Consider the following 72,089-nt stretch of genomic DNA (forward strand, 5'->3'; position numbering starts at 1 on the left):
TCATACTTGTTACTGTAGCCCTGCTCTGTGTCTCTTTCAATTCTTAGTGGGGTTTTTCCTAAAATTGCTCAGCCGTTGGACTCACTGCATACCCTGTAACTGTATCGCAGACCCTCTCCATTCTAATGGGAACATGTCGTACCTTGTTACTGTGGCCCTGCTCTATGTGTCTTTAAATTCTTAGTGCGGTTTTTAACAAAATTTGGCAGCCCTTGCAGTCACAGCATGGGAATTACCACTATAGGAGACCCGCTCCTTTATAATGGGAACATTTTTTTTACTGAGACCCTCCTCTATGTCTCTTCAAAGGGGTATTGGGTTGCGTCCAAATTTTTGGCAGTACTTGCAGTCACTTGATACGCAATAACAGTATAGGAGACCCACTTGTTAATAATGGGAGCAGCAAAGCATAGCCGGCTGATGGCTCTCTAACAACAGCGAGCGGCGACTGATGGCCTAATAACAATAGAAAGGGCCGCCTGATGGCACTATACAAATAGGATTTATGACTTTCAGAGTACTTCCATCATAAAGAAAACAGGATGTGTCTGATGATGTGTCACACACCACATTGCCAGATAAGGTTGTAAAATGTTAAAATGACATTTCCCGGTGAATGCATTTGTCTTAAAAAATAAGATAAAAAAAACAAAACAATAGGATCTTTCTTTAGTATAAAAAACAGCGTCACTAATTTAACATCAATGTATTCACATTGTTCAGCTCCTGCACCTCATCCTCCCTCTGCGAAATGACCACATCAGTCACAAGCACCAGCATTGCCTTGGCCAAGCGGCAACAGGCTCTGCTGAAGATAACACGCTTAATGCTGAATTGACAAACCGCCCAGTGCTGCAGAGTTGTTGAAAGCTGTAACACAGCAGCCTGATCTGTGGCTCTCACCGCTGAACATACATCCAGGTATTATCTGTTAGAACCCTCCTGTTAGTTTTTTTTCTATTTTGTTGGTCACATGACTTTCTGCCTATATAATCCAGCTCCGCCCGTCTGGCCTTGCTGGACTTCAGTGTTACATTTACTCTTCAGCTAGCCAGGTGCCTTGTACTTTACTCTGTCGTTTGCTTGGTCCTTGGACCACTAGTACTTTTTGTTTGTTTGTCTTTGCTCTGCTACAATTTCTGCTAGGAGGTGTCCAACTATATCCCAGCCCTTAGTTCTTGTAGGGACCCCTCCCTTATATCTATAGGTCTGCGTTCAGACTAGCCGAGGACTTAGGCGGGTCTGTTCACAAGGAACAGGTCCCCCACTGCATCGTAGGGAATCAGCTTAGTCCTATTGTAGGGACAGTTTTCCTATCTTTCCTTAGTGCTTGTTGTTATGATCTGCTACAGAGACTAAGGAAAGACAGGAGATCTGTCCCTACAATAGAACTAAACTAGATCCCTACGATGTAACGGGGAACCTGATCCTGCGATCAGACCCGCTAAAGTCCTCAGCTAGTCTGTACGAAGACCTATAGATGTGAGGGAGGAATCCCTACAAGAACTAGGGACTGGGAAAAGTTGGACACCTCCTAGCAGAAATCGTAGCAGTCAAAGACAAACACACAACAAAAAGTAAAGAGGTCAGAAGACCTAGCAAAACTAACAGAGAATGGCAACAGAGCACCAAGCTAGCTCAACAGTAGTAAATTCAAATGAAGTCCAGCAATGCCAGGAGGGCAGAGCCGGATTAAATAGGCAAAACTGGTCATGTGACCAGCAAACTAAAAAAACCTAACAGGAGAGTTGTAACAGTACCCCCTCTTCTAAGAGGATCCTCCGGATCCCCTAGGCCCAGGCTTACCAGAAAACCTCCTGTGAAACGCTCGGACAAGTCTGGAAGCAGAAACATCATCCGTCCTCACCCATGAGTTATCCTCAGGTCCGAAACCCTTCCAAGCGACGAGATACTGCAAACTCCCTCTATACCGTCTAGAATTTAGGATGCGGGAAATTTCATATTCCCCGTCCTCCACCACCGGAGGAACAGTGGCAGAGGCGTCACCATCCGACACATCAGCTTTTTTCAACAGAGAAACATGAAACACCGGATTAATCCTCCAGGACGTAGGAACCTGCAGCCTAACAGCAGATTGGTTAACTATCTGAAGCACCTTAAAGGGCCCTACGAACTTGGGACCCAATTTTTTAGAAGGAATCTTCAATCGCAGATTCTTAGAGGACAACCAAACCATGTCACCAACAGCAAACAAAACCTCTTGCCGTTTCCTATCAAAGTACCTATTAGATTTTTTGTTAGCCTCCTGAAGATTACCACGCACATCCGTCCAAACTCTCTCCAAATCAGCGGAAAAACTCTCCTCCTCAGGCACAGCCTAAACCAATTTGGAGAATGACCCAAAAGACGGATGTCTCCCAGAACAACAAAAAAAAGGCGAACACCCAGCAGAAGAGGATGTATGGTTGTTAAGAGCAAATTCAGCAAGTGGCAGAAACTCAGACCACCCCTCTTGATTGTCTGCCACAAAACAATGCAAGAACTGCTCAACATCCTGGTTCTTCCTTTCTGTCTGGCCATTAGACTCAGGATGATATCCGGATGAAAACGACAAATGGACTCACAACCTGTCACAAAAGGCACGCCAAAAACGAGCCACGAACTGAGGTCCCCTATCAGAAACAATGTCAGTAGGAACACCATGTAGTCTGACAATCTCCTTGACAAAGGCCTTAGCGAGTGTCTTAGTGCAAGGCAGTTTGATAAAGGGAACCAAGTGACACATCTTGCTAAAACGGTCCACGACCACCCAGATGACCGTGAAACCTTCAGAGGGAGGAAGGTCAGTAATAAAGTCCATAGCCAGATGTGTCCAAGGTGCACTAAGAACCTCCAGAGGGCAAAGCAACCCCGCACCAGGAGCATGCGAAGAGTTGGATCTAGCACACACAGTACATTGACGCACCCACTTAATGACTTCCTTCTGCCATCCAGGCCACCAAAAACTGTGACCCACAAGTCTCTTGGTCTCAGAAATTCCTGGATGACCTGCCAACCGAGACTCATGACACTCAACAAACAAATCTCTCCTAAAGGTCCTAGGCACAAACAACCTCCCATGGGGAGTGTTAGATGGGGCATTCTCCTGTGCTTTAAGAATCTCATCCTCCAAAACGGAGTCCAAAGCAGCAATCACAACACCTTCTTGTAAAATGGTCTCCTCTTCCTCCTCAACACCGACCATGGGAGAAAAGCTGCGAGACAAAGCATCCGCTTTAACATTCTTGGTACCCGGGATGTAAGTAACGGAAAAATTAAACCGCGAGAAAAAAAGTGCCCACCTAGCCTGACGGGCATTCAAGCGCTTGGCAGCATCAAGATAGATCAGATTTTTATGATCAGTGAAAACCTGAATGGGAAAATCAGCACCTTCCAAGAGGTGACGCCAGTGTTCAAATTCGAGTTTAATCGCCAGCAATTCCCGATTACCAATATCGTAATTAAGTTCAGTCTCGGAAAATTTTTTTGAAAAAAAGGCACAGGGATGTACTCCATCCTTGTTTTCCTGAGACAACACCGCACCAACCCCCACCGAAAAAGCATCAACCTCAACCAAAAACGGCTTAGTCACATCAGGCTGCATAAGGATGGGAGCAGAGGTGAACCTCTCCTTTAAAAACACAAAAGCTTCAATGGCCTCAGAAGTCCACTGAACCGCATTAGCACCTTTCCTGGTGAGATCGGTCAGCGGTTTGACAATAATAGAAAATTTTTTTATGAATTTTCTGTAATAATTGGCGAAACCCAAAAACCTCTGTATCGATTTCAAACCAATAGGCCTAGGCCATTCCTGCACAGCTTGAACTTTAACCGGGTCCATCTCAAAACCTTCACTGGAGATAATGTAGCCCAAAAAACTAATTCTCTGTACAGCGAACTCACATTTCTCCAGCTTAGCAAAAAGCGAATTGTCCATTAATAACTGTAATACCTCACGTACGCTCCGCCAATGAGACTCCAGATCAGGCGAATAAATCAAAATGTCATCCAAATACACAACCACATTTTTGCCGATTAAAGGTCTAAGGATATCGTTAATAAGATTCTGAAAAAATGCTGGAGCATTGGTGAGACCAAAAGGCATAACCAGATTCTCAAAATGACCCACAGGAGTGTTAAAAGCAGTCTTCCATTCATCACCCTCCTTCATGCGCAACAAATTGTATGCCCCCCGGAGATCAATTTTAGAGAACCACTTGGCCCCCACTAACTGGTTAAATAAATCAGGAATCAATGGCAGTGGGTAAGGATTGCGTACAGTAATTTTATTAATCTCACGAAAGTCCAGACAAGGACGTAAACCGCCATCTTTTTTTTTTACAAAAAAAAATCCAACAGCCACAGGAGACTTGGAAGGCCTAATGTGACCAGCGGCCAAGCTTGTCTGTATGTATTCCGCCAAAGCCTTTCTCTCAGGAATAGTAAGATTAAATAAACGACTTTTAGGAAGAGTCGCTCCAGGGACAAATTCAATAGTACAATCATAGTCTCTATGGGGAGGCAAAACCTGCGACTCCTCCTCAAAAAAAACTCTCCAAAAATCCTGAATAGGTACAGGCAATTCCCCTCTATCCACAGCAGCAATGCGCCCGTTACAACACTTGTCATAACAATTAGGGCTCCAGGACTTAATTTCATTGGTAGACCAATCCAGTACAGGATTGTGCAATTTTAACCAGGGTAACCCCAATATTACTGGAGAAGGCAAATTATCCAATACCACCAAATCCAAATTCTCTTGATGAATACCATTAATAGTGAGGGGACATTCACAGACCTTGTGAGTAACACTCTTCAAGGGAGAGCCATCGACAGAAACCACAGCAATAGGGGATGACAAAGTTTGAGGTTCTAATCTAAGTTTTTCCAAGAATCCCCCATCAATCACATTCAGAGTAGATCCACAATCCACAAATTCCCGAAATTCAATTAATTCATCCTGAGCAGCAGTAGTGGCAGACAGGAATACTCCCTTAGAATTTAAACAGGCAATACGGGCATGACTGACCATTTTTTTTTCTTTCTTCATACGAAGCACACAGCTCTTAATAAAATGACCAGAATTTCCGCAATAGAAACACAAGCCTTCAGAAAGTCGGCGGTCTTTTTCCTGAGAGCGGAGTGTCATCGCCCCAATTTCCATCGGCTCACCATTGTCAGCACTGAACCTCTCAGGACTCGAAGCTGACATAGCAGAGGATTTGCTCTCATTAACCCTTGCACGCAGTCTCCTGTCCACCCGTATAGCTAATTGCATTGCCTCCTGCAAGTTTCCAGATGTGGGATAAACAATCAGTAAATCCTTAACCCTTTCACCTAGTCCTGCAAGAAACAAGCTTTTCAAAGCTGAATCGTTCCACCCCACCTGGGCAGACCACCGACGGAAGTGAGAACAATATTTTTCCACATTACCTGATTCCTGCCTCAAACGTCTTAATTCAGACTCCTCAGATGAGACACGATCAGGATCATCGTACAATAAACCCAAAGCAGAAAAAAAACTATCCACTAATCTAAAGCACGGATCACTAGGTTGGAGAGAGAAGGCCCATCCCTGAGGATCTTTGCGCAAAAGTGACATTATGAACTCTATGCGCTGTGATTCATCACCAGAGGATCCGGGTCTCAAACGAAAATATAATAGACAAGCATTTTTAAAAGAAAAAAAATCTTGTTGTTCGCCAAAAAATAGATCAGGCAGACGTACCTTTGGTTCCACAAAATGCGCTCCAGAACAGCTACTCACGTGTTTTTGGAGCTTGGCCACCTCCAGAGAGAGTCCCTGCAAGCGTTGAGCCAAATCTTGCACCGAGACCATGATGGAAAACTGGAGGTCTTTCCTTAGAGAAAAATTATTATTTTTTTTTTTAAGGCTGGACTTACTGTTATGATCTGCTACAGAGACTAAGGAAAGACAGGAGATCTGTCCCTACAATAGAACTAAACTAGATCCCTACGATGTAACGGGGAACCTGATCCTGCGATCAGACCCGCTAAAGTCCTCGGCTAGTCTGTACGAAGACCTATAGATGTGAGGGAGGAATCCCTACAAGAACTAGGGACTGGGAAAAGTTGGACACCTCCTAGCAGAAATCGTAGCAGTCAAAGACAAACACACAACAAAAAGTAAAGAGGTCAGAAGACCTAGCAAAACTAACAGAGAACGGCAACAGAGCACCAAGCTAGCTCAACAGTAGTAAATACAAATGAAGTGCAGCAATGCCAGGAGGGCGGAGCCGGATTAAATAGGCAAAACTGGTCATGTGACCAGCAAACTAAAAAAAACCTAACGGGAGAGTTGTAACACTTGTAGCAGTTCATAACAGTAAGTCCAGCCAAAAATTAAAACACTCTAAGAAAAGAAATACAGATATCAGCATGGTGTCGGTTCAGGAGATGGCTCAACACTAGCAGGGACTGTCTTTATAGGTGGCCGAGCTCCAGCAACATGTGAGTAGCTGTCCTGGAGCGCATTTTGTCGAACCGAAGGTAGGACTGCCTGATTTTTTTATGGTAAACAGCAAGATTTTTTTTCCTTTAAAAATGCTTGTTTATTATATTTTCGTTTAAGACCCAGATCCTCGGGGAATGAATCACAGTGCATTGGGTTTATAATGTCACTTTTGCGCAAAGAACCACAGGGATGGGCCTTTTCTCTACAACCTAATGATCCATGTTTTAGATCTGTGGAAGATTTTTTTTTCTGCTATGGGGATGTTGTATGATGATCCTGATCGAGTCTCATCTGCTGAAACTGAATAAAGACGTTTGAAGCAGGGATCAGGTGATGTGGAAAATTATTGTACATACTTCAGAAGATGGTCGGCTGTAGTGGAATGGAATGACTCGGCATTAAAATGTCTGTTTCTTGCTGGTCTAGGTGAAAGGGTTAAGGATCTGCTTATTGCCTTCCCAAAACCTGGAACCTTGCAGGAGGCAATGCAATTAGCTATACGTGTGGACAGGAGACTGCGTTCTAGGATTAATGAAGAGAAATCTACTGCTATGGCAGCTCATAGTTTTCAGAGGGTCTGCTTGGAAGGTGGAGAACCAATGGAGATTGGGGCGATGTCACCCCACTCTCAGGAAAAAGACGGCAGGTTTGCCAAGGGATTATGTTTTTATTGCGGTAAATCTGATCATTTTATTAAGAACTGTGTGCTTTGTTTGAACAAAGAAAAAAAAAAAAGAGGTCAGTTACGCCCGTATAGCTTGTTTAAACTCAAAAGGAGTATTTCTTTCTGGAAGCACCTCATTCCAGAACGAGTTGATTGAATTTTGGGTATTTGTGGATTGTGGTTCTACACTGAATGTGATTGATAAGGGATTTTTGGAAAAATTTAAATTAGAATCCAAACTTTTGTCATCTCCTATTTCTGTGGTTGCTGTTGATGGCTCTCCCTTGAAATGTATTACTCACAAGGTTTTTGAATCTCCCTCACCTTTAATGGTATTCACCAAGAGAATTTGGATTTGGCGGTATTAAATAATTTGCCTTCTCCAGTAGTTTTGGGGTTACCTTGGTTAAAATTGCACAATCCTGTACTGGACTGGTCTACCAATGAAATTAAGTCTTGGAGTCCTAAGTGTTTTGATAAATGTTGTATCAGTCACATTGCTGCAGTGGAAAGAGGGGAATTACCTGTACCTATTCAGGATTTTTGGAAGTTTTTTTCTGAGGAGGAGTCGCAAGTTTTGCCTCCTCATAGGGACTATGATTGTACTATTGAGTTTGTCCCTGGAGCTACTCTTCCCAAGAGTCACTTATTTAATCTTACTATCCCTGAGAGAAAGGCCTTGGAGGAATACATACAGACGAGCTTGGCCGCCGGTCACATTAGACCTTCTAAGTCACCTGTGGCTGTTGGATTTTTTTTTGTAAAAAAAAAGGACGGCGGTTTACGTCCATGTATGGACTTTCTCGAAATTAATAAAATTACAGTACGCAATTCCTACCCACTGCCATTAATTCCTGACTTGTTCAACCAGTTAGTGGGGGCCAAGTGGTTCTCTAAAATTGATCTCCGGGGGCATACAATTTGCTACGTATGAAGGAAGGTGATGAGTGGAAAACTGCTTTTAACACTTCGGTGGGTCATTTTGAGAATCTGGTTATGCCTTTTGGTCTTACCAACGCACCAGCGTTTTTTCAGAACCTTATTAATGACATCCTAAGACCGTTGATTGGTAAGATTGTGGTGGTGTATTTGGATGACATTTTGATTTATTCGCCGGATCTGGAGTCTCATTGGCAGAGCGTACGTGAGGTGTTGCAGTTGGTAAGTGACAATTCACTTTTTTCTAAGCTGGAGAAATGTCAGTTCGCTGTGCAGAGAATTCGTTTTTTAGGCTACATTATCTCCAGTGAGGGCTTTGAGATGGACCCGGTGAAGGTTCAGGCGGTGCAGGAATAGCCTAGGCCTATTGGTTTGAAATCGATACAGAGATTTTTGGGTTTCGCCAATTATTACAGGAAATTCATTAAGAATTTTTCTATAATTGTTAAGCCGCTGACCGATCTCACCAGGAAAGGTGCGAATACGGTCCAGTGGACTACTGAGGCCATTGAAGCTTTTGTGTATCTCAAGGAGAGGTTCAGTTCTGCCCCCATCCTTATGCAGCCTGATGAAACCAAGCCATTTTTGGTCGAGGTTCATGCTTCTTCGGTGGGGGTCGGTGCTGTTTTGTCTCAGGAAAACAAGGATGGAGTACATCCCTGTGCTTTTTTTTCAAAAAAAATTTCTGAGACCGAACTTAATTACGATGTGGGTAATAGGGAATTGCTGGCTATTAAACTCACATTTGAACATTGGCGTCATCTCTTGGAAGGTGCTAAATTTCCCATTCAGGTTTTCACTGAACATAAGAATCTGATCTATCTTGATGCTGCCAAGCGCTTGAATGCCCATCAAGCTAGGTGGGCACTTTTTTTTTTGCGGTTTAATTTTTCTGTTACTTACATCCCGGGTACCAAGAATGTAAAAGCTGATGCTTTATCTCGCAGTTTTTCTCCCATGGTTGGTACCGAGGAGGAGGAGAGCATTTTACAGGAAGGTGTTGTGATAGCAGCATTGGACTCCGTTTTGGAAGATGGGATTCTGAAAGCCCAGGAGGATGCCCCATCTAACACTCCCCATGGGAGGTTGTTTGTGCCTAGGAACTTTAGGAGAGATTTGTTTGCGGAGTGTCATGAGTCTCGGTTGGCAGGTCATCCAGGAGTTTCGGAGACTAAGAGACTTGTTGGTCGCAGTTTTTGGTGGCCTGGGTGGCAGAAGGAAGTCATTAAGTGGGTGCGTCAATGTACTGTGTGTGCTAGATCTAAGTCTTCACATGCTCCTACTGTGGGGTTGCTTTGCCCTCTGGAGGTTCCTAGTGCACCTTGGACGCATCTTGCTATGCATTTTATTACTGAACTTCCTGCCTCTGAGGGTTTCACTGTCATCTGGGTGGTCGTGGACCGTTTTAGCAAGATGTGTCACTTGGTTCCTTTCATCAAACTGCCCTGCGCTAAGACACTTGCTAAGGCTTTTGTTAAGGAAATTGTCAGGCTCCTTGGCATTCCTACCGGCATTGTTTCCGATAGGGGACCTCAGTTCGTGGCTCGTTTTTGGCATGCATTTTGTGACAGGTTGGGAGTTCATTTGTCATTTTCATCTGGATATCATCCTGAGTCTAATGGACAGAGTGAAAGAAAGAATCAGGATGTTGAACAGTTTTTGCGTTGTTTTGCGGCTGACAATCAAGAGGGGTGGTCTGAGTTTCTGAATTTGCTCTTAACAACCATACATCCTCTTCTGCTGGGTGTTCTCCTTTTTTTTGTTGTACTGGGAGACATCGGTCGTTTGGGTCATTCTCCAAATTGGTATCGGCTGTGCCGGAGGAGGAGAATTTTTCCGGTGATTTGGAGAGAGTTTGGACTGATGTACATTGTAACCTTCAAGAGGCTAACAAAAAATCCAAGAGGTACTTTGACAGGAAACGTCAAGAGGTTTTGTTTACGGTTGGTGACATGGTTTGTTTGTCCTCTAAGAATCTGCGGTTGAGGATTCCTTCTAAGAAATTGGGCCCAAAGTTTGTAGGGCCGTTTAAGATGCTTCAGGTAGTTAACCAATCTGCTGTTAGGTTGGAGGTTCCTACCTCCTGGAAGATTAATCCATTGTTTCATGTTTCCTTATTGAAAAAAGCTGATGTTTCTGATAGGGACGCCATTGTCTCTGTTCCTCCGGTGGTGGAAGACGGTGAATATGAAATTTCTCGCATTCTTAATTCTAGATGGCATAGAGGGAGATTGCAGTATCTCGTCGCTTGGAAAGGTTTTGGTCCCGAACATAACTCCTGGGTAAGGGCGGATGATGTCTCTGCTCCTAGACTTGTCGGAGCGTTTCACAGGAGGTTTCCTGATAGACCTGGGACTCAAGGATCCGGAGGATCCTCATAGCAGAGGGGGTACTGTTAGAACCCTCCTGTTAGTTTTTATTCTATTTTGTTGGTCACATGACTTTCTGCCTATATAATCCAGCTCCGCCTGTCCCGCCTTGCTGGACTTCAGTGTTATATTTACTCTTCAGCTAGCTAGGTGCCTTGTACTTTACTCTGTAGTTCACTTGGTTCTTGGACCACTAGTACTTTTTGTTTGTTTGTCTTTGCTCTGCTACAATTTCTGCTAGGAGGTGTCCAACTATATCCCAGTCCTTAGTTCTTGTAGGGACCCCTCCCTTATATCTATAGGTCTGCGTTCAGACTAGCCGAGGACTTAGGTGGGTCTGTTCACAAGGAACAGGTCCCCCGCTGCATCGCAGGGAATCAGCTTAGTCCTATTTTAGCAACAGTTTTCTTATCTTTCCCTAGTGCTTGTAGCAGTTCATAACATTATCATGTGTGACAGTGGGTGGAACCTGGTGACGGAGAAATGACACCCAGAGTATATACGGTTTCTCTCTATGCCAGTCCTTTCACAGAGCTAAATACAACTCTCAGCAAAAAAAGCTGTGGACTGGCTCCATACCGTCCCTGGCCACATTCACCTGTCCAAGTGTTTGTGGGTAGGCGGTCCTTCCCAGTAATTGCACTGGGGGGGGCACGGGTAATGGTGTGGGACCCATGCTTGTGGAAGGCAGAGACAATACCGGGAGAAATAATAGCAGTTGGGAACCGAGTATGGTTCACGGTCGCCGCCGCCATATGATTGTGGACAGCTTCCGCCTCCACGAGGCTAAAAGGCCACATTTCAAGTACAAACAGCTGCCCACAAATCTGGCAGTTTAGTGTTGCGGCCTGTGGATGGGTCGGTGGCTGGCTGCATACTTGTGCTTGCATTCCAACTAACAGAAAACTAAGCAGATGGTGGCTTCTATCATCATCATGGCCTCACCTTGGCACTATAAACTCTCCTGAAGGACAAGCCAGGGCCAACCATAGGAGTTTCCTTTCCCTGGTGGGCCTGTCCAGCCCTGCCAAGAAGCAGCCCTGGCTAAGAAAAATGTGGCAAAGTTTCCCGGTCACACTATGGCTACTTTTTTATTGTGGATCGGACATGCTTATGCATGTTATTTCTTAAACCGCATTGCAGATCAGGCCATTGTATTCATGAAATTAAATGCGCAAAGAAAGATGTTTGTGTGTCAAAGCACCACCGACAAGTGACAGTTGATGTTGGACGGGCTGCCATTGCTTCTGCAACAAGCTGCATTAGAGGACTTCCTGGGAGAAATGACTCTCAGGATAGATATGGTTTCCATCAATGCCAGTCCTTTCACCGAACTAAATACAACTCTCAGCAATAAATGCTGGCCACATTCACCTGTCCACGTGTTTTTGGTTAAGCGGTCCTTCCCAGTAAGTGCACTGGGGAGGGCACGGGTAATGTTGTGGGACCCGTGCTTGTGCAAGGCGGAGACGATACCGGTAGAAATAGTGGTGGCTGGGGACCAAGTATGGACACCCGGCTGCGGCTGGCATGTAGATATGAAAAGCTTCCGACTCCACGAGCCTAAAAGGCCACATTTCAAGTGAAAGCAGCTTTAGAGGACTTCCTGGGAGAAATGAAAGCTGGGTAGATATGGTTTCTCAAGTCCATTCACCAAGAAAAAGAATATGGCTGTGGTGAAATACAACTCTCAGCAAAAAAAGATGTGGACTGGCTCCGTACCATGCCTGGCCACATTCACCTGTCCACGTGTTTGTGGTTAGGAGGTCCTTCCCAGTAAGTGCACTGGGGAGGGCACGAGTAATGTTGTGGGACCCGTGCTTGTTGAAGGCGGAGACGACACCGGGAGAAACAGTGGTGGCTGGGGACCGAGTATGGACACCCGGCCACCGCCGGCATGAGGTTATGAAAAGCTTCTGCCTCCATGAGCCTAAAAGGCCACATTTCAAGTGAAAGCAGCTGTCAAAAATTTGGCAGTATAGTATTCTAGCCTGTGGGTTGGTGGCTGGCTGCATACTTGTGCTTGCATTCCAAGGAATGGGGTAGGGACAACTGAACGCTGCAATGGGACAAGGACTTGGACGGTGATTGTTGCAAGTCTGCAATGACAGGTGCATGGCGGGAGACATCTTCGGATGCGCCAAGGATCACTTATGTTGGGCACACTTTTAGGCAGTGACCTGGGAGTCAGCAATGCTTCCAGAGTACTTCCCTATGCTGTTCCCATGTCTTTTCAGCACTGTATGCATGTATCTGATGATGTGTCACACACCACATGGCCAGAAAAGGTTGTAAAATGTTAAAATGACATTTCCCAGTGAATGCATTTGTCTTGGTTGAAAGCAATGCAAAAGTGCAAAAACTCATCAAGAACGCTACGTGTGAACATAGCCGAAGGTGTGGAGGAGTATTTTTGGTTTTGGTTACTTATTTTGCCTTATATACAAGTCATTACCCTGGAAAGAATGTTCCTTAATATATTTCCCAAGAAAATCCATTTTGGTTTTGTTTTTGTATGTTTTATTGTGAGTCCGTAAAAGTGGCGTAATACTCTGACAACGTTGTTGACAGCGGTGACCTGGGAGTCAGAAATGCTTCCAGGGGTCTTCCCCATGCTGTTCCCATGTCATTTCAGCACTGTTCCCATTGACTTGCGCAATTTTTAGGTCCTCTGCAGACCACCGAGGGGAGCCAACTGAAAAATGCTTGAGTTTCCCATAGACTTACATTTGGCTCGTCGCTTGCGTCGAGCACCCGAGTGTTCCAATTTGCTCGACCCGTGCAATGAGTACCCGAGCATTTTAGTGCTCGCTCATCACTAATGCCTATTAGTGATAAGCGAGCATGCTCTCTACTGCTCGAGATGCTCGGCGCTCGCCGAGCATTTCCACGGTTGCTTGGCGGGAGCTCAGTTCCCCTCCTTGCGTGTTTGGCGCTCTTTACCGCGCCAATAAACATGCAGGGATTGCCTGCCACTCACTATAATGCCGTAGCCATGTTGGTATTGGCATTACAGTGATTGGCTGGCTGCACAGCATCATCAGGTCCATATCAGACCTGGCGCCACCATGCTTGTCACAGTCACTCCGGAATAAGATAGTGTAGGGAGAGGTGCTGCTGAGCTAGGGAGAGATTTGCTTGTTTCTAGTTAGTGTAGGTATACCAAACTATATTAGAAACACATATTCATCTCAACAAACAGTACTTATGAGGACTAATCCATCTCCAAAGATATCAGGCAGGCAGTGTATATAGGCAGGCAGGCAGGGAATTTAGCAGACTGCAGTGCATACAGCACAAGAGGCTCCATTCCAGTTCTGTCTGCTGCTCCTGTTAGATATTTCTAGAAATAGGCCCAGGTCTCAGGGGCCATGAATATTTTTTTTGGATCTTAATCCTCATTATTTGCTTAAAAAGAAATCCAGAGAACACCGTTTTTCTGCGCCATTTGCTTGTTGGCACTGCAGAATATAGAGAGGATCTTTCCATATTACAGCGCTAAAAATCCAGCTATTTAAAATTGTGGTTTGTCTGTCACATGGATCACATATAATTGCACTGAAGATATTGTCATTTCTGGCCTCCATTAAAAATAGTTTCAGTGTGTCAGTGAAGCTATTGACACCAGTTTGCTGTTCAAAAGAGTTACCTACAGGCCAGGTATTAAAAGCTGTGGTTTGTCCATCACACGGATCACAAATTCCGCAATTTGTAGTGAGCATGGAAGATATTGTCCTCCATTTAAAATGGGCAAGGGACGAGAAACTGGACGCGATGGTGATGGTGCATGCAGAGGCCAAGACCGTGGGCAAGCTGAAATTGTGCCACAACAATCACCCACATCTTCTCGCTCGACCTTCCTGCCCCAATTAATAGGGGATCGCAGAACACCACTATTGAACACAGAGCAGAGTGAAAAGGTTATTGGTTGGATAACAGATATTGCTTCCAAGCACTTAGCCACCACCACCCTGTCTTCGATGCGGTCAAGTCTCACTAGCCATGAGTCTGGACTGCATATTCCTCACTCTGAACCTCCTTTCTCCCACCATAGCGAGTCCCCAGAGATTACTGATTCCACATTTGGACACTCCGAAGAGCAGTTCACTTTTCCATTTATAGATTAGGGCCTCTCGCCCGGTCCACTTGAAGTGGGGCAAGAGGAGATCGCAGGTAGCGATGCACAAAAATTTGAGCAGCCACGGTCACATGAAGGCGATGGTGGGAAAGTGTCACAAGAGGTGGACGATGATGAGACACAGTTGCCATAAAGTCAGGAGGAGCATCAGCAGAGGTGGCAAAACTACCAGCCTGACCACTACAAGCTTGATCAGGCATATGGCAGCAAACCACATGACTTTGTGAGCCAAACTCCAGGGTCCAGGAACAGTTTCTGCGGGTGGCACCATTGCATGCAAGCTAATCCCCTGTCCATAGTGCATGCGAAGATGCCTCCTGCCCTGCACCTGTCATTACACACTCTCAACTAGCACCATCAGCAAGCACGCCCTTGTCCAAGTGCAGCGTTCAGTTGTCAATATCCCAGTTCTTGCAATGCAAGCGCAAATAGGCAGCCAATGCCCCACAGGCCACAGTACTAAATTCCCACATTTCACGACTTCTTGTGCTCAAAATGTTGCCTTTCAGGCTCGAGGAGATGGAAGGTTTCCGGAACCTGATGGCGACGGCCGTCCCTCGGTACTCAGTCCCCAGCCGCCACTATTTCTCCCAGTGTGCCATCCCCGCATTACACAAGCACATGTCCGAAAATATTAGCCGTGCCCTCAACAACGCAGTTACCGGGAAAGTCCACCTAACCACGGACACGTGGAAAAGTGCTTGTCGGCAGGGACGTTACATCTCGCTGACGGCACCCTGGGTTAACATAGTGGAAGCCGGGACCCAGTTCGACTTTGGGACGGAACACGTCCTCTCGACGCCAAGGATTGCGGGCCCTAGGTCAATCAGGGGTTGCCCCCACAGTCTACAGCTCCTGCACCTCATCCTTCTCCTCCTCTTCAGCCTCCATCTCTGAAATGAAAACATCAGTCACAAGCTGGAAGCACTGCAACACTGCCTCGGTCAAGCGGCAACAAGCTGTGCTGAAGCTAATATGCTTAGGTGACAAACCGCACAATGCTGAAGAGTTGTGGACACCTCGTCCAGGAAGATCTGTGTCTCATACCGCTTAATATATACCCGTGTTTGACATTGACTGGAACCTGGTGGCGGATCTGAGGCGAGTCGAGCTCACACACGTTCCATGCTTTGCCCATGTGCTTAACCTAGTGGTTCAGCGGTTTCTCAAATCCTACCCAGAGCTGCCGGATCTGCTTGTTAAAGTATGCCACCTGTGTGCCCATTTTAGAAAGTCACTTACTGCTTCCGCCGCCGTTGCCATGTTTCAGTAGCGTTTGCACCTTCCGGCTCACAGACTGGTGTGTTATATCCAAAGGAGTTGGAACTCTACACTGCAGATGTTGAGAAGGATTTGTGAGCAGAAGAGGGGAGTTGTTGAGTACTAGCATCAACAAAGCCATCAGTATTCAGTTCACGCTCCACACATAAGACTTCAGGAGTGGAAATGGATGTCAGACATATGTACCATCCTCCAAAACTTTGAGGACTCCACCAAGATGGTGAGCGGCGATGAAGCCATAATTAGCATCACCATCCCGCTTCTCTGTCTTCTGAAACGCTCCCCGCTCACAATCAAAGAGGATGCATTGCAAGTGGAGCACGATGAGATGGAGAAAGGAACCATACAGGTTGATTACACACAGCCCAGCCTCATCTCATCCCAATGTGGATTGGGTGACAATGAGGAAGAGAAGGAGGAGAAGGAAGAACAGGAGCTAGTTTCATGCGCTATAGATGGTACTATCTGCACAACTGTCATACCATCTATCTGTTCAGTGTGAATGGCCTGAAGACAGAGAGGAGGAGGAGAGCATGGTCACTTGTCCTCTTGGTGAGGACACGGAAGTCTTGCCTGTTAGCAGTCTGGCATCCATCGCTGAGTTTATGTTACGCTGCCTTTCCCATGACCCTCGCATTCTCAAAATTTTGAGTGACAGTCATTACTGGTTGGTGACGCTTCTAGACCCACCCTACAATCTGAACTTTATATCTCTTTTTCCTGTGGTGGACAGGTCTAAAAAAATGGGGCAGTACCAGCAGGCCCTTGTTGCCAAACTATTAAAAATATTCCCATCTGAAAACGCTGGCAGCAGAGGTCATAGTTCATTGGACAACTAATGACTTCAGGCGAGAGAGGCACAACTTCAATCCAGCAGAGGCATGGTAACACTTTCAAAGTTCTGGGAGAATTTTCTCAGCCCCTCCCATCGCACAGGCCCTGAGGCGCGGGGTACTCTCACAAGGAGTGCAAAGTTTGAGAAGATGCTGAGGGAGCACTTTGCCGACCGTATCAACATCCTCCGTGATTCCTCTGTGCCTTATAATTATTGGGTATCCAAGCTGGATATGTGGAATGAACTGGCTCTCTACGTCTTGGAGGTCCTGGACTGCCCTGCAGCTAGCATTTTATGAGAGAGGGTTTTTAGTGCCGCTGGTGGAATTATAACTGATAAGCGCATCCGCCTGTCAACTGAAAATGCTGACAAGCTGACTCTTATAAAAATGAACAAGGGCTGGATTGGGCCAGACTTCTCAACACCACCGAATTATAGCAGGGTAACATAAACTCAAATCCAGTGTCTTTTTTTAGGAGGTGTATTCCTATGCACCTTTTCACACCCACACATGGGTATATGCTTCCTGATTTTGCCTATTTGCTCTTGTCCTTCTTGTTATCCTCATCCTCCACCACCATATCACCTGGGTGACCGCGGTCCATGATGCCCCCACATAATTTTTTTAAATGGTCTTTATGATGCTTGTTAAAAAAAAATGTATACAGTTTGTTCATGTATACCCCCAGGCGTAAATGTTTGTCAGCCCATACACTTAGTGCATTGGCATTACAAGTATAGGAGACCCGCTCCTTACTAAATTATTTTTTTTATGAGGCACTCTAAGTCTCTTCCAAGGGGCATTGGAGTGCATCCCAATTTTTGGCAGCCCTTGCATTCACTGCATAGGCCAACACTATGAGAGATCCACTTCCTCATACGGGGAAAAATTTTTTATGAGGCCCTCTACGTTTCTTTCAAGGGGAAATGGAGTGCCTCCAAATTTTTGGCAGCTTATGCAATCACTGCATAGGCAAACACTATGTGAGACCCACTTCCTAATAAACGGAACTGTTAGAACCCTCCTGTTTGTTTTTTTCCATCTTGTGTTTTGCGGTCACGTGACCACCTGCCTTTATATTCCATCTCTGCCCTTTTGGCTGTGCTGGACTTCAGTGTTGCTTGACTGTTTTTCTAGCCAGGTGCTTCGGTGCCTCTCTCTGTCAGTTCACTTGGTCCTTCTGGAACCTCTAGTACCTTTTTGTCAGTTTGTCTTTTTGTGTTCTGCAACAACTTCTCTGTTTAGGGGTTGTCCCATTTTTGTTCCAGTCCATAGTTCTTTTAGTGATCCCTCCCCTATGCTATAGGTCTTCGTTCAGACTAGCCGAGGACTAAGGTGAGTCTGTTTGCTAGGAACAGCAGCCCGCTACTTCGTAGGGATTCAGCTTAGTCTTACTGTAGGGACAGTTTTCCCTTTTCTTTCCATAGTACTTGTTGCAGATCATAACAGTAAGTCCAGCCCAAAAAACTAAAAGGAAAGAAATTCGGGGATCAGTATGGTCTCCGTCCATGATTTGGCTCAACGCTTGCAGGGATTGTCTCTGGAGGTGGCCGAGCTCCAGCAACACGTGAGTAGCTGTTCTAGAGTACATTTTGTGGAACCCAAGGTAGGACTGCCTGATGTTTTTTATGGAAAACAGCAAGATTTTTTTTCCTTTAAAAATGCTTGTTTGTTATATTTTCGTTTGAGACCAAGGTTCTCTGGGAATGAATCACAGTGCATTGGTTTTATTATGTCACTTTTGCACAAAGAACCACAGGGGTGGGCCTTTTCTCTCCAGCCTAATGATCCATGTTTAAGGTCTGTAGAAGAAATTTTTCGGCTATGGGTCTATTATATGATGATCCTGATTGAATCTCATCTGCTGAGGCAGAACTCAGGCGTTTGAATCAGGTGTCAGGTGATGTTGAAAATTATTGCACACATTTTAGAAGATGGGCTTCAGAAGTCAAATGGAATGATCCTGCTCTGAAATATTTATTTGTTGCTGGTCTGAGTGAAAGGGTTAAGGATTTGCTAATTGCATTCCCCGCACCTGAGACTCCGCAGGATGCCATGTAATTAGCTGTTCATGTGGATAAGAGACTGAGATATAGTCAGAATGAGGTAAAGACTCCTGTAATGCCAGGTCCTAGTCCAAAGAAAATCTCCTCTGACGGCGGAGAACCAATGGAGGTTGGGGCGAAGTCACTCCCCTCTCAGGAAGGAGACCGGGAGTGTTCCCACTACAATGAGCGATGAAGTGCTCGTTGTAGTGGGACCTTTTCTATCTCCGCTCAGCAACCCTGGAGGCCCTTCAAAGTTATTTAGTCAGGTTGGTGTGCCAGGGTTGCCTGTTGATTGTGTGAGCTTTGATATGTGTGAGGGGGGGTGACTGAATTGAAAGCTGCAGCTGTTGTGTTTTTATATAAAGTGGCAGCAGCATCTGCATCGTATAAGGAACTAATGTCTGTAAGAGGGAGGAGCAATACAGAGAGTGAATGTGGATCAAGGTGTTTGAGATTTCTGTGAGGGTGTGCAACTTTATGGAGGGCGGATTTTGCATGTAATGCACATCTAATGCAGCATATGTGTGAAGCCCAACTATTGTCCTGATCTCCTATTCTGCAGTCAAAATACAGGTTGTAGGTTTTCCTTATCATGGTAGTCAAGTTTTTCCTTAGCGAGGCAAAAGTAACTTCTTCGCATATGTAGTAAAATCTGCATACAACATACATACTTCATAAAATATAAAAACATGTCAATATGCTAAGAAACTAAGCTAAGAAATACTAAAACTGTATACCTTACACAGAGAGCATTTGTTAAAGTAGACGATGTAACTGTAGTTAGGATTACGTCATCGGAGCGGAGTCAGCATTTTTCATCAGTCAACCTAAGATTATAGAAAACTGAATGCTCAATAGACTAAATAGATGATGCAATAGACTAGCTACTAACAATGCAATAATGATGAAATAATAAAGACTCAATTTTTGTATAAGCCTGAGTGAAAAGTGTCATAAGAAATTACAACTTTCTCTGAATCTTGAAAATTTGAGTCAATCAGCACATTTAAGTTTCATATTCATTTTCAGCATCACAAAATTAGTTGAGTTCAACTGTTTTGGCCTCTGAACTAATTTGGCTGTAGAACAGTATAATTGTCAAGGAAAGTTCTCATAGAAAAATACAGAACAAATAAACATATACAACCTGTAAATAAATATGCAAACTACACAAAAAAATATATATATATATATTTATATAACGTAAAGAAAATAAAGAAAAAAAAGTTAGCTAGAAAAAATACATTAAGTCAGAACATTAATGTAACTCCGCTGGAAAGCGAGCCTTTAATTTAAGAATCCATAAAGCTTCCCGTGCAAATAACATAAGACGATTCACATGCTTTTATTCCCTGCATGTTTTTATCTTTTTTCTACATCATGCTGTTAAATTAAATAAAGACAGTATAGTTTTTTTTACATTTTACTATTGTGCTGGATGTCTACCATTTTCCCTGCTGACTTTCATGCCTCCTTCTAATAAGAGATAGGAGGATAAATCACTGATATTGACTTCACCAATTGTCATAATATTGTATGGCTAAAATCACGCCTAAGGGACAATTTCTAAGCAGCAAAAGTAATTGCTCTAGAAAAACAGATTTAATTGAGCAAAGAAATTTTTAGGATTCTTGAAAAAACACTTTAATAAAAGAAAAATTGACAGCACAATAAATGACATTGAAAAATGGGTTGGAACAAAAGAAATACAAAGAGTCATGAGAGATTAGAGAAGAAAAGATTTTTAATCACCTTCCTAACCAAATAGAATACCAATTTTGACTACATTAGATTTATGCTAATCAAAAATTTGGGACACATTGTATTATGATCCAAGAATAGAAGTATTACAGTAGAACAGTATTTCGGCTCATCGAACATTTCATTCTAAAACCATATGTGTTATATGGAATTGGCCTTCAGTGGTGGCTCTATCAGACTCATGTCTACAAGCAAGTCTGTCAATAAGAGTCTACGATGTGTCTTTGGGAATATGTATTTCATATGTAAGATCAAACAATGAGGGTGGATGAGAAATTCAGTCTCTCAACGGACCTTCAGGTTCCTACAAAAGAAATGGAAGATCTCTGTGCAGCCACTCAGGATCCTCCACACCAAATTTTACCCTTGAATACAAACCCTAGCTCCAACCTTGAAAAGTAGATGTAAACCTTTATCACAAATTCTAATAAGAGGTGTCCACAAACATTGGGGCAAATAGTGTCATTGTAAATTGTATGCCTCTATGTGATGCTTAGTATAATAGTGATTTATAATTGGATGAAATCTCTACATATTATAAAAGTTTCATCTTCTCCATCCATTTGGAAAGACACGACTCATCATTTTTTGCATAGCTCTCTTTACCTCATTATTCCTCAGACTGTAGATTACGGGATTCATCAATGGTGTCACCACTAAATACAACAGGGATATGTATTTGTTGATATTGGATGAGCTCTCATAAGATGGAGTCATGTAGACCGCGATTAGAGTACCATAATAGGCACACACTGTGGTCAGGTGGGAGCTACAAGTGGAGAAGGCTTTTCTTCTACCATTAGTTGAAGAAATTTTAAGGATGGCAAAAAAAATGCGAAAGTAGGAAATAATGATAAATGCAAATGGAAAAAATATCCCCAGAATGCAATAAATATAGTTTTGCAAAATCAGAATGGAAGTGTCTGAAGTGGCTAATTCTATAACGGGACCAAAGTCACAGAAGAAGTGGTTGATGAAGTTCAAGCCACAGAATTTAAATTGGATAATGATAATTAACTCACTTGATGTCACCACACTGTCTAAAATCCACGACCCAATAACCAGCCGAAGGCAAAGATCTGGGCTCATTAGAGAAGAATAGCGTAATGGATGGCAGATGGCCAAATATCGATCATAAGACATGATGGCAATAAGTAAACATTGAATAAATCCAAATATACCAAATACATAGAGCTGTATCACACAACTCCAAAAGGACAAAATTCCCTCCTCAACTAAGATTATGTCCAACATCATGGGGATAACACTGGTGGTCAATAAGACATCTGCTATGGATAAATGCTTCAGGAAGAAAAACATTGGAATTTTGAGGTGGTCAATAATGGTCACTAGAAGGACAATGAGAAGGTTTCCACCCAGTATACATATGTAACTCAGGGTAAGCAGAATGAATAGAAGAGATTTATAATTAGATAGACTTTGGAATCCAAGAATATGTATCTGAGTGACTTGTGTCTGATTGTCCTCACACATAATTTATATATTTATGATGGGACAAGAATTTTCTCCTACAAAATAAAAAAAAATAAAGCTACTACATATTTAAAAATTCCTAATATGATTTACCATAGAAATAACAAAGGACTATATTTCAGCTGAGAAATTATATAAGTGTTGTTGGCTCTTCTCATGTAAAGGCAAAATCTCCCAGATAGTGACATCTTTTATAATGTCAGACAAACAAGGAATATTCTCACAGGAGCCTGATAATGATACTCGAATGAATGAAGCAAACACATGAGACTTGTCGTTTGGATAAATTAGTTACCCTCATTGGGAGAGGTTTGTTGTGGCTGAATAATCTATAAGGAATAATAAATAATTATTATTAATAAATGAAAAATGCTTCTGATTAGATGTGAGAAAAAAAGGAAAGCAAGTTTACATTCCAGCCTATTTATTATGTGAATCAAAGTAGAAAGTTTTACAATTTACAAGTGAACAAAAGTTGCAGCCAAACACCCAATCAAAAGTGTTGTATCAAATCATATGATTAGAGATGAGTGAGCACTAAAATGCTCGGGTGCTCATTATTTGGACCGAACAACTGTACAATGAGGTTTGGGGGGGGCAGTGATAATATTCAAATGGAAAGGAAAAGTGATGAACGGAAGGAGAGCAGCATGGGGAAGACCCTGGAAGCATCTCTGACTCTCAGATCGCTGCCACAGTTTTAATCCACTTTAAGGACTGACAATAAAAGATTCCAAATAGACGAAAAGTGGCAATTTAAAGGAAAAGAAATGTTAAGAAACATTTTTTCTTGTATAATGACTGGTATATAAGCCAACATTTTAAAAGGATTTAAAAATAATAATAATTTAAGTAAACCAAAATTAAATTTTTTAGGAAAAAATAGGAAATTTAAATGTAATTTATGAAGCAAGCAAGAACTACCAAAAGTTAGGAACTTAGATGCATCCTGTGTTAGACATAAAGGAGGGCTGTATACACATTCTGTTCAAATTGTCATGTATTGGTACTCCTAGACTCATAAAGGTTATTTTCTAAGTGCAAATTTAGCCAAAAATTACAAGCAAGGTCTTCCATACACCCTTGAAGGCACCAACTGTAGTGCCTCATTCAAATATTGTGAACAAAGTGTAGTTGTGGTTCTCTTAGACTCATAAAAGCTTTGCACGAAGTGCAAAGCCAGGAAAAAAATTATGAGTAGGGTTCTCCATAGACCCTAGAAGGCAGAAATTGGTGGGCCTCATTCAAATATAACATTAAAAACACTTTATGTGCTGCTGTCATCTGGTGGTGTGTAATAGTCAAGTCTAAGCTATGCTTTGTTCATACACAGTATGTATGACAATAGTCATTTTTTGGAAGAAAAATATTTTGTGAACTAGCAGGCCAAGCGATTTTTAAAAATTTTAAACCATCGTAATTTTACACAAAAGATGTTGAACTGTATGAATGACTAGTAGAATCCATAAAAAATGTTTAAATGTTTTTTGGAGTGCTATATACCACTGACAACCAGGGTGGGACTCGGCCCCAGACTCCACAATGTTCCCTCAGAGGGCAGTTTGTGAAATGTAGCATCTCTAGCCACAAGTGCTTGTTCGTGTGTTGGTCATTAAGTGGACAATCCCAGAAAACGTGTTGGTTAGGGCATGGATGATGTTCCTGAACATGTGCTATTAAAAGTTGGAGATGCCACAATGGGAGAAAAAGTTGTGACTGGGGACCGAGTACCGAGGGACCAAATTTGTACACCTGTAGCAAGACAATTTTTTTGTTTTATTTCAAACCAACAAAATTTCACATGAACCAAATTCTACAATATATGTAACATTGGTCAGTTTTGATCTATCACATTTCTACACCTGTTCTGGACCAATTTTGTTTTTTTAGGTCAAAACAACATTTCACATGAACCAAGTTCGACAGTAGCCCACCTTTTTTTCTACATCATGTAAAAAATATATTTAACTTTACAGTTTGAAAGAAATGAAACATTTTTTACTGAAGAGATTGCTAACAAAAAGCAAATTTCACACAAACCAATTTTTGGAGTATATGTGACAATAGACAATTTTTGAAGAGGCAAATTTCTATACCTGCTCCATGGCAATTTTGTTCTTTATTTCAAACCAACGAGATTTCACACGAGTTCGACAGTATATATCACGAGTAGAGATGAGCAAACCCATGGCTGTTCAGATTCGCTGAACATACAGCAAAAAAAGTTGAGTTCAGGTCTGAATTTGACCTCTAACTTGACCCCAGACCCTAACCCAATACAAATCAATGGGCACCCAAATTTTGGTGCTTTAAAATGGATGTAAAATGGTCAGGGCTATGGTGGCTGAAAAAAAGAAGATAAATGCGGGTGAGGGCAGGAAAATTGCCCTGCAAACACATATGGATAGGAAAAGGACTTAAAGGGGTTCTATCACCATTGCAATAATGGTGAAATAAGAAGCAAATGAATATCTGAATATCAAAAAATTTTTAACATTGCCCTCACAGAGACTGAGACTTGCTACTTCCAGTCCAGTTAAAAATGCCACCCACAGAATGTGGGCCACAGTAACCCTACATTAGAAGCTTACAAATTTCACCCACAGAGGATGTTTCCACATTTATCCCACAGAAGTTGACAATAAATTTTCCCCACAGAGCATGTTTTCAAATTTCCCTGAGAAAGCTGACAAACAATTTCACACCCAGAAAATGGTGCACATTACCCCACAGCTCAAAAATTTTTGCTCTAGTAGCATATGTTACAAATGCCGCTGCTGAAAAACTGGTAGTATGATCTTGGATTGAGCTGGTGATACGCAACGAGGCTTTCTACTGCCTGTTATGTTAAAAAAAATTCACCCACAAAGCGTGGTCCACAGTACCCCTACATTAGCAGCATACAAATTTCACTCACATAGCATGTTGCTGACAAATTTCCCCAACAGCTCCAAAATGTCACCTTCAGCAACGTACAAGCAGCCAAAGATAAAAAGCTTGCAGTTTGATTCTGGATATTGCTGGCGGTGCACCGCAATGCTTGCTAATACCAGTCCCAGCCCCTTTACCTTCTTCTTGCCTTAGGGTCCCAGTGTTTCCCTTGAAAAAATTAGTGTTCAAAGGAGGCAACCACGTGTGAATACTTCAGCTAGGGATAATGGAATTGTACTCTGTTTCTACTTTCTTGTTTGTTCCACAAGGGGCAATGATTAGGAGGGGACCCGGTGGATCACAAAGAGATGGAACTGGATGCACTCTGAGCCATACGATCTCAAACCACCCACAGATGGGGTTGCAGAATACACACGTGTAAAAGAGAATCAGGTTTCTATTCCAGAGACGCAACCTGATAAATGTGTACCACATCCAAGGAAGGCAGCAGTCAAGCAAATTAACCACTTCTCAACTGAGTCAGCAGCTGATATTGCAAGATACTAAAGCCATTCATGACAATTTAGAGGCTCTGTAATTGGAATGAGTAGTTAAATCCTTTAAGTGGCTTTAGGCTCGGCCACAAAGGTAGAGTAAAAATATTTTTTAGGTACACTACTCGTACAGACATGGCTGCAGAGTACACAAAGGCTTTTGGCCTCAGTACCCCCACAGAGGGTATACTAATAATAAATTTCACCTACAGAGCATGTTTCCAGATTTATCTTACAGAAGCTAATAACAAATTGCACACCCAGACAATGGCCCACAGTACCCCAACCGGCAGGGTTGCAGAGTACACAAAGCGGCTTAAAGGCACAATACTCCCCCATATATGGGTTCAAGAATAAAGTCTGCAATAAATGAAGCATATTTTGCTAAAAAGAGTGTTCTAAAAGCAAACTGTGAGACAAAAGATCTTTGTTGTAAAAAAATTTAAAAAAATGCTTGATGGTAATAGTCAAGTTTTGATCGACCAACTTTTTACACATGTACTAGACAAATTTTTAAGTTTTTTTTAAAGCCAATGAAATTTCTCACCAATCAAGTTTTATAGTATATGTGACAATAGTCAATTAAGGGCAAAAAAAATATTCCAACTATACCAGGACAAGCGGTTCTTAAAAATGTTAAACCACTGTAATTTTACACAAAGCATGTTAAACTGTATGAATGACTAACTGAATCCCTAAAAAATGAATTTTAATTTGTATTTTTCTATACCACCGTAATGTAACAATAACCACGTTAAACTGTATAGATGACTAATTGAATCCATAAAATTTTTTTGAAGATAAAATTGAAAGTGTACGTCATGTACTCCTAGACTCATAAAAGCTTTGCACAAAGAACAAAGCCAGTAAAAAATAATAAGAAGTAATACAGTAATCCTCTTCAGGTATCCATTTCTTCTTCTCCTTCCTCGTGAGGATGGGTGGACTGGCTTCATCTGCTTCCTGGAGCCCAATTCCCAGATGCCTGTGCTGTAAATGACCTGGGTTCTGGTAGTGCCGGAGCCCCCAACATGTTTAAATGGGAGACATCTCCCTGGGTCACCAGCACTATCGGCTGCTCCTGCATAGGAGGTGGGGAACTCCAAGAACAGTATGATCTGTTGGGGGTGATAGTCCCTTCTTGAGCAACCCTGAAGCCTCTCCCAGGCATGTTCATTTCTAAAGAAGGGTTCACCCTGATCCCTTACTTCTGGCATCACACACACCACATACCAGCGATATTGACCCTCCATTTTGAGAAATGTAACCCTGTTCCAAGCCGTCAGCTCTTGCACAGGCAATTTTTTGTCTCTACTGCCCGCTGGTTAAATGAAATGATATGTCTAGTCCTAAATGCTTCAATGGACCCCCTTCTTTGCTGCCGATTGTACTTAGCAAGTCTTCCAACGGAATTACAACTGTCGGTATCTTTCGACTAGCGAGCCTGATAGCATTTTTCTAGCCCTGCCTGGTTCTGGCTCACCTACTTCTCTGTTCAGACCTAGGCCCCATAGCTTGTTCCTGGCTCTCCTGTCTGCAGTCCACAAAACCCTAGAGGTGAAGACTGCAGCCTGGGTTCGGGTCATGGAAGTTCTGGTAAAATGGCTAGTTCCTGACCACAGGCTCCTGCCACCTCTGCTGTTGCCCCCGCTTAGTCTGGCTCCGATATTCCTCCAGTTTCTCCCTTGGGAGTCTCATGGGATTCGGCCAACTTTGTTGTCTTGGCGCTCACTAAGCATGTTACATTGTATGGCTTACTAATTCAATCCTCAACATTTTTGGAACGCTTTTTTGGAGTGTTACATAACAATGAACCTTTCCCCAGACCACAGAATAGTCTATGTTTGAGCAATATAATACCGATATTTTTTTACCAAGTTTTTTGAGGGTTGTATACCACCGAAATGTACCCATGAACACGGAATACTTTATGGGTGAGCAATATAATACCGATACATTTTTGAACATTTTTTTTAAATGTTATATACAAACAAAATGTACTCTACACCACGGAATTGTCTATGGATGAACAATATAGTGCCGATACATTTTTGAACAATTTTTTTGAGGGCTATATACCAACGAAATGTAACCCAGAACATGGAATAGTGCATGGATGAGCAATACAATACAAAATAAAGTTTTGAACAAGTTTTTTGAGGGTTATATACCACTGAAATGTACCCAAGAATGCATCATACTCTATGGGTGAGCAATATAAAACCAATAAATATTTAAACAAGTTTTTTGAGGGTTATATACCAATGAAATGTACCCCAAAACATGGAATAGTGCAAAGGTGAGCAATATAATAACGATAACGTTTTGAACAAGTTTTTGAAGGTTATATGCCAGCAAAATATACCCAAGAACACATTATACTGTATGGCTGAGAAATGTAACCCAGCATAACGTTTAAACATTTTTTGGGGTTTTTTAGTGTTATATATCACACAAATATATTTAGAACACGGAATAGTGTATGGGTAAAATACATAAAGAAGCAACATTTTTAAATGCTTTTTTGTAGTGTTATATTCCACCAAAATGTGAAACAAAACATGTAATACTCTATGGATGAGTAATATAATCCAGAAATATTTTTTAACACTTTTTGTAAGCTTTATATACCACTGTAATTCAACAATAACTGAGTTAAACTGTATGGATGAGTCACTGAATCTATAAGAAAATTGGAACATAAATATTTTAAAAGTGTATTTTATGTACTTATGCACTCATAAAGGCTTTGCACAAAGTGCAAAACCAGGAAAAAATGATTAGGACGGTCATCCAAAGACCCTTAAAATGTAACAACTTGCGGGCCTCTTTGAAATATTTTTAAAGTGTAGCTGCTAAACTCTTACACTCATAAAGGTTTTGCGCAAAGTACAAAGTCAGTAAAAAATTATAAGCAGGGTAATTCAGTAATCCTCTTCAGGTGTCCGCTTCTTCTTCTCCCTCCTCTTGAGGCTGAGAGGAAAACCCCACCTTCTTCCTAGAGCCCAATTTCCAGGTGCCTGGGTTGTAAGTGACCCAGCTTTGGGTAGTACCTGAGCCCCCCGACATATAGAAATAGGCAGCAACCACCTGTGTCTTTTGCACCATCAGTTGCTCCAGCATAGGTAATGGGGAACCCCAAGGACAGTACAATTTCTCGGGGGTGGTAGTAGCCCTGTCTCGTGCCACTCAAGGAGCCTCTCACAGACCTGTTCATTCCTCAAGAAGGGTTTATCATGCTCCCTTCCTTATGGGATCACACCCACTGCATACCAGCGATGTTGCCTTTCCTTTTTGAGGAACGTGACCCTGGTTCCAGCCATCAGCTCTTGCACCCTTTGAGGCAAGTATTCCAACTCTACTGCCCGATGGTTGAACAAGATGTGATGACAGGTCACAAACTCTTCAATGGATCCCTTTCCCACTGACAGTTGTAAGTAACTGCCACTCTCATGGATGCCAACTCTTGGTACCTTATGGCTAGCAGCCCAGACAGCCTTTGTCCAGATCTGGTCATAGCTCGCCATCTTGTCTCTTTCAACCAGCCTAGGCCCCACAGTCTGCTCACCAGTTCCTGGATCCTTGCTCTCCCGTCTGAAGTCCGCAAGAACCCCAGCAGTAAAGGATGGGATCAGGCCTTGGCAGTTCCAGGATATAAACTGGATTAGGACCACAGGCTCCAACCACCTCTGCTGTTGCGCCATCTTCTTCTGGCTCCAATATTTCCCCAGTATCAGTGACTAATTGAATACAGTAAAAAATTGTAACACTTTTTTGGAGTGTTACAAATTACAGAAATGTACCCGAGGATACGTAATACTGTATGGCTGAGAAATGTAACCCTACAAAATGTTTAAACGCTTTTTCTCATTTTTTTATACCACAAAAATGTACCCAGACCACATAATACTGTTTGGTTGAGAAATGTAACTCTACAAAATTTGTATATGCTTTTTCTCAGTTTTAGAGATCACAGAAATGTACCCAGACCACGTAATATTGTATGGCTGAGAAATGTAACCCAGCATAATGTTTAAACATTTTTTTTAGTGTTTTAGTGTTATATATCACAAAAATATATTTTAGAACACGGAATAGTGTATGGGTACAAAAAATGTAAAGAAGCAACATTTTTAAATGCTGTTTCTCAGTTTTTGAGATCACAGAAATGTACCCAGAACTAGTGTTGAGCGATACCTTCCGATATCGGGAAATATCGGATCGGATTGGATCGGACCGATACCGAAAAAGTATCGGATATCGCCGATTCCGATACCGGAAACCAATGCAAGTCAATGGGACATAAATATCGGAATTAAAATAAACCCTTTCTTTCCTTGTAGGTTATTTCTACATGAAGGAAAACAACTAAGAATAATGTAGAATGTATTGGGGGAGGTGGGGGAGACAATAAAGGCATAGAGGTTTAGCCCAGTCAAATGGAATAGCAGGAATTAATATTTTTTTATTATGTTCTGAGTTACGGAAATATTAACTATGTTAAGTATTTTTATATTTTGTCAGATATTTATGTTTCACTACTTCCATGCTCTTCACCTTCTTTTTTACTTCTCCCACACTTTCTCCTTCATCATCCTCAGCATCTTTTTCATCCACTTCTTCTTCACCTTCTTCTTCTTCACCTTCTTCGTATTATTCTTTTTTTTACATTCTTCATATTCTACTTCTTCATCTTCTTCATATTCTTCTTCTTCATCATATTCTTATTTGTGACAGGCATTCCTGTAGTTGTTATCTATAAAAGGTTGGACATTACACCTTTCGTTCTGCCCGTCACAAAAGATTTACAACAGGATTTGTCCGCGTTCAGTTTGGCCTGCAGCAGCAGGTCTTTTCCAGGGGCACCACGAGAAGGAACGGACTCACCCCCATACACTGCTTAGTCATCTTCTGCTTATAATTTAGATATTATCTTTTGCTCTGATTTTTAGTCTTATGCTTAATGTTCTTCCGCTTTTTGTTCTGCAGCTTCTTGTATTTCTGCTTCTTGGTTTTCTGTCTCTTGTTTTTCTGTATCTTGGTGCTTGTCTTCTCTTCTTTGTCTTCTTGGTCAACTTCTTCAGGGTCATCTTCTTGGTCTTCTTCGGGGTGGTCTTCAGGGTCGTCGTCTTCGGGGGTCCTCGTCTTCGGGGTCCTCGTCTTCTTCGGGTTGGTCTTCTGGGTCCTCGTCTTCGGGGTCCTCGTCTTCTTCGGGGTGGTCTTCAGGGTCCTCGTCTTCTTCGGGGTGGTCTTCAGGGTCCTCGTCTTCTTCGGGGTGGTCTTCAGGGTCCTCGTCTTCAGGGTCATTGTCTTCGGGGTCCTCGTCTTCTTAGGGTTGGTCTTCAGGGTCCTCGTCTTCAGGGTCCTCGTCAGGGAGATCCAGAGTGATTACCAAGAACCATTTCAAAAAGCTTGAACTTGGAAATGTAGCAGAAGGTACAAGAAAGCTGAGGAACTACCGAGGACCAGCTGACGGTACTGGAACCCGGATGGATAGCAGAAGGTACAAGAGCCAATGGAACTACCGAGGACCAGCTGATGTTACTGGAACTCGGTTACTAAGCAGGAGGTACCTGTGCCAGAAAGCACTACCAAGGACCAGCAGACGTTGGTGGAACTTGGATACCGAGAAGGAGGCACCTAATCCAAAGGCACTGCCGAGAACCAGCTGACGGTACTGGAACCCGGATGGGTAGCAGAAGGTACAAGAGCCAATGGAACTACCGAGGACCAGCTGATGTTACTGGAACCCGGATGGGTAGCAGAAGGTACAAGAGCCAATGGAACTACCGAGGACCAGCTGATGTTACTGGAACTCGGTTACTAAGCAGGAGGTACCTGTGCCAGAAAGCACTACCAAGGACCAGCAGACGTTGGTGGAACTTGGATACCGAGAAGGAGGCACCTAATCCAAAGGCACTGCCGAGAACCAGCTGACGGTACTGGAACCCGGATGGGTAGCAGAAGGTACCCATGTAAAAAAAAAGTTCAAGGCCGCGAGCCGGCCGCAGTTACCAAAACCCACAGTCCTACAGAGGGTGCTTGTCCTATTGGCACTATGGAACCAGCCTTCATTGCCAGATCCCGCAGCCCACATAGGAGTCACCTAAACTGCAGGCACCATAGAGTCGGCTAACCCGACCGCAACACGACAGGACAACGCATTGGAGGCAAAGTGACGTTGACACTACCCGGAAACAGCTGGCGTGCTGGAACCAGGCTGGGCAGGAGGGAGTACCCGTGCCAAAGACACTGCCGAGAACCAGCTGACGGTACTGGAACCCGGATGGGTAGCAGAAGATACAAGAGCAAATGGAACTACCGAGGACCAGCTGACGGTACTGGAACCCGGATGGGTAGCAGAAGGTACAAGAGCCAATGGAACTACCGAGGACCAGCTGATGTTACTGGAACTCGGTTACTAAGCAGGAGGTACCTGTGCCAGAAAGCACTACCAAGGACCAGCAGACGTTGGTGGAACTTGGATACCGAGAAGGAGGCACCTAATCCAAAGGCACTGCGGAGAACCAGCTGACGGTACTGGAACCCGGATGGGTAGCAGAAGATACAAGAGCAAATGGAACTACCGAGGACCAGCTGACGGTACTGGAACCCGGATGGGTAGCAGAAGGTACAAGAGCCAATGGAACTACCGAGGACCAGCTGATGTTACTGGAACTCGGTTACTAAGCAGGAGGTACCTGTGCCAGAAAGCACTACCAAGGACCAGCAGACGTTGGTGGAACTTGGATACCGAGAAGGAGGCACCTAATCCAAAGGCACTGCCGAGAACCAGCTGACGGTACTGGAACCCGGATGGGTAGCAGAAGATACAAGAGCAAATGGAACTACCGAGGACCAGCTGACGGTACTGGAACCCGGATGGGTAGCAGAAGATACAAGAGCAAATGGAACTACCGAGGACCAGCTGACGGTACTGGAACCCGGATGGGTAGCAGAAGGTACAAGAGCCAATGGAACTACCGAGGACCAGCTGATGTTACTGGAACTCGGTTACTAAGCAGGAGGTACCTGTGCCAGAAAGCACTACCAAGGACCAGCAGACGTTGGTGGAACTTGGATACCGAGAAGGAGGCACCTAATCCAAAGGCACTGCCGAGAACCAGCTGACGGTACTGGAACCCGGATGGGTAGCAGAAGGTACCCATGTAAAAAAAAAGTTCAAGGCCGCGAGCCGGCCGCAGTTACCAAAACCCACAGTCCTACAGAGGGTGCTTGTCCTATTGGCACTATGGAACCAGCCTTCATTGCCAGATCCCGCAGCCCACATAGGAGTCACCTAAACTGCAGGCACCATAGAGTCGGCTAACCCGACCGCAACACGACAGGACAACGCATTGGAGGCAAAGTGACGTTGACACTACCCGGAAACAGCTGGCGTGCTGGAACCAGGCTGGGCAGGAGGGAGTACCCGTGCCAAAGACACTGCCGAGAACCAGCTGACGGTACTGGAACCCGGATGGGTAGCAGAAGGTACAAGAGCCAATGGAACTGCCGAGAACCAGCTGGCGGTGCTGGAGCCCAGGGTAAATACTAAAAACAGAAGAGCCAGAGGTGTATTTGGAGGAGGTTTTAAATCCGTACTACAGTGGATGTGGACAAAGCAGGAGAATTTGCCGGACACACAGCTGGGGATCAGCTGACGTTACTGAATCCCAATAACACTGGAGCAAGCGTTGACTGTGCAGACGGCACTTCTGAGCAGCAACTAGCGGTATTGGAGCCCAGGGTAAATACTAAAAACGGAGGAGCCAGAGGTGTAATTGGAGCAAGTTTTAAATAAGTAGCACAGTGAATATGGACAGAGCAGGAGAAATTGCCGTGAACACAGCAGGGGAACAGCTGACGTTACCGAACCCCAATAACACCGCAGCAAGTGTTGACTGTGCAGACGGCACTTCCGAGCGCCAACTGGCGGTGCTGGAGCCCAGGGATAAGAATGAAAACAGAGGAGCCAGAGGTGTAATTGGAGCAACTTTAAAATCTGTAGTAGTGAGAATGTGGACAGAGCAGGAGAAATTGCCGTCCGCACAGCAGGGGAACAGCTGACGTTACTGAACCCCAATAACATGGTAGCAAGTGTTGACTGTGCAGACAGCACTTCCGAGCGCCAACTGGCGGTGCTGGAGCCCAGGGATAAGAATGAAAACAGAGGAGCCAGAGGAGTAATTGGAGCAACTTTAAAATGTGTAGTACAGTGGATGTGGACAAATCAGGAGAAATTGCCATCCGCACAGCAGGAGAACAGCTGACGTTACTGAACCCCAATAACACGGCAGCAAGTGTTGACTGTGCAGACGGCACTTCCGAGCGCCAACTGGCGGTGCTGGAGCCCAGGGATAAGAATGAAAACAGAGGAGCCAGAGGTGTAATTCGAGCAACTTTAAAATGTGTAGTACAGTGGATGTGGACAAAGCAGGAGAAATTGCCGTCCGCACAGCAGGAGAACAGCTGACGTTACTGAACCCCAATAACACGGCAGCAAGTGTTGACTGTGCAGACGGCACTTCCGAGCGCCAACTGGCGGTGCTGGAGCCCAGGGATAAGAATGAAAACAGAGGAGCCAGAGGTGTAATTCGAGCAACTTTAAAATGTGTAGTACAGTGGATGTGGACAAAGCAGGAGAAATTGCCGTCCGCACAGCAGGAGAACAGCTGACGTTACTGAACCCCAATAACACGGCAGCAAGTGTTGACTGTGCAGACAGCAATTCCGAGCGCCAACTGGCGGTGTTGGAGCCCAGGGTAAATACTAAAAACGGAGGAGCCAGAGGTGTAATTGGAGCAAGTTTTAAATAAGTAGCACAGTGAATATGGACAGAGCAGGAGAAATTGCCGTGAACACAGCAGGGGAACAGCTGACGTTACCGAACCCCAATAACACCGCAGCAAGTGTTGACTGTGCAGACGGCACTTCCGAGCGCCAACTGGCGGTGCTGGAGCCCAGGGATAAGAATGAAAACAGAGGAGCCAGAGGTGTAATTGGAGCAACTTTAAAATCTGTAGTAGTGAGAATGTGGACAGAGCAGGAGAAATTGCCGTCCGCACAGCAGGGGAACAGCTGACGTTACTGAACCCCAATAACATGGTAGCAAGTGTTGACTGTGCAGACAGCACTTCCGAGCGCCAACTGGCGGTGCTGGAGCCCAGGGATAAGAATGAAAACAGAGGAGCCAGAGGAGTAATTGGAGCAACTTTAAAATGTGTAGTACAGTGGATGTGGACAAATCAGGAGAAATTGCCGTCCGCACAGCAGGAGAACAGCTGACGTTACTGAACCCCAATAACACGGCAGCAAGTGTTGACTGTGCAGACGGCACTTCCGAGCGCCAACTGGCGGTGTTGGAGCTCAGGGATTACAGTTCAGGTGGTAGAAACATGAACAGAACAGGAGACCTGGATACTGTTGCCAACCAATTATTTATTCTGGAAGAGGACTGGCAAATTCATGAGAGATCCAGGCCTTGTTCATTTTGAGAAAAGTAAGCCGGTCAACGTTATCGGAGGATAGTCGCATGCGACGGTCTGTTAGTACACCACCTGCGGCACTAAAGACGCGTTCCGATAATACACTAGCAGCAGGGCAAGCTAGCACCTCCAGTGCATACTGACTAAGCTCTGGCCATGTATCCAGCTTACAGACCCAAAACTTGAAGGGAGAAGAGCCGTCTGGGAGTACACTAAGAGGGCAAGACATGTAGTCTGTCACCATCTGACGGAAACGTTGCCTCCTGCTGACTGGAGCTGTCTGTGATGGTGTAGACATTTGTGGCGGCGGGGACACAAAACTTTGCCACATTTCGGCCATACTGGTCTTGCCTTGTGCTGAGGCGCTGCTTCTGCTCCCTCTTTGTGCAGAGCTTCCTCCACTGCCTCGACGCACTGAGCTGCTTTGTAAAGCACTAGCAGCACTGCTCTCGGTTGGAATGGAGAACATGATGGAATGCACCAGTGCGTCTTGGTACTCCCGCATTTTACGCTCCCGGTTCAATGGTGTTATGAGGCTTTGTAAGTTGTCCCGGTAGCGAGGATCTAGGAGGGTGGACACCCAATAATCAGCCGTGTTGAGAATGTGGGCGATGCGGCGGTCGTTTCTGAGGCACTGCAGCATGAAATCAACCATGTGCTGCAGACTGCCAACTGGCCAAGAAACGCTGTCCCCTGCTTGAGGCGTGATCTCTGCCTGCTCTGCATCACCCCACCCTCGCTCTAGATACTGACTACTAGAGCATTGTGTACCTCCCTCCTCTGGACAGATGTCTTCCTCATCCATTGACTCCTCCTCATCCTCCTCACAAAGTGTCCCCTGCCTAGGCCTTTGTGAGGAACCACGTTGCGCAGACTGTAGAGAAGCAGATGGCATTTGTGACTCCTCATCCTCCACCTCTTCCAAAACCTCGTCCCTTAGTGCTTGCAGTGTTTTTTCAAGCAGGCAGATAAGGGGGATAGTCATGCTGACTAGTGCATCATCTGCACTCGCCATCCGCGTGGAATAATCGAAGGCACGCAAAACGTGGCAAATGTCCTTCATAGAGGCCCACTCAGTGGTGGTGAAGTGTGAACGGCGCGCACTGCGACTTGTTTGCGCCTGCTGCAGCTGGTACTCCATTACTGCTGCCTGCTGCTCACACAACCTCTCCAACATATGTAACGTTGAATTCCACCTGGTGGGTAGGTCACATATGATGCGATGTTCCGGAAGACATAATCGGCGCTGCAGAGCTGCAATGCGTGATCTTGCATTGCTGGAACGCCGCAAGTGAGCGCACTCTATGCGGACCTTGTGAAGCAGTGCATCAAGATCCGGATAGTCCCTCAAAAAACTCTGCACGACCAAGTTGAGCACATGTGCCAGACATGGGATGTGAGTGAGGTTGCCTAGGCCCAGAGCTGCCACCAGATTTCGGCCATTGTCACACACTACCATGCCTGGCTGGAGATTCGCTGGCACAAACCACACGTCACTCTGCTGCTTGATGGCATTCCAGAGCTCCTGCGCTGTGTGGCTTCGATTCCCCAAAGAAATTAATTTTAATACGGCCTGTTGACGTTTGGCCACGGCTGTGCTCATATCGGTCATCATAACAGGTAACCGTTCACGGGTCGATGTGGAGGTAGACCGTGACGGCTCCTGCAGCGCTGATTCAGAGGAACTGGAGTATGAGGAGGAGTCAATGTGTACAGACTGGATTCCTGCAATCCTTGGAGTTGGCAGAACACGTACAGCGCCACTCTCAAGATCTGTACCCGGCTCCACAACATTTACCCAATGGGCAGTGAGGGAAAGGTATCGTCCCTGTCCATGCTTACTGGTCAACGCATCAGTGGTCAGGTGGACCTTGCTACTGACGGCGTTTTGTAGCGCATGTTTAATTTTTCCCTCCACATGATGTTGCAGGGCAGGGACGGCTTGCCTGCTGAAATAAAAGCGGCTGGGCACGTTGTATTGTGGGACTGCCAATGCCATAAAGTTACGGAATGTGTCAGTCTCCACCAGCCTGAATGATAGCATTTCAAGGGCCAGTAGTTTAGCAATGCCAGCATTCAGAGCCTGTGCTCGGGGGTGGTTTGCCGAGTATGGGCGCCTTTTCTCCCATGCCTGTGCTAACGATGGCTGTAGACTGGCCTGGGAGTGTGAGGATGACTGGGAAAGTGGTGCTGTGGGTGGAATTACACTGTGTCTCTGTACAACAGTGCCAGAGATTCTTCCATGGCGATCCTGTGAGGAAGCCGAACCAGCTGTGTGTGAGCTGGAGGAAGAGGCTACAACACGAGCTGAAGAGGTGGTAGGTGGCGCTGTAGGTTGGCCTAGGTCTTCAGTGTGTTTGTGTAACTCCACCACGTGCTTGGTCCGCACATGTTTCCACATATTTGTGGTATTGAGGTTGCTGACACTTTTCCCTCTTTTCACCTTCTGATTACACAGCTTGCATTTGACAAAGCAAATGTCATCTGCAACTGTGTCAAAAAAGGACCAGGCACTGCAAGTCTTGGGAGCGCCCGCTTTGGATTTTGGAAGAGCCATGCTCCTAATGGGTGCCGAAGTGGAGGCTACAGGCAACCAAGTCTGCCCCCTCCCTCTCCCTCCTTTTTGGGCCGTTCGGGGAATCTCTTCCTCAGAGCTGCTCCCACCACCTTCCTGTCCCTCACGCCATGATGGGTCAAGGACCTCATCATCTACACCACCCTCTTCAAACAACTGCTTCTCCTGGGTAGTCTCGACAGCACAGTACGCACCAGAAAGTGGCACCTGAGTCTCATCATCAGATGCGTACTGAGGTGTGCTGCTGACCATAGGCACTGGCCCACCCGCCTCTTCAGATTCAGAGAGACAAAACGGTTGCGCATCACTGCATACTACCTCTTCTTCAAATTCTCGAATTCTGCTTGGCTGGCCCCCTCTTTCCAAGCCAAGAGATTCAGAGAACAGAAGTAGAGATGGCTCCTGTCCAGGGCTCTCTGACTGCCTGGGCAATTTGGCAGGTGGTGAAGAGACAGATGGGTGCTCTTCAGTGCTCAGGACCTGAGAGGATCTGGAACTAATTGAAGTCGATGCGTTAGCTGCCATCCATCCGACAACGGCTTCAATTTGGTCCTCGCGCAGCAGTGGGGTACGGCTAGCTCCTACAAAGCTGCGCATAAAGGACTGTTCCCTGGTAAAACTGGGGGATGCTGAGTCACTGGTGCCCGCAGCAGGCACAGAATCCCCACGTCCTCTCCCTGCAGGCACAGAATCCTCACGTCCTCTCCCTGCAGAAACTCCACGCCCACGCCCACGACCACGACCACATGCCTTACTCCCTGCCTTCTTCATCTTGGTAGACTGATAAAGATAGGCAGAAAAGTACTAAGGGCTTAGTGTGCTTATTCCTGAACAGCTGCTAACAGGTATAAGAAACACTAATTTTATAAAGTGTGGACTAGACTTTAATATGAGCTAATGTGGCCTACACAACTGTAAAGTGGAGTGTTTGGTGAACTTTATTTAGGTTTTTTTTGTCACAAAAAGACACTGGATGTGCCTAAAGATGTAATAACGATAGTATCACAAACTTTTTGTAGCTATTACAATGTAGGAAGGTAACCTACAATGCAATAGATGAGGCTGCAAAAAATAGGCTAATACTAATCTGGCTGGGGCTGCAGGGCCCAATGCTGCAGAAAGGCTCCTCTATCTACTCCTATATAGTGTGTTTGGAATCAATTTAGCTGAATATGGATGGAACCACCACACTAATAGGAGATATCAGGAAAAATTATGAATTGGCAATAAAGGACAATGTATGAGGCAGTGACACACACTGAGTGCACTACAACCAGACGGGGTTGAAGCACACACTACAGGGTGAGCTGCACTCACACACCAGACCTTGCAGACAGCGGTGAACAGTACAGATGCAGAGCACTGTGCACTAGTGCTGCAAGACGGAAAAAAAATTCTCTATCTACTCCTATATAGTGTGTTTGGAACCAATTTAGCTGAATACAGATGGAACCACCACACTAATAGGAGATATCAGGAAAAATTATGAATTGGCAATAAAGGACAATGTATGAGGCAGTGACACACACTGAGTGCACTACAACCAGACGGGGTTGAAGCACACACTACAGGGTGAGCTGCACTCACACACCAGACCTTGCAGACAGCGGTGAACAGTACAGATGCAGAGCACTGTGCACTAGTGCTGCAAGACGGAAAAAAATTTCTCTATCTACTCCTATATAGTGTGTTTGGAACCAATTTAGCTGAATACAGATGGAACCACCACACTAATAGGAGATATCAGGAAAAATTATGAATTGGCAAAAAAGGACAATGTATGAGGCAGTGACACACACTGAGTGCACTACAACCAGACTTGGCTGAAGCACACACTACAGGGTGAGCTGCACTCACACACACAGACCTTGCAGATAGCGGTGAACAGCACAGGGAACTGTGCACTAGCACTGCAAGGCACAGTGATTTAGAAAGTAGCTTGGGTAAAGCAGTATAGAGCAAATAGGTAGCTAAAACTGTCCCTCAGAACAACAGCGTCCTATCCCTAACTGAATTCACAGCAGAGTGAGCTCAAAATGGCGGCGGTGGCTTTTATAGTGCATCATGACATCATTTCAGCAGCCAATCACAGCCATGCCATTAGTTAAGATGCCTACATGCCTAACAGGATGTGCCCACACTTCTTAGGATCCTCATTGGCTGAATAAAATGAAAATGTCTCATTGCATTATGGGAACTTCCGATTCCGGTATACGATATTGCAATAGTATCGGAATTAAGTATCGGAATTCCGATACCGCGAATATCGGCCGATACCCGATATTTCAGTATCGGAATGCTCAACACTACCCAGAACACATAATACTGTACGACTGAGAATTGTAACCTACAGAAATGTTAAATGCTTTTTCTCAGTTTTAGAGATCACAGAAATTTACTCAGACGATGGCTGAGAAATGTAACCCTGCAAAATTTTTAAATGCTTTTTCTCAGTTTTTGAGATCACAGAAATGTTTCCAGACCATGTAGTATTGTATAGATGAGAAATGTAACGCTAAAAATATGTTAAATGCTTTTTCTCAGTTTTAGAGATCACAGAAATGTACCCAGACCATGTAATATTGTATGGCTGAGAAATGTACCCCCCCCAAAAATGTAAATGCTTTTTCTCAGTTTTAGAGATCACAGAAATGTATACAGATCACATAATACTGTAAGACTGAGAAATGTAACTCTACAGAATTTTTAAACACTTTTTCTTAGTTTTATAGATCACAAAAATGTTCTCCACACTACAGATTAGTCTATGGCTGTATGGCTGAGAAATGTAACCCTACTAAATTTTTAAACGCTTTTTCTCTTTTTTTTAGAGATCACACAAATGTACTCCATACTACGAAATTCTGTATGCCTGAGAAATGTAACCCTACGAAAATTTTAAATGATTTTTCTCAGTTTTATAGATCATAAAATTGTACTCAACACTACGGAATAGTGTATAGGTGAGAAATTTAACCCAGAAAAATGTTTCAATGATTTGTGGAAGTTTTATATAACACAAAAAAGGATCTCAAAGCACGTAATACTTGATGGATCAAATTCTTCACCCCCACCAAAAAAAGCTGCATGTATATATTTGCCTACTGTCTACAGACTGTATTCTGTCATTCTTTCTGTTCCTGCGGCTCTCTCTCCCTCTCTACACTAAATGCAGAATGTATGTGATACAAACAGAAAATCAAAGATTTAGCCCTGACAAGGGCTCTTAGTATAATGGTTCTGCTTCAGCACCAGTATCAACAGTACAGGAGTCTGATTCATTATACTGAGCACACACGCCTGGACAAGCACTCTCTCTCTCCAATATGAACTGTCACAGAGCTGTGCAATGGAGTCAATGTGCCGAGCCTATCACTGCCTGTCTTTTTATAATCTCTTATGATATCAGATGGCCAGCCAATCACAGTAATGCCACAATCAAGATGGCAATAGCATTACAATGACACACAGGCAATCCCCGCATGCTTATTGGCTGCGTAACCGGCGCCAAAGATGGGAATTTGAAATTGAGCACTGCCCAATGGTCACTGAGTAACGAGCACATCCGACCACCCAGATACTGGAATGATAACCGAGTATCACCGAGCACATTCGCTCATCCCTACATATGATGTGTGGTACAATCCTGACACAATATTAAATATGTAAGGGGATCTAAACTGATAGCAACTTAAGTATCTGCTGGGAGTATGCCACATAAAAATTTTTTTAAATGCTCACTGAATACATCAAACCGGGGATTGTTTTTTCATCTGTGATACTGCTGCTGTGACGCTCGCAAGCCCTGCCCTGGGAAGATGGGGTACTTGGAGCCGGGTCAGATGTTGAGAACAGGGATGCAGTCGTGGCCTGGACCCGTTCTGTGCACTGGGCCATCACATTGAAAATGATGTTAGGGCTTTACGGGTTGAGTGGTAATTGTCGACTACGCCACCTGTGGTGACTGGTGATGCGCCACCAGCTCCGCTACAGTCCGCTGAGGCCCGATGTCATGGCAGCTAAAGTTCTCACTGCTCCCCACAGGCAGAGCGTGGCCTCAGGGCAGGCAAGTAAGGATAAAAGGGGGGTAGTAGTGTGGGAGTGCGGGCACCGTGTCGTGTGGTATGGCGCGTAATGAACAGTCCGGAGGCCATAGGGATGAATTTCCAAGGCTTTACTCACAGTTCTCATAAGCAGCGCAAGGCTTCTCCCTGCTCCTCGCAGAGTCCTGCGGCCACCAGGGACGGGGGTCCAACTACCTCCGAGGAAGTCCAGTGTGAGGTAGCATCCCTACACCAGAGTGTTCCTGCACTACAGACTTTACCCCTTCCAGTCTGTGCGTGTGTAGGTAGGCCGGGTCTCCCTCTGAGCTCCTCTCAGGTGTATGGCTCGGGTGGCAATTCCTCTCCATCCGAGGCCCGGCGGGATCCTCAGGGCCTAACCGGGCTTTACCATCCTGGACGTAGAGTACAAGGTCGGGTGTCGAGGGCCGGTACCCCTCTTGCAGCCGGAATCCCTCTGAATAGATCAGGTAGGCGAGGACAGGTGGCGTGCTCCGCTCCGTCTGCATCCTCCCTGGGACCAATTTGCTAGGGAGCCACACTCTAAAGCTCCCGGGCCTTCTTGATCCTGGTCCTTGGTCGGGTTGAGACATTCCTCGTCTGCAACCTACCTCTCGTCCCATAGATCGGGGTACGAGGGCTGTGTCCCATGCCGGTGCAGGCCCACACAGGATCTGCGCTCCCGGAGGGAAGTCACATCACACACAGTTCATGACAGCACAGTACGACCACTAAGAAGGACAGGTCCACACAGAACCAAAAGGACCAGCAAGAGACCAAAAAGAACAAAGGACTCAAAAGACCAAGATCAAAGATGGCATTCTATTAAATATGAAATTAGAAGTGTCACTAACTAACTGTTCCTCCACCCACACTCACTAACTGGTTCCTACCACTTTGTGTTCCCCAGTCTCCCTGTAACCAGGGGAGCAGCACCTAGTGCATGACAGCTCCCTCTGGTGGAGAAATGTGGTGTTGGATGCAAAACTAGGTAACTACCATCGCACCGGACTTACCTCAGAGGAGGAACACCGCACTCCATTAAAGAAGTGCAGCATTCCTGTGGCGGTCGAACCCTCAGGGGCTCCACACTGCCATAATTAAACACACTGTGGCATCATGGCATGCAATAGTGTTACCTAACAAAACGTCCATAGACTCAATCTACCAAAAATCAGACTCATAATATAACAGATAAAAGTTGCGTTCCAGCTCCAGGATAAAATTCAAAAATGCTTTGTTAGATAAATGCTAAAACAACATGGCACTAGGCTTGTGACAAGAAGAGAAAAAGGTACGCATTTCAACCGCAATTGCAGTCTTTAACTGAGCAAATTTCTCCGCAAAGGTTGTTAGTAGAAGGAGATGGATGGCTTTCATGCACCGCTGTCAATATCCCACAAAGGAAAATGTAGAATCAATAAGATAAAAACATTTGTTTATTCCGTGGTGTGGATCTAAGCGTTTCAAGCTACTCCAACCTTGTTCTCAGGAACCACAACCACAACCTTCTACTGTCCTAATGGTCTATCACCCACGGTCTGACGCAGCTGATCGCGAGTATTTATTTTTGCAATTGCATCAAAACAAGGTGAGCTTACATCCTCTGTTCATTCAACCACTGCGCTATTGCTCCCTAATTTCTTTGCTAATTTCTCTGCAAACCACAAACAGATTATACAGTTGAAACCAGTTGTCAATATCTGACATGAAATCAGAATAAACCTTTTCCCATTTTAGGTCAATTAGGATTACCATCATTTTTAATATTTGCCAAATGCCAGAATAATGAGAGAGAAAGAAAGTCAGAAAAAACTGACCGGCACTTCCAAAACAAGAAACAGGTGTGAACAGGTGCTTACTAGGAGCAGCCATCTCCATATACAACTAACGAAGTAGCATACTGTAATGCTAGGTATGCGAACATGAAAAATATGAAATATGAATAGCATTAATGCTGTATAAAATAGAAATAAATGAGAAATCTTAGCGCATAAATTGGCCAATTCATGTGTACCTGGTAGCGGGGGCGGCCTGTCTAGGCACTGAAGGAGCAAGACGCAAATCTGTGAGCTCTTTGCCTTGCTGCTTAAAATCCCTCTAAATCACGGGTTTTTACTCACCATCCAGCATCCTATATCCTTTTAGGCTGCGTGCCCACTATGCGTTTTTCAAGCGTTTTTGCAGCGGAAACGCTTAAAAAACGCTTGGTAATACGTGCCCCTTGGTCCCCAATGATAATCCGCATGTGTTGTGCACATGCTGCGGAAATTTCCGCTGTGGATTATCATTGCAGAAAAATACGCAGCATGTCCATTAATTTTGCGGACACACAGCGTAATTGCCGCCATTGACTTGCATTGAATCGCTTAATATCTGTGTCAGCACATTTGCACACACAGATATTATGCGATTCTATGTGCGGATGGTACTGGGTCTAGAGAAGAAGAGACTCTCCTCCAGACCCAGCTACCATAGTACATGTTAAAAAAAGAATTCAAAATAAAAAATAAAGATTATACTTACCTTCTGATGGTCCCCGGTCTCCTCAGCGATGCATCCGGTCTGTTGTGTTGGTCGCGGTGGTGTGAGGACCTGCCATGACGTCATTTAGTCATGTGACAGGTCACGCGACCGCCGACGTCAGCGTCACATGACACAATGACGTCATCGCAAGTCCTTTCATACCACCGCGAGACACCGGGGAGACCGGACGGAGCGGAGAGAACACCGGGAGCCAATGGAAGGTAAGTATAATCTTTATTTTTTCTTTTTTTCCATTTTTATTCTTTTTTTTAACTATTACTTGGTCACACTATATAAATCCATGCCAGTTGCTGGTTGCATGGATTTATATAGTGTGACCAAGTTGTCAAGCACTTTCAAAGTGATGCTAAAATCGGTTGGAAAAGAGCTTGATAACCTGCATGCGGAAATGCTGCAAAAACGCTTGACAAACGCTTCTACCTCACAGGAAAAACACATGTTAAATCCGCACGCGTTTTTCCTGCCAGGGAGAAGCGGAAAAAATATGCTGCATTTCTGCATCGTGGGCACATAGCCTTAAAAGGATCTTCCAGACTGTATGACGCTGAGACATTCTCCCCTGGAGCCAATTTGTCTCATTTGAGCTCAAGACCTAATCGGGGCCAAATGTAAGCCCGAGGCCTCGGCCTAGGTTTTTTCTCCACCACACACCCGGTGCAGGGATCCTTGCCATGGAGACCACCTGGGCCCTGAGAACATACCCGGAGCAGCTCGGTCTTGAAAATCCCACACGCGCCGGCTGGTGCTGGTGTTCGGGGATTACCTGGAGGCTGAGCGCTGCATGCTGCATACGGCGCTGCCTCTCTGACACACCGGACTATTGACCTTCGTATGCCTGGAGATGACGAGAGAAAGGGAAGCCCAGAGACTGTCCTGCCCTGGAGACGTGGTGTGACCACAGACCCTCTGGGACTATGGTGAGTGGCGGTGGTCCCTGAGGCTGCAAGGCAGGGAGATTGGGTCTGAAGATGCGGCGTCAATTTTTTGGATGCTCCCGGGGCCGTCCACGCGTGGTTGCGGAGCTGAGACTGTGGGGTGTGATGGCGCAACACCCGATGAGATCTGGCGCTTACCCCCCAGCCCCTTCAATCATAGTGAAGGTCTTGCTCCTCACTCCAGTTCCTTACAGCTACAACCTCCCCAACCCTCCCCCCTACTATTCTATGTAAAGAGAATCCATAGAGACATTTAAGCCATTCAGACCCTTGAGACTGTGGGATGAAGAGGGTGCTCAACATTTGATACCAATATCACTCTATTTTTGATACAATCCTCAAAGCAAGGTGATAACTAACATCAGCACCTATCCCCCCACCCCCCTTATCACAATAGCTTTGATACCAGTGTAAAATTACACACTAATCACTACTACAAGTTAAAGGGAAAAATCAAAGAGAGATTAATCTCATAATTAGGCTGTGGCTGCAATCTAGTGAATAAAGGAAAGAACTGTATTTCATGACCACTCAATATTTTCTTCATACTTACAGTTTTTTCCTGATGTAATTGAGTAGCAATACAAATCTTGATCATGTATTAATCCTCTACCACCTCTAACATGTTTTGAGGAATGTGGCAGGTGCTACTTCAATATATTCTAGGCAATTCTAATTTTTTTTTCTTCACAATGGTCAAAATAGGAAACAAAGAATTGGGGGCCACTTCTAAATCATCTACATCTCTCACACAAACAGACATGGGCAAATTTCTTAAAAAACAATAGAATAAAACATCTACATCAAAGTCTATATCACCCCTACACACAGACCACTTCTCAACACATGACTCAGACTCTGAAGTGGAAAGTGATTTAGAAGACTGTCGATCATCAAATCAACATCCAGTATCCAGTTCCTTCTTTAAAAGGATTTTAGCCAAATCACTAGAACCTGTTGTAAAGGATCTTTCTGATATTAAACAAGAAATATCACAAATAGGCCAAAGAGTTGACTCTCTAGAATCCACACAGTCCTCTATGATCCAACAAACTAAAGCCATTGTAACCTACGTTCAGTCTCACGAAAGCCAAATCAACCAAATATATTCCATCCTGGAGGACCATGAAAACAGAGAAAGATGGAACAATCTGTGCATAAAGGGCCTCCAGGAGAGTGTAGCATCAGAAATAATCACTACAACACTCGATGTCTTCTCCAAAATCCTGAATTCGGAAGATACCCCACAAATTGAAATAGTGAGAGCCCATAGAGAACTAAGACCCAGACCTAAAATGAATGAACCCCCACGTAATGGCATTTGCCATTTCTTGGATTTCCGCACCAAGGACATAATTTAAAAAAGAGCAAGAGAAGCAATTGATATATCTTTCGAAGACTCATCGATTTTGATTTTTCAGGACTTGGCCTCCTCAACTTTAAATAAGAGGTAATTGTTGAATAGTGTTGAGCCACCCCCGTAGTGTTCGAGTTCGGTTCGGTTCGTCGAACACCCGTGTGTTCGCCGAACTGTTCGTCGAACTGTTCGTCGAACACCTTCGAACACCGTTAAAACCAATGGCAGGCAAACAAAAACACATAGAAACACATAGAAAACACCTTCAAAGGTGTCCAAAAGCTGACAAACTGCTCAGAAGACACAACTAACACATGGAAAAGTGACAAGTACATATAGTCATGCGAAAAGAAAAGAGGTGGAGGAGTAAAAGGAGGGGGAGACACAGATATAGGCATGTCATGCCCTTCTAAAATCCAAAAAGTGAGAAGCCGAGACGGCCAGTCCGCTCCTGCCCGTGCCACCTCCGTGTCGCCGGGTTTGTGCCAGAGCCGCGGTGAACCCTGACGGACAGCCGCCCTCTCCCAATACTGGTGCCTGTCCGCTGGTGGGTCGAGAGAGCCCCCCTGTGGTGGAGGCAGCTCTAAGCTTTTTAATTTAAATTGTCCCTCTAATTTGAATGAATACACTTTAAATCCATTTACAAGGATCTATTGGAGGGCAAGTCTCATGCCAGCAGCCGCGTAATTCCAGCTCCAGTAGCGTCCACTAAAGCTGCTGCAGTTAAAAAGCTTTTATAAGGATCGAGCTCGGCTGTCCACCGCAAGGCATCCTAGTGCCAGTCCCAGCCCCTATGCCTTGGGGTGCCTCCTGATGCTCTTCACTGAGTATCCCGTGGTCCCGAAGCATTTCCTTTGAAAAAATTAAGTGTCCAAACTACAGGTGGTGTAGCTTGCTTAACAGCCGGGATAATCCGCTGACTAGCAGACACTGCTACTAGGCACAAAGTATTTCCTGGGCTAGATGCAGTTAAAAATTTGTAAGTAGATACTCTCGTTGGATGCTGAGAAAGCATTCCATAGAGTCTCCTGGCACGCCATATATGATTCTCTTAAAATGCTTGGGGTAGGGGTCTAGGGGACCCTTTTATAGCCAAAATCACGGCCCTGTATCACAATACGTCACCTAGGCTGAAGATAAATGGAACTGTAGCACCGAGGGCTCGGTTGCTACAGACGTATTGCACCTCACCCAGAGGTGTGATATCTCACTCTCAGATAAGGATGGAGTGTGGATCAGGACCCGACACCTGCATGCATTACACCACATTGCCGTGGGGCAGGGCGACCAATATGCCCCTGAGATGGGCACGACAGTCCCTGTCCCTGGCTGGAGTGGGGGGAGGGAACACTGAGGAAGGGGAACCCTGCAGTGCAGGAGCAGGGAGGAAGCAGTTCCTGGGTGCATTGAGAAGGGAGTATGAAAGGTGGGCACCATCTTAGTTCAGTGCAGAGAAGTCTGAGCAGAAGTGGCAGGGAGCAGGGGCTCTGAATGAGCTCTGCTCCGGAGGCGGGCCTAGTAACAGAGGCCCAGGCCTGCAAGAGGGAGAAGGAAGGAAGAGGAGCGGAGAAGGCTCCAGGAACGAGGAATGAAGGGATCCCAGGGGTGCGGACGGGCGAGTCGCCACCGCACGCCCGAATCCACCTGCGTGGAGGGGTCAGGCCAAAGGGGGAGACCGGTCCCCGAACTAGTGGAGGCAGGAAACGACCCTCAGCTAGAAACCGGAGGCTCTGACATTTTATGTGGCGCAGCCCCTTGCTCCACCCGCTAGGAAGGCACCACATAGGGTCAGGGAAACTGGCGCCAAGTTTACCAAGAGGAGGCCCGAGGCAGCCGGACAGAAGTGTTGGTAAGAAAGGCCAGACAAAGGACACACAAAGGGGGTCCTGTGAAGCGCTCCAAAGTTATCTGGGAGTTGTCTGAGCCCCTCACCTGGTGAGCACAGTACGACGTGGGCAGCCGTTACCTGCAGACGTGGTCTGGATAATAAGAACTGTGAGTAAAGGCCCTGAACTGCATCACTGACTCCGTGTCGTTACTGCTGCTGCCCTGCACCATCACCCCCATCCTCCGCATACACTGCCCTGAGGCTATACTCCTCCCGTGGGGAGTTATGCTACGCTCTGCTGCACCCACAACACCAGCCTTAGCGGTCTGCCCTGTAGCGGCGGTTCACTCTGACCGCAATCCACGGGTGGCGTAGTCGGACATTTAAACATCAAAACCACATAAATAGTTCCGCCACTGGTTTGACCGCCCTGAGCCACGGAACCGGATCGCCTCCACGAAGACTACAACCACCAGCATCCACCAAAAAGGGTCCGGCTCCGGGTGTCCCAAGGCCCAGGGGGTGCGTCAGAACATTTTCATCACCTTTCACAATCACCAATGGGACAAGGCAGGGATGTCCTCTGTCCCCTCTCTTATACATCCTAGTGACGGAGCACCTGCTCTCATCAATTCGCCATAACCCCAATATTAGGTGGATTGAGGTGGGAGGCACCGAGTACAAGTGCTCTCTATTTGCTGATGATGTCCTAGTATATATCACTCAATCACATATATCCATCCCTGCTGTTATGGCTGAAATAGATCACTTTGTTACATGGTAAAATTTTAAAATCAATGCAGCGAAGTCTGAGGCCCTCGATGTCTCCCTCCCTAAATCCATATAGGATTCCATCCAGTCCAACTTTCCCTTTGCCTGGCCCTCACAGGGTATCAAATACTTAGGAATTCCTATTCATAGAGACCTCTCCCATCTATGTTATCTTAATTTTGGGCCCTTTATTGAACAATTCCATACAGACCACGGTTGGCAAGTTAGAACTGTAAGATTCACTACGTGAACCACTGGTGTTTTGTGGAAAAGCACATGTACACCGCGTTCCAAATTATTATGCAAAAAGTGTTTAGGAGTGATAAGGGAAGAATTTGTTTGTTTGTCAGTTAAACTCATTGATGGTGATGTGTGTCAGGGCTCTTTATATCACTGTAAGCAATTGCAGACACCTGTGCTAATTAGTTTGGCAGGTGTGTCCAATGAAAGGCAAGACTACTTAAGAAGGCTCTCTCACATTATTAAGCAGCCTACATTTTCTGCCAAAATGGGAAAGAAAAAGGATGTGTCGGCTGCTGAGAAGCAACAAATTGTGGAGTGTTTAGGTCAAGGCATGACTACAATCAACATTGTGCGATGATCAGGATGAAGTGTCTTGGCAATCAAGAAGTATGTAGCTGATTCACAGTACACACGTGTGCGTGCTGATAAGGGCAAATTGAGGACTCTTTCCTACAGGCAATTACGTCAGGTTGAAAGAGCAGCGGCAAAAAAGCCTTGTCATAGCAGCAGACAAGTTTTTGAAGCTGCTTGTGCCTCCAACGTCCCCCGAACAACAAGATGCAGGGTCCTTCAGAGGTTTGCAGCTGTGCATACGCCATCCTGTCGACCTCCTCTATCCACTTCACACAAGCAGAAACGGCTCCAGTGGGCCAAACATTACATGAAGACTGATTTCAAAACTGTTTTGTTCACGGATGAGTGCCGTGCAGCGCTCGATGGTCCAGATGAATGGAGTGGAGGATGGCTGGTTGATGGACACCCCACGCAAACACGGCTACAGCGCCAACAAGGAGGAAGTGGAGTAATGTTTTGGGCTGGAATCATGGGGAGAGAGATTGTCGGCCCCTTTAGGATCCCTGAAGGCGCTAAAGATGAACTCCATAATGTATGTGGATTTTCTCAAACAGCACTTCCTGCCATGGTTCAAGAAGAAGAACCGTGTATTTCACAGCAAGATCATTTTTCTGCATGATAATGCACCATCTCATGCTGCACATAAAACATCTGCATCTCTGGCTGATATGGGCATAAAAGGGGACAAACTTATGGTGTGACCCCCATGCTCCCCTGACCTCTACCCCATTCAGAACCTTTGGAGCATCATTAAAAGGAGTGTCTATGATGGCGGGAGGCAGTTCACATCTAAGCAACAGCTCTGGGAGGGTATTCTGTCCTCATGCAAAACAATTGAAGCAGAAACCATCCAAAACCTGACAAATTCAATGGACGAGAGAGTTCAGAAGCTCCTTTCGAACAAGGGGTCCTATGTGAAAATGTAACATCACCTAGAATAAAGTTTTGAGTTGAAAACTGTTTGATTTCAGTTTCTAACAACCTGCTAATGCTTATAATTTCAAAAATGACCATTTTTTTGGTCTTTATTAAAATGAAAAGGTTGATCGAAAAGTTTGGGGGATCTAAGAGTGTGGCAACCCAGTAGTCATGATTACTTCGAATTCTGACAATATGAGGGTCATGCTGCAGGTAGTGCAGCAAGAAGGCACTTATGTGTCTTGCGCATCTCGGAGCCCCAAAATTATTTTCCGGGCTAGATGCAGCTAAAAATTATTTTTAATTTTAAATCTGGTGAAGCTTATTATAGATGGCCTAATAGGATCAGTGCTGCACACTGCTACAAAGCCCAAATTATTTTCCAGTCAAGATACAGATAAACATGATTAGTAATTTGAAAGCTTAAAACGGTTGGTAGGGTGATTTTAACCAATCATCAAGCTTTTACTCTCCCCAGGATGACACAGGGGTAGAAAAGTCCTTTCGGATCCATGATTTGTTCATCTTTATGAACGTGAGTCTGTCTACATTATCAGTGGAGAGCCGCGTGCGCTTATCTGTCAGCACACCACCAGCAGCGCTGAACACACGTTCAGACAGAACGCTGGCTGCGGGGTATGACAAGATCTCCAAGGCGTAAGTGGCTAGCTCCGGCCATTTATCCAGATTGGAAGCCCAAAAAGAGCAAGGGTCCAGTGACACAGTCGTGGCTTCAATGTTTACTTGGAGATACTCCAGTACCATCGTCTCTAGGCGTTGACTATGTGTCAGACTTCTTGTCTCCTGTGGCCTTGCAAAGGATGGGCTAAAAAAGTGGTGAAATGATTCCGCAAAATTGATGTTACCAGCAGATACTGTGGTTCTGTTATGGTTTGAGTGCTGAACACTTGACGGTCCCACGGTTGGCAAGTTGGAACTGTGAGATTCACTACGTGCACCACTGGTATTTTGTGGAAAAGCACATGTAAGATTCTGCAACAGTCTCTGCTGATACTCCTGCATGCGTGCATCCCTTTCTATGGCAGGAATAATTTCTGCAAATTTACTTTTGTACCGGGGATCTAACAGTGTGGCAACCCAGTAGTCAGGATTATTTCTAATTCTCACAATTCGAGGGTCATGTTGCAGGTAGTGCAGCAAGAAGGCACTCATGTGTGTTGCGCATCCAGGAGCACCAAGTCCCTGTTGTGTTGGTGGCGAGGTAACAATCATGCTTCCTTCCTCTGTCCTCTCCCCCCAACCTCGCACAACAGAAATGTGATCAAGGTCTCCCTCATCTGATGAGTCTTCCATCAGTTCGTCCTCCACTTCTTCCTGGGCTCTTGCACCTTCCTCACTAGTTTGGCTGCTACCATGCGACCTGGTAAAATCATCTCCCCCACCCTCACATGCCTGCCGCCTTGGTGCTGCCGACCGTCTGGACCTTGCAGATGTTAGCCCTTCCGCATACAACTCCTCCTCCTCTACTTCCTCCACCTCCTCTTGTGCCACCACCTGACTCCGAATTCTGTTTAACATGTGCTCCAGCATGTAAATCACCGGAATAGTCATGCTGATAATGGCATCGTCAGCACTAAACATCTTCGTCGCCATTTCAAAACTGTGCAGAAGGGTGCATAGGTCCCTGATCTGGGACCACTCCTCCAGCGTGATTTGCCCCACCTCTGAATCTCGTTGGCTCAGGCTATACGTCAGAACGTATTGCACCAGGGCTTGTCGGTGCTGCCACAGTCGCTGCAACATGTGCAGAGTTGAATTCCACCGGGTAGGCACATCGCATTTTAGCCGGTGAAGTGGCAGGCCCAACGACTTCTGTAGAGATGTAAGTCGCTGAGCTGCGGGATGCGAACGGCGGAAGTGAGCACACAGCGACCGTGCCCTCTGCAGAAGGCCATCTAGTCTGGGATAGTGGGCTAAAAATTGCTGGACAACCAGGTTCAACACGTGAGCCATACAAGGCACGTGTGTGACATTGCCCCGGCGAAGGGCCGCACCCAGGTTTGCAGCATTGTCGCACACGGCCTTCCCTGGTTTCAGGTCCAGTGGAGACAACCATTCATGAAAATGGTTCTCCAGAGCTGACCACAACTCCTCAGCTGTGTGACTCACATTTCCCAGACATTTCAATGTAAAAACCGCCTGATGACGTTGAGCCCTACTGCCAGCATAGTAAGGAGGTGTGCAGGATCCCTTCTGCGCAGTTAGAAAGCTTGTGGCATGACCAGACAGGCTTTGGGTGCAGGTGGAAGACCGAGAGTAGGTTGAGGAGGCAGAAGCAGTGGAGGAACTTTGACATAAAGAGGATTGACGCACAACTCGTGGGGACGGCAAGACTTGGACAGCAGCCCCTTGTCCTGCTGTCACCATAGTTACCCAGTGCCCAGTCAGCGACATGTAACGCCCCTGTCCATGCCTACTCGTCCAAGTGTCTGTGGTGAAATGCACCCTGTCACACACAGAGTTTCTCAAAGAAGCGGTGATGTTGTGTGCGACATGCTGGTGGAGCGCAGGCACACCTTTCTTTGAGAAGTAGTGCCGACTGGGCATCTGGTACTGGGGCACTGCGACGGACATAAGGTCTCGAAAATCCTCTGTGTCCACCAGGCGGAAAGGCAGGATTTCTGTAGCCAAGAGCTTGCAGATGGTGAAATTCAACCTCTTAGCTTTCTCATGGCTAGGAGGAAATGGTCTTTTACTTGTCCACATCTGAGGGACCGAGGGCTGGCTATTGTGCTTAGACGGGGTTGATAAGGGTGTCCCCGGCAAACTGCCGGTCTGTGAGGAAGATGCAGGCGGACATGTTAGGTTGCCTTGATCCAAAGGTGGTGCTATCGATGTCGGACAGCGCTCAAGACCAGCTGGTGTTACCACCTCCAAAGAAAATGATGACCTGCCAATCACGCTGGCTGTTGCGGGTAAAGAGGTGGCAGGTCTGCGCCCCAAAACAGGTGTGACTGCTGTCCCCCCAGTCACAGAGGATGAAGAGGCCGCGGATGCACAAGATATGGCAGACGGTGGTTGGCCCGGCCGGCTAGGCCGCATTGTAGCACACTGAGCTTCCCACTGCAACTTATGCTTCATGTCCATGTGCCGGTTCATGCATGAAGTACTCAAACTGTATTTTTTGGCCTCTACTTAGCTTTTGCTGACAAATATTACAGATAACACGAGTTGGGTCATCTTTATCGATCTGAAAAAATGCCCAGGCTATGCAAGGCTTAGCACCCATGCGACCTGAAGAGCCACCACGACTTGTGGTGAGAGGCAGAGTTGTGTTTGAGGATGCAGTTGTTGACGTGCTTCCAGTACTACGTCTCTGTCCAGGAAGGCGCAACCTGACCTCGTCGTCACTAGCATCTTCCTCCACCTCCTCTGCTGACCTCATCTCTTGGCTGACTGTGGGTTGACAGTAAGTGGGATCTCCAACCTCATCATCATCACCCTGTGCGTTATCACACCCGTCGTCCTCAGAGCCAACCTGTTCCTGCCCTGACAAAAAACTAAAGTTGTCGCTCCAATCAGGTATTTGAGTCTTATCATCGTCTTCCTCATTGTCTCCACCAACAGGAGTTACAGTTTGGGAATGAGGGTCTACATTATGGTCAGAACCTTCTGCGTCTGGTCCTGGATCCGACTCATAAAGATTCTGGGCATCAGTGCAGATCATTTCCTCGTCTGGATTCACAGAAGCGCTGGAGTCGACCTCTGATTCCCAGGCTATAGTATGAGTAAACAGCTCTGCAGACTCAACCATCTGTTCTACCTCATACTCAGACAGGCAGCTGGAGATTTGGGAGCTGTGAGTAAGCAAGTGCGATTTGGGTGACACCTTTGAGGACTGGAGTATTTGTGATGTTGAAGTTGATGTGGAGGAGAGCCCACTTAAAGGAGCACTTGATATCCGTTGAAGCACCTGCTGTTTTTGTGCCTCATCTGGAATTTGTAGCGATTGGCGTGGCCGTAAGAAAGGGATCTTATCACATTGTCCGCTAAAAGAAGTAGACATTTTAGTTTGGCTGGAAGATGGTCTTTCTTCTGCACCTACCCCACGGACACAACCTTTTTTCCCCTTCCCAACACGCCTATTCCCCTTTCCACCAGCAGCAGGCCTTTTCCCACTCAGTTTGGTGGTTAACTAATTCACAACTCTGGAGTTGTTTGCACAAAAAAACAATGGATGGTAACCGAGCAGAGCTGAGTGGCCAAACTGTGGTATTAGGCCAAAACTATTGGCTGGGTTAGATGCAGAAAAAAATTATTTTTAATTTGCAACCTGATGGAGGTCAGTATAGATGGACTAATAGACCAAGTTCCACACACCGCTAGAAGCCCAAATATTTTTTCAGAGCTAGATGCAGAAAAAAATTATATTCAATTTGCAACCTGCTGGAGGTCAGTATAGAAGGACTAAAAGAACAAGTCCCACACACTGCTAGAAGCCCAAATATTTTTTCAGAGCTAAATGAAGAAAAAAATTATTTCTAATTTGCAACCTGATGGAGGTCAGTATAGATGGACTAATAGACCAAGTCCCACACACTGCTAGAAGCCCAAATATTTTTTCAGAGCTAGATGAAGAAATTTTTTTTATTCAATTTGCAACCTGATGGAGGTCAGTATAGATGGACTAATAGACCAAGTCCCACACACTGCTAGAAGCCCAAATATTTTTTCAGAGCTAGATGCAGAAAAAAAATATTTTTAATTTGCAACCTGATGGAGGTCAGTATAGATGGACTAATAGACCAAGTCCCACACACTGCTAGAAGCCCAAATATTTTTTCAGAGCTAGATGCAGAAAAAAATTATTTTTAATTTGCAACCTGATGGAGGTCAGTATAGATGGACTAATAGACCAAGTCCCACACACCGCTAGAAGCCCAAATATTTTTTCAGAGCTAGATGCAGAAAAAAATTATATTCAATTTGCAACCTGCTGGAGGTCAGTATAGAAGGACTAATAGAACAAGTCCCACACACTGCTAGAAGCCCAAATATTTTTTCAGAGCTAAATGAAGAAAAAAATTATTTTTAATTTGCAACCTGATGGAGGTCAGTATAGAGGGACTAATAGACCAAGTCCCACACACTGCTAGAAGCCCAAATATTTTTTCAGAGCTAGATGCAGAAAAAAGTTATTTTTAATTTGCAACCTGATGGAGGTCAGTATAGATGGACTAATAGACCAAGTCCCACACACTGCTAGAAGCCCAAATATTTTTTCAGAGCTAGATGCAGAAAAAAAATATTTTTAATTTGCAACCTGATGGAGGTCAGTATAGATGGACTAATAGAACAAGTCCCACACGCTGCTAGAAGCTCAAATATTTTTTCAGAGATAAATGAAGAAAAAAATTATTTTTAATTTGCAACCTGATGGAGGTCAGTATAGATGGACTAATAGACCAAGTCCCACACACTGCTAGAAGCCCAAATATTTTTTCAGAGCTAGATGCAGAAAAAAATTATTTTTAATTTGCAACCTGATGGAGGTCAGTATAGATGGACTAATAGACCAAGTCCCACACACTGCTAGAAGCCCAAATATTTTTTCAGAGCTAGATGCAGAAAAAAATTATATTCAATTTGCAACCTGCTGGAGGTCAGTATAGAAGGACTAATAGAACAAGTCCCACACACTGCTAGAAGCCCAAATATTTTTTCAGAGCTAGATGCAGAAAAAAATTATATTCAATTTGCAACCTGATGGAGGTCAGTATAGATGGACTAATAGACCAAGTCCCACACACTGCTAGAAGCCCAAATATTTTTTCAGAGCTAGATGCAGAAAAAAATTATATTCAGTTTGCAACCTGATGGAGGTCAGTATAGATGGACTAATAGAATGATGCTATGCCCAAAAGATTTTACTTCACTAGGTGCAGTAAAAAAATTGGTATTCTATACACAGGTGGTATATCTTGCAACACAGATAGGCTACTCCACTGACTAACACACTCTGCAATAGGCCAAAAAGGATTAGCTTTGCTAGATTCAGCCAAATGCTGTGAAAAAAACTTGCACAGCACTGGCACAGACCTGCCTGGCAAAAACTGATAGGAACTGATGTAACCTAGTCCTGAAAAGGACTCCAATTACAATTAGTCTTTACTCCCACAATCTATCTATTTAAGAGCACAGACCTGCCTGATAAAAGTCGTAGGAAATGCTGTAACCTAGTCCTTAAAAGGACTGCAATCACAACTATTCCCTACTCCCAAGCTATCTGTAGATTTGTGCGAAAATTGGCTTGAAATTAACAAGGTATAGCGCACACAGCAACAGCGGTGCCGTCTAACACGCAGCTGCAGCAGTGAGAAAATGGTGGCGACGGGGAAAATGGCTTGGTCTTATAGGGCAAGGACATGTGACATACACTGCCAGTCACACATGCCCTTGCTTGTGTGAAAAAAAGCACTTCGCTCCGTGTGTGCGCTGCTGATAGGCTGACAGATTGCACCTCCCCACTGCAAATGCGGGAAAGAGAAAAAAAAATGGAGATCTTCATTGTTCCTGCAGAGATCCATCCCCTGCCCCTCCCCCCGCCCCGCTGTACACTCAAACTGCGTATTAACATTAATTTTCATCATTACTGAGAAAAAATCCAGTTATGATTTTGGTGCACGAACAGTTATCGAACATAACCTCGAACAGCCGAATTTTTCTCAAATTGTTCGTGTTCGCCGACCGGCTCGAACACCGCCCAAAACAGCTCGAATTTGAGATTGGCGAACAGTTCGAGTAGAACAACGCTCATCTCTATTGTTGAAACCCTTTACTGAAGGCCTATGCCAAAACTAATACCAATACTGTGGTTTTATCCTTTTGGCATAGCAATTACCACTAAAGACAAACGTATCCAGGCCAGATCTTCAGCAGAAATCAAGGAAGCCTGCAACGAACTGGGAATCACTCTGGAAAAATATCCAGATTTAGAAGCATCCCAATATGCAGCTCCTCTAAAGCACATTTCTCCTAATTAACAAAGGAGCGCCATTCCAACTTCTAAAATACAGCGCCAGAGGGGCAAATCAGCTAAACATCTGTCTGCTCCTAAAGATGGTGAATATGGCTGATCCAAGGTTTTCAAGATCTGGTATTTTCTTATCATTTAAAATACCTTTAGTATTGCAACCTTTTTTCAAAAAAATTGTTGGTATTAACCTAAATATTTGTTGTCTATTTGTTCTGTTTCTCTTACCCATTAAAACAGAAAGGGTTTCTGAGACTGTACTTTGTGATACAAAAATTTAATTATAAGTATTGAATTATTTGTAATTTGCCTAGTTTGATTCCTAACTCTGTATTTCAGCATACTAATTAGACCTTCCTCACCTGTGGGACTCTTTTTGTTACCACCATAGTTACCTTCACTTTGAAGAGATGTGGTGCAGTTAGACCCATAGGAGACTCGATTTTTCATAAGATCTACAGAGCATACCTCTGTGGCACCATCATGTTCCCCTTTATGCTTAAAATCTCCTTTTTTCCCCCTCTAGCTTTACTGGTTAACGCTGCTGTTACTCGTAACTACAACTGTTTTTTGTTCTATCACTAATTCCATTGTTCTAATGACTGTCTTTTTTCCCCTCCTTTTTTTTCCCAATGACTCAACCCACTCCTTGGTGCAACTCAACTGACAATAAGTATATTTGTTCTCCACCACATCCCCTTTAACCATGGTAGCTAAACAAGAAACATTCAAATTAGCAAATTTCAACACACATGGTTTCAACTCACCTATTCCAAGTGTTAGAACTCTCCTGTTAGGTTTTTTCTATTTTGCTGGTCATATGACCTTTTTTTGCCTATTTAATCCTGCTCCACCCTTCTGGCCATGCTGGACTTCATTGTGGTTTCTACTCTTAAGCTAGCCAGGTGCTTTGTTACCTTTCTCAGTCAGTTTAGCTTGGTCTTTGGACCTCTATGTTCTATGTTGTTTGTTAGTCTTTTACTGCTACAATTTCTGCTAGGAGGTGTCCATCTTTCTCCCAGTCCCTAGTTCTTGTAGGGATCCCTCCCTCACATCTATAGGTCTTCGTACAGACTAGCTGAGGACTTTAGCGGGTCTGATCGCAGGATCAGGTTCCCCGTTACATCGTAGGGATCTAGCATAGTTCTTTTGTAGGGACAGATCTCCTGTCTTTTCTTTGTGCTTGTAGCAGATCATAACAGTAAGTCCAGCCCAAAAATATCTCTAAGGAAAGACCTCCAGTTTCCATCATGGTGTCGGTTCAAGATTTGGCTCAACGCCTGCAGAGACTCTCTCTGGAGGTGGCCGAGCTCCAACAACACGTGAGTAGCTGTTCTGGAGCGCATTTTGTAGAGCCAAAGGTATGATTGCCTGATTTATTTTTTGGTGAACAACAAGATTTTTTTTCCTTTAAAATTGCTTGTTTATTGTATTTTCGTTTGAGACCCAGATCCTCTGGTGATGAATCACAGCGCATAGGGTTCATAATGTCACTTTTGCACAAAGAATTTCAGGGATGGGCCTTTTCTCTCCAACCTAGTGATCCATGCTTTAGATCAGTGGATAGGTTTTTTTCTGCTTAGGGGTTGTTGTATGATGATCCTGATCGTGTCTCATCAGCTGAGACGGAATTGAGACTTTTGAGGCAGGTATCAGGTAATGTGGAAAATTATTGTACTCACTTCCGTCGGTGATCTGCTCAGGTGGGGTGGAACGATTCAGCTTTGAAAAGTTTATTTCTTGCTGGGCTAGGTGAAAGGGTTAAGGATCTGCTGATTGCTTATCCTACACCTGGAAACTTGCAGGAGGCAATGCAATTAGCTATACGGGTGGACAGGAGACTGCGTGCAAGGGTTAGTGAGAGTAAATCCTTTGCCATGTCAGCTCCGAGTCTTGAGAGGGTCTGTACTGACATTGGAGAGCCGATGGAGATTGAGGCGATGTCACCCCGCTCTCAGGAATAATACCGCAGGTTTTCTGAAGGTTTGTGCTTTTATTGCCGAAAATCTGACCATTTCATTAAGAACTGTGTGCTTCATATGAACAAAGAAAAAAAAAAAGGTCAGTTATGCCCATATAGCCTGTTTAAACACTAAGGGGGTATTTCTTTCTGCTACTACAGGAAGAATTAATTGAATTTCAGATATTTGTGGATTGTGGTTCTACTCTGAATTTGATTGATGGGGGATTCTTGGAAAAACTTAAATTAAAATGCAAACCTTTGTCATCTATTTTAACCACCTATTGCCATGGTTTCTGTCGATGGCTCTCCCTTGAAATGTGTTACCCACAAGGTTTATGAATTTCCCCTCACTATTAATGGTATTCACCAAGAAAATTTGGATTTGGTGGTATTAAATAATTTGCCTTCTCCAGTAGTTTTGGGGTTACCCTGGTAAAAATTGCACAATCCTGTACTGGATTGGTCTACTAATGAAATTAAGTCCTGGAGCCCTAAGTGTTATGACAAGTGTTGTAACGGGCGCATTGCTGCTGTGGATAAAGGGGAATTACCTGTACCTATTTAGGATTTTTGGAAAGATTTTTCTGAGGAGGAGTCGCAAATTTTGCCTCCCCATAGAGACTATGATTGTACCATTGAATTTGTCCCTGGAGCGATTCTTCCTAAAAGTCGTTTATTTAATCTTACTATTCCTGAGAGAAAGGCTTTGGAGGAATACATACAGACGAGCTTGGCCGCCGGTCATATCAGACCCTCTAAGTCACCTGTGGCTGTTGGATTTTTTTTTGTTAAAAAAAGGACGGCGGTTTACGTCCTTGTCTGGACTTTCGCGAGATTAATAAAATTACAGTACGCAATCCCTACCCACTGCCATTGATTCCTGATTTGTTTAATCAGTTAGTGGGGGTCAAGTGGTTCTCTAAAATTGATCACCGGGGGGCATACAATTTGTTGCGCATGAAGGAGGGTGATGAATGGAAGACTGCTTTTAACACTCCTGTGGGTCATTTTGAGAATCTGGTTATGCCTTTTGGTCTTACCAATACACCAGCATTTTTTCAGAATCTTATTAATGACATCCTTAGACCTTTGATCGGCAAAAATGTGGTTGTGTATTTGGATGACATTTTGATTTATTCGCCTGATCTGGAGTCTCATTGGCGGAGCGTACGTGAGGTATTACAGTTATTAATTGACAATTCGCTTTTTGCTAAGCTGGAGAAATGTGAGTTCACTGTACAGAGAATTGGCTTTTTGGGCTACATTATCTCCAGCGAGGGCTTTCAGATGGACCCGGTGAAAGTTCAAGCTGTGCAGGAATGGCCTAGGCCTATTGGTTTGAAATCGCTACAGAGGTTTTTGGGTTTCGCCAATTATTACAGAAAATTCATTAAAAATGTTTCTATTATTGTTAAACCACTGACCGATCTCACCAAGAAAGGTGCTAATACGGTTCAGTGGACTACTGAGGCCATTGAAGCTTTTGTGTTTCTAAAGGAGAGGTTCAGCTCTGCTCCCATCCTTATGCAGACTGATGTGACTAAGCCGTTTTTCGTTGAGGTTGATGCTTCTTCTGTGGGGGTCGGTGCGGTGTTGACTCAGGAAAACAAGGATGGAGTACATCCCTGTGCCTTTTTTTCAAAAAAAATTTCTGAGACTGAACTTAATTACAATATTGGTAATCGGGAATTGCTGGCTATTATACTCGCATTTGAACACTGGCATCATCTCTTGGAAGGTGCTGAATTTCCCATTCAGGTTTTCACTGATCATAAAAATCTCATCTATCTTGATGCTGCCAAGCGCTTGAATGCCCGTCAGGCTAGGTGGGCACTTTTTTTTTTGCGGTTTTTCCGTTACTTACATTCCGGGTACCAAGAATGTTAAAGCTGATGCTTTGTCTCGCAGCTTTTCTCCCATGGTCGGTGATGAGGAGGAGGAGAGCATTTTACAAGAAGGTGTTGTGATTGCTGCATTGGACTCCGTTTTGGAAGATGAAATTCTTAAAGCACAGGAGAATGCCCCATCTAACACTCCCCATGGGAGGTTGTTTGTGCCTAGGACCTTTAGGAGAGATTTGTTTGTTGAGTGTCATGAGTCTCGGTTGGCCGGTCATCCAGGTATTTCTGAGACCAAGAGACTTATGGGTCACAGTTTTTGGTGGCCTGGATGTCAGAAGGAAGTCATTAAGTGGGTGCATCAATGTACTGTGTGTGCTAGATCTAAGTCTTCTCATACTCCTGCTGCGGGGTTGCTTTGCCCTCTGGAGGTTCCTAGTGCACCTTGGACACATCTGGCTATGGACTTTATTACTGACCTTCCCTCCTCTGAGGGTTTCACGGTCATCTGGGTGGTCGTGGACCATTTTAGCAAGAAGTGTCACTTGGTTCCCTTCATCAAACTGCCCTGCACTAAGACACTCGCTAAGGCCTTTGTCAAGGAAATTGTCAGACTCCATGGTGTCCCTACTGATATTGTTTTGTTCAGTTCGTGGCTTGTTTTTGCCGTGCCTTTTGTGACAGGTTGGGAGTTCATTTGTCGTTTTCATCTGGATATCATCCTGAGTCTAATGGCCAGACAGAAAGGAAGAATCAGGATGTTGAGCAGTTCTTGCGTTGTTTTGTGGCAGACAATCAAGAGGGGTCGTCTGAGTTTCTGCCGCTTGCTGAATTTGCTCTTAACAACCATACATCCTCTTCTGCTGGGTGTTCGCCTTTTTTTTTGTTGTTCTGGGAGACATCCGTCTTTTGGGTCATTCTCCAAATTGGTATCGTCTGTGCCTGAGGAGAGTTTTTCCGGTGATTTGGAGAGAGTTTGGACGGATGTGCGTGGTAATCTTCAGGAGGCTAACAAAAAATCTAAGAGGTACTTTGACAGGAAACGTCAAGAGGTTTTGTTTACGGTTGGTGACATGGTCTATATTATAAAATCTCTAAGATGTGAGGTCTGACATTTCAGAAATATTGTGTTATAATAGTATGGGGCAGAGGTATGTAGAGACCTATAGGATATATATATATATATATATAGATATATATATATATATATATATATATGTCCATGTAGAGGATATCATTTCTCAGCACATATATTACAGTGTTGAGTGGTTACTTTAATATTAAGTCCAATTGATGAAACGTTAATACTTACTTTGTTAAAATAAACATGTAACCACTCTGTAGTAATGATCTGAAGTTATGATGGATATAGGAACTGTGGGTCTTGAAAATGTTCTCTGTATATATACCTTATGTAACATTGATGTGTGCTGCCTCACTGCTGGAGACAGGAAGCTGTGGAATCAGTTCCCCTGGTTACGATCAGGGTCAGTGTGAGGTCACTTCCTGTATGGAATGGGCATGCCTGAGCGTCTGTCATGACACATATTGAAAAAACTCTTCTGTTAACACTAGAGATGAGCGTTGTTCTACTCGAACTGTTCGCCAATCTCAAATTCGAGCTGTTTTGGGCGGTGTTCGAGCCGGTCGGCGAACACGAACAATTTGAGAAAAATTCGGCTGTTCGAGGTTATGTTCGATAACTGTTAGTGCACCAAAATCATAACTGGATTTTTTCTCAGTAATGATGAAAATTAATGTTAATACGCAGTTTGAGTGTACAGCGGGGCGGGGGGAGGGGCAGGGGATGGATCTCTGCAGGAACAATGAAGATCTCCATTTTTTTTTCTCTTTCCCGCATTTGCAGTGGGGAGGTGCAATCTGTCAGCCTATCAGCAGCGCACACACGGAGCGAAGTGCTTTTTTTCACACAAGCAAGGGCATGTGTGATTGGCAGTGTATGTCACATGTCCTTGCCCTATAAGACCAAGCCATTTTCCCCGTCGCCACCATTTTCTCACTGCTGCAGCTGCGTGTTAGACGGCACCGCTGTTGCTGTGTGCGCTATACCTTGTTAATTTCAAGCCAATTTTCGCACAAATATACAGATAGCTTGGAAGTAGGGAATAGTTGTGATTGCAGTCCTTTTAAGGACTAGGTTACAGCATTTCCTACAACTTTTATCAGGCAGGTCTGTGCTCTTAAATAGATAGATTGTGGGAGTAAAGGCTAATTGTAATTGGAGTCCTTTTCAGGACTAGGTTACATCAGTTCCTATCAGTTTTTGCCAAGCAGGTCTGTGCCAGTGCTGTGCAAGTTTTTTTCACAGCATTTGGCTGAATCTAGCAAAGCTAATCCTTTTTGGCCTATTGCAGAGTGTGTTAGTCAGTGGAGTAGCCTATCTGTGTTGCAAGATATACCACCTGTGTATAGAATACCAATTTGTTTACTGCACCTAGTGAAGTAAAATCTTTTGGGCATAGCATCATTCTATTAGTCCATCTATACTGACCTCCATCAGGTTGCAAACTGAATATAATTTTTTTCTGCATCTAGCTCTGAAAAAATATTTGGGCTTCTAGCAGTGTGTGGGACTTGGTCTATTAGTCCATCTATACTGACCTCCATCAGGTTGCAAATTAAAAATAATTTTTTTCTTCATTTAGCTCTGAAAAAATATTTGGGCTTCTAGCAGTGTGTGGGACTTGTTCTATTAGTCCTTCTATACTGACCTCCAGCAGGTTGCAAATTGAATATAATTTTTTTCTGCATCTAGCTCTGAAAAAATATTTGGGCTTCTAGCGGTGTGTGGGACTTGGTCTATTAGTCCATCTATACTGACCTCCATCAGGTTGCAAATTAAAAATAATTTTTTTCTGCATCTAGCTCTGAAAAAATATTTGGGCTTCTAGCAGTGTGTGGGACTTGGTCTATTAGTCCATCTATACTGACCTCCATCAGGTTGCAAATTAAAAATAATTTTTTTCTTCATTTATCTCTGAAAAAATATTTGGGCTTCTAGCAGCGTGTGGGACTTGTTCTATTAGTCCATCTATACTGACCTCCATCAGGTTGCAAATTAAAAATAATTTTTTTCTGCATCTAGCTCTGAAAAAATATTTGGGCTTCTAGCAGTGTGTGGGACTTGGTCTATTAGTCCATCTATACTGACCTCCATCAGGTTGCAAATTAAAAATAATTTTTTTCTGCATCTAGCTCTGAAAAAATATTTGGGCTTCTAGCAGTGTGTGGGACTTGGTCTATTAGTCCATCTATATTGACCTCCATCAGGTTGCAAATTGAATAAAAAAATTTTCTGCATCTAGCTCTGAAAAAATATTTGGGCTTCTAGCGGTGTGTGGGACTTGGTCTATTAGTCCATCTATACTGACCTCCATCAGGTTGCAAATTAAAAATAATTTTTTTCTGCATCTAGCTCTGAAAAAATATTTGGGCTTCTAGCGGTGTGTGGGACTTGGTCTATTAGTCCATCTATACTGACCTCCATCAGGTTGCAAATTAAAAATAATTTTTTTCTGCATCTAGCTCTGAAAAAATATTTGGGCTTCTAGCAGTGTGTGGGACTTGGTCTATTAGTCCATCTATACTGACCTCCATCAGGTTGCAAATTAAAAATAATTTTTTTCTTCATTTAGCTCTGAAAAAATATTTGGGCTTCTAGCAGTGTGTGGGACTTGTTCTCTTAGTCCTTCTATACTGACCTCCAGCAGGTTGCAAATTGAATATAATTTTTTTCTGCATCTAGCTCTGAAAAAATATTTGGGCTTCTAGCGGTGTGTGGGACTTGGTCTATTAGTCCATCTATACTGACCTCCATCAGGTTGCAAATTAAAAATAATTTTTTTCTGCATCTAGCTCTGAAAAAATATTTGGGCTTCTAGCGGTGTGTGGGACTTGGTCTATTAGTCCATCTATACTGACCTCCATCAGGTTGCAAATTAAAAATAATTTTTTTCTGCATCTAGCTCTGAAAAAATATTTGGGCTTCTAGCAGTGTGTGGGACTTGGTCTATTAGTCCATCTACACTGACCTCCATCAGGTTGCAAATTGAATAAAAAAATTTTCTGCATCTAGCTCTGAAAAAATATTTGGGCTTCTAGCGGTGTGTGGGACTTGGTCTATTAGTCCATCTATACTGACCTCCATCAGGTTGCAAATTCAAAATAATTTTTTTCTGCATCTAACCCAGCCAATAGTTTTGGCCTAATACCACAGTTTGGCCACTCAGCTCTGCTCGGTTACCATCCATTGTTTTTTTGTGCAAACAACTCCAGAGTTGTGAATTAGTTAACCACCAAAATGAGTGGGAAAAGGCCTGCTGCTGGTGGAAAGGGGAATAGGCGTGTTGGGAAGGGGAAAAAAGGTTGTGTCCGTGGGGTAGGTGCAGAAGAAAGACCATCTTCCAGCCAAACTAAAATGTCTACTTCTTTTAGCGGACAATGTGATAAGATCCCTTTCTTACGGCCACGCCAATCGCTACAAATTCCAGATGAGGCACAAAAACAGCAGGTGCTTCAACGGATATCAAGTGCTCCTTTAAGTGGGCTCTCCTCCACATCAACTTCAACATCACAAATACTCCAGTCCTCAAAGGTGTCACCCAAATCGCACTTGCTTCCTCACAGCTCCCAAATCTCCAGCTGCCCGTCTGAGTATGAGGTAGAACAGATGGTTGAGTCTGCAGAGCTGTTTACTCATACTATAGCCTGGGAATCAGAGGTCGACTCCAGCGCTTCTGTGAATCCAGACGAGGAAATGATCTGCACTGATGCCCAGAATCTTTATGAGTCGGATCCAGGACCAGACGCAGAAGGTTCTGACCATAATGTAGACCCTCATTCCCAAACTGTAACTCCTGTTGGTGGAGACAATGAGGAAGACGATGATAAGACTCAAATACCTGATTGGAGCGACAACTTTAGTTTTTTGTCAGGGCAGGAACAGGTTGGCTCTGAGGACGACGGGTGTGGTAACGCACAGGGTGATGATGATGAGGTCGGAGATCCCACTTACTGTCAACCCACAGTCAGCCAAGAGATGAGGTCAGCAGAGGAGGTGGAGGAAGATGCTAGTGACGACGAGGTCAGGTTGCGCCTTCCTGGACAGAGACGTAGTACTGGAAGCACGTCAACAACTGCATCCTCAAACACAACTCTGCCTCTCACCACAAGTCGTGGTGGCTCTTCAGGTCGCATGGGTGCTAAGCCTTGCATAGCCTGGGCATTTTTTCAGATCGATAAAGATGACCCAACTCGTGTTATCTGTAACATTTGTCAGCAAAAGCTAAGTAGAGGCCAAAAAATACATAGTTTGAGTACTTCATGCATGAACCGGCACATGGACATGAAGCATAAGTTGCAGTGGGAAGCTCAGTGTGCTACAATGCGGTCTAGCCGGCCGGGCCAACCACCGTCTGCCATATCTTGTGCATTCGCGGCCTCTTCATCCTCTGTGACTGGGGGGACAGCAGTCACACCTGTTTTGGGGCGCAGACCTGCCACCTCTTTACCCGCAACAGCCAGCGTGATTGGCAGGTCATCATTTTCTTTGGAGGTGGTAACACCAGCTGGTCTTGAGCGCTGTCCGACATCGATAGCACCACCTTTGGATCAAGGCAACCTAACATGTCCGCCTGCATCTTCCTCACAGACCGGCAGTTTGCCGGGGACACCCTTATCAACCCCGTCTAAGCACAATAGCCAGCCCTCGGTCCCTCAGATGTGGACAAGTAAAAGACCATTTCCTCCTAGCCATGAGAAAGCTAAGAGGTTGAATTTCACCATCTGCAAGCTCTTGGCTACAGAAATGCTGCCTTTCCGCCTGGTGGACACAGAGGATTTTCGAGACCTTATGTCCGTCGCAGTGCCCCAGTACCAGATGCCCAGTCGGCACTACTTCTCAAAGAAAGGTGTGCCTGCGCTCCACCAGCATGTCGCACACAACATCACCGCTTCTTTGAGAAACTCTGTGTGTGACAGGGTGCATTTCACCACAGACACTTGGACGAGTAGGCATGGACAGGGGCGTTACATGTCGCTGACTGGGCACTGGGTAACTATGGTGACAGCAGGACAAGGGGCTGCTGTCCAAGTCTTGCCGTCCCCACGAGTTGTGCGTCAATCCTCTTTATGTCATTTTTCCTCCACTGCTTCTGCCTCCTCAACCTCCTCTCGGTCTTCCACCTGCACCCAAAGCCTGTCTGGTCATGCCACAAGCTTTCTAACTGCGCAGAAGGGATCCTGCACACCTCCTTACTATGCTGGCAGTAGGGCTCAACGTCATCAGGCGGTTTTTACATTGAAATGTCTGGGAAATGTAAGTTACACAGCTGAGGAGTTGTGGTCAGCTCTGGAGAACCAATTTCATGAATGGTTGTCTCCACTGGACCTGAAACCAGGGAAGGCCGTGTGCGACAATGCTGCAAACCTGGGTGCGGCCCTTCGCCGGGGCAATGTCACACACGTGCCTTGTATGGCTCACGTGTTGAACCTGGTTGTCCAGCAATTTTTAGCCCACTATCCCAGACTAGATGGCCTTCTGCAGAGGGCACGGTCGCTGTGTGCTCACTTCCGCCGTTCGCATCCCGCAGCTCAGCGACTTACATCTCTACAGAAGTCGTTGGGCCTGCCACTTCACCGGCTAAAATGCGATGTGCCTACCCGGTGGAATTCAACTCTGCACATGTTGCAGCGACTGTGGCAGCACCGACAAGCCCTGGTGCAATACGTTCTGACGTATAGCCTGGGCCAACGAGATTCAGAGGTGGGGCAAATCACGCTGGAGGAGTGGTCTCAGATCAGGGACCTATGCACCCTTCTGCACAGTTTTGAAATGGCGACGAAGATGTTTAGTGCTGACGATGCCATTATCAGCATGACTATTCCGGTGATTTACATGCTGGAGCACATGTTAAACAGAATTCGGAGTCAGGTGGTGGCACAAGAGGAGGTGGAGGAAGTAGAGGAGGAGGAGTTGTATGCGGAAGGGCTAACATCTGCAAGGTCCAGACGGTCGGCAGCACCAGGGCGGCAGGCATGTGAGGGTGGGGGAGATGATTTTACCAGGGCGCATGGTAGCAGCCAAACTAGTGAGGAAGGTGCAGGAGCCCAGGAAGAAGTGGAGGACGAACTGATGGAAGACTCATCAGATGAGGGAGACCTTGATCACATTTCTGTTGTGCGAGGTTGGGGGGAGAGGACAGAGGAAGGAAGCATGATTGTTACCTCGCCACCAACACAACAGGGACTTGGTGCTCCTGGATGCGCAACACACATGAGTGCCTTCTTGCTGCACTACCTGCAACATGACCCTCGAATTGTGAGAATTAGAAATAATCCTGACTACTGGGTTGCCACACTGTTAGATCCCCGGTACAAAAGTAAATTTGCAGAAATTATTCCTGCCATAGAAAGGGATGCACGCATGCAGGAGTATCAGCAGAGACTGTTGCAGAATCTTACATGTGCTTTTCCACAAAATACCAGTGGTGCACGTAGTGAATTTCACAGTTCCAACTTGCCAACCGTGGTCTGTATGGAATTGTTCAATAAAGGGCCCAAAATTAAGATAACATAGATGGGAGAGGTCTCTATGAATAGGAATTCCTAAGTATTTGATACCCTGTGAGGGCCAGGCAAAGGGAAAGTTGGACTGGATGGAATCCTATATGGATTTAGGGAGGGAGACATCGAGGGCCTCAGACTTCGCTGCATTGATTTTAAAATTTTACCATGTAACAAAGTGATCTATTTCAGCCATAACAGCAGGGATGGATATATGTGATTGAGTGATATATACTAGGACATCATCAGCAAATAGAGAGCACTTGTACTCGGTGCCTCCCACCTCAATCCACCTAATATTGGGGTTATGGCGAATTGATGAGAGCAGGTGCTCCGTCACTAGGATGTATAAGAGAGGGGACAGAGGACATCCCTGCCTTGTCCCATTGGTGATTGTGAAAGGTGATGAAAATGTTCTGACGCACCCCCTGGGCCTTGGGACACCCGGAGCCGGACCCTTTTTGGTGGATGCTGGTGGTTGTAGTCTTCGTGGCGGCGATCCGGTTCCGTGGCTCAGGGCGGTCAAACCAGTGGCGGAACTATTTATGTGGTTTTGATGTTTAAATGTCCGACTACGCCACCCGTGGATTGCGGTCAGAGTGAACCGCCGCTACAGGGCAGACCGCTAAGGCTGGTGTTGTGGGTGCAGCAGAGCGTAGCATAACTCCCCACGGGAGGAGTATAGCCTCAGGGCAGTGTATGCGGAGGATGGGGGTGATGGTGCAGGGCAGCAGCAGTAACGACACGGAGTCAGTGATGTAGTTCAGGGCCTTTACTCACAGTTCTTATTATCCAGACCACGTCTGCAGGTAACGGCTGCCCACATCGTACTGTGCTCACCAGGTGAGGGGTCAGACAACTCCCAGATAACTTTGGAGCGCTTCACAGGACCCCCTTTGTGTGTCCTTTGTCTGGCCTTTCTTACCAACACTTCTGTCCGGCTGCCTCGGGCCTCCTCTTGGTAAACTTGGCGCCAGTTTCCCTGACCCTATGTGGTGCCTTCCTAGCGGGTGGAGCAAGGGGCTGCGCCACATAAAATGTCAGAGCCTCCGGTTTCTAGCTGAGGGTCGTTTCCTGCCTCCACTAGTTCGGGGACCGGTCTCCCCCTTTGGCCTGACCCCTCCACGCAGGTGGATTCGGGCATGCGGTGGCGACTCGCCCGTCCGCACCCCTGGGATCCCTTCATTCCTCGTTCCTGGAGCCTTCTCCGCTCCTCTTCCTTCCTTCTCCCTCTTGCAGGCCTGGGCCTCTGTTACTAGGCCCGCCTCCGGAGCAGAGCTCATGCAGAGCCCCTGCTCCCTGCCACTTCTGCTCAGACTTCTCTGCACTGAACTAAGATGGTGCCCACCTTTTATACTCCCTTCTCAATGCACCCAGGAACTGCTTCCTCCCTGCTCCTGCACTGCAGGGTTCCCCTTCCTCAGTGTTCCCTCCCCCCACTCCAGCCAGGGACAGGGACTGTCGTGCCCATCTCAGGGGCATATTGGTCGCCCTGCCCCACGGCAATGTGGTGTAATGCATGCAGGTGTCGGGTCCTGATCCACACTCCATCCTTATCTGAGAGTGAGATATCACACCTCTGGGTGAGGTGCAATACGTCTGTAGCAACCGAGCCCTCGGTGCTACAGTTCCATTTATCTTCAGCCTAGGTGACGTATTGTGATACAGGGCCGTGATTTTGGCTATAAAAGGGTCCCCTAGACCCCTACCCCAAGCTTTTTAAGAGAATCATATATGGCGTGCCAGGAGACTCTATGGAATGCTTTCTCAGCATCCAACGAGAGTATCTACTTACAAATTTTTAACTGCATCTAGCCCAGGAAATACTTTGTGCCTAGTAGCAGTGTCTGCTAGTCAGCGGATTATCCCGGCTGTTAAACAAGCTACACCACCTGTAGTTTGGACACTTAATTTTTTCAAAGGAAATGCTTCAGGACCACGGGATACTTAGTGAAGAGCATCAGGAGGCACCCCAAGGCATAGGGGCTGGGACTGGCACTAGGATGCCTTGCGGTGGACAGCCGAGCTCGATCCTTATAAAAGCTTTTTAACTGCAGCAGCTTTAGTGGACGCTACTGGAGCTGGAATTACGCGGCTGCTGGCATGAGACTTGCCCTCCAATAGATCCTTGTAAATGGATTTAAAGTGTATTCATTCAAATTAGAGGGACAATTTAAATTAAAAAGCTTAGAGCTGCCTCCACCACAGGGGGGCTCTCTCGACCCACCAGCGGACAGGCACCAGTATTGGGAGAGGGGGGCTGGCCGTCAGGGTTCACCGCGGCTCTGGCACAAACCCGGCGACACGGAGGTGGCACGGGCAGGAGCGGACTGGCTCTCTCGGCTTCTCACTTTTTGGATTTTAGAAGGGCATGACATGCCTATATCTGTGTCTCCCCCTCCTTTTACTCCTCCACCTCTTTTCTTTTCGCATGACTATATGTACTTGTCACTTTTCCATGTGTTAGTTGTGTCTTCTGAGCAGTTTGTCAGCTTTTGGACACCTTTGAAGGTGTTTTCTATGTGTTTCTATGTGTTTTTGTTTGCCTGCCATTGGTTTTAACGGTGTTCGAAGGTGTTCGACGAACAGTTCGACGAACAGTTCGGCGAACACACGGGTGTTCGACGAACCGAACCGAACTCGAACACTACGGGGGTGGCTCAACACTAGTTAACACCACATGTCTGTGCAACCAACGGAAACGAATTGTTCTAATTCTATGGGCTTATATACACTGCTGCATTTAGTGGCTCACATATAACCTCCCTAATGAAGCTGTGTTACATAGCGATACATGTGGGGCTTATCAATCAATCCACACATGATCCATAAGTGGTGATATGGCTATGTATATACAATGATTGGTTTTACCAATTGACCCTCATCTGGTTATTGGGCAGTGATATAATTATTTATATGCATTTGATTTGACTGTGGTATTGTTTATTTGGACTATGCTTAAGGGACACAGATTCATGCAATTGCTGTATGCAAGGTTAGTGCACAGTTTGGGCTGATATATAATGAGGGCTTACAGTGTATATTGAGTAATATTGGAGTACTGTGATATCCTTAACTGAATATTGGCATTGAGGATAGAGGATATTTATTATTATTGTGAATTTTTATATATTTTCCTCACAATTAATTGTATATGATTATTATATGAATTTAAATTATTTATTATATCTATATCCTGTATA

General features: G+C 45.0%; 1 protein-coding gene across 1 annotated transcript; it reads right to left on the minus strand.

Annotated features, from left to right (window-relative positions):
• Positions 1–21,057: 21,057 nt before the first annotated feature.
• LOC141167446 (olfactory receptor 5G9-like) lies at positions 21,058–22,005 on the minus strand. Its single transcript, XM_073654849.1, has one exon. The coding sequence runs from the start codon at positions 22,003–22,005 to the stop codon at positions 21,058–21,060; it is 948 nt and encodes a 315-aa protein (XP_073510950.1).
• Positions 22,006–72,089: the final 50,084 nt, after the last annotated feature.

This window comes from Phyllobates terribilis, unplaced genomic scaffold (assembly GCF_046119375.1).
Source record: "Phyllobates terribilis strain yellow unplaced genomic scaffold, ASM4611937v1 Scaffold_11__3_contigs__length_659146591, whole genome shotgun sequence".
Classification (NCBI taxonomy): domain Eukaryota; kingdom Metazoa; phylum Chordata; class Amphibia; order Anura; family Dendrobatidae; genus Phyllobates; species Phyllobates terribilis.

What these genes read in the sequence shown, in the direction of transcription:
- LOC141167446 (XM_073654849.1), bottom strand. Translation starts at nt 22,005, where the DNA reads ATGTGTGAGGACAATCAGACACAAGTCACTCAGATACATATTCTTGGA.